The sequence below is a fragment of the Artemia franciscana genome, chromosome 2 (assembly GCF_032884065.1).
Source record: "Artemia franciscana chromosome 2, ASM3288406v1, whole genome shotgun sequence".
Classification (NCBI taxonomy): Eukaryota; Metazoa; Arthropoda; class Branchiopoda; order Anostraca; family Artemiidae; genus Artemia; species Artemia franciscana.
In genome coordinates, this window is record NC_088864.1 from 43,661,737 (window position 1) to 43,733,825 (window position 72,089).

Consider the following 72,089-nt stretch of genomic DNA (forward strand, 5'->3'; position numbering starts at 1 on the left):
GCTTCAGTCTTCTTCCCCCATCGGCTACAATACTACAGCTTAAAGTTAATCTGTATTTTCCGATATACGTGCTTTTTGCATTTATTTAGTTACTAAATAAAAAAAAGTGCTACCTTATTTCTGCTGTTTCGAAGGTTTTGGCCCTCCCGAAAAAAATTCCTGCGTACGTGCCTGGCACTTGGTATTTACATAATAGCGATCGCAAATTCTGTTGGTTTGTCGGTACCGGTTTTGCTAGTTTAGGCACTTCCAGATAAGCTAGGACGATGAAATTTGGCAGGATTATCAGGGACCAGACCAGATTAAATTAGAAATAGTCGCGTCCCCGATTTGACCATTTGAGCTTAGAGTGGAGGGATTGGAATAAAACTTGGTTGGAAAAATAAGCACAAGTCCTAGATACGTGATTGACATAATCGGAACAGATCTGCTCTTTTAGGGGGAGTTGGGGGGTTAATTTTGAAAAATTAAAAAAATGAGGTATTTTTAACTTACGAAGGAGTGATCGGATCTTAATGAAATTTCATATTTGGAAGGACCTCGTAACTCATATCTCTTACTTTAAATCCCGACCGGATCCAATGTCGTTTGGGGAGTTGGGAGGGGGGCAGGAAATCTTGTAAAAGGCTTAGAGTGGAGAAATCAGAATGAAACTTGGTGGAAAGAATAAGCAGAAGTCCAAGATTCGTGATAACCAGACCAGATCCGCTCTTTTTGGAGGAGTTGGGGGGGGGGTTATTTTGTAAAATTAAAAAAATTAGGTATTTGTAAATTACGAACAGGTGATCAGATCTTAATGAAATTTGATATTCAGAAGAATAAGGTGCTTCAGAGCTCAAATCTTAAATCCGGACCAGATCCGATGACACTGGGACAGTTGGAAGGGGAAACCGGATGAGAGGGCAGCTCCCTTCCAATATGGTGAATAATTTCTTTTGTTTTAATGTATAAAAATAATCAGTAGTTATAATAATTACAGATGGCAGACTAAATGATCAAAATGAACAACACAGAATGTCAAACCAAATAATTTTATTTGGAATGAAGGTCACTACACCTGATTATTTTATTTTTTGATTGATTATTTTTGTGATAACGTTATGCCTTCAATTAGTTCTAGGGGTGGTTTTAATGTATTTTGCGTAAATATTCAAGGTCTGAAAGATAAGTGGGAAGCACTTCTGTCTTTCCTGTGTGCTAATGAATATTGCCCATTTGATGTAATAAAAATAACTGAAACATGGCTTTCAAAAAGGGATGATCTAGCAGTATATGACCTATCTGGCTACACTGCTATTCCTATCCCAAGAATACTAACAAAATATTTAGGGGGAATTCCATTGTTTATTAAATCTATGTATAAGTTTGTCAGAATGCCTCACCTTGAAGATCTTCGTTCATCAGTATCTAATAGTAGAATGGTTTGCTCTTTGATTGTTGATATAGAAAACCCAATGATAAAGTGTGAGACACTATGTTTATTTTATAAGCCCCCTCCTTTCTCTACAAACCTCTCTTTCTCTCTCTCTCTCTCTCTCTCTCTCTCTCTATCTCTTTCTCTCTCTCAATCATGAGCCTAATTGCTAGGTGGGCTGGTGGAACTCCTTCAAAAAAATGTGATCAATTAGCTACAGTTATGGCATTTATGCTCCAATGAAATATTTGTAAAAAGGACTATTTTATTCTCATATGTATCCATAAGAAGTGCGTAATGGATCTTTGTTTTTTTAGTGTACACAGATGTGCCTATTTTTTTCCTTTACCATGAAAACTGTAAATGTATAAACATCAACTACAACTAACAACTCACCGCAACACCAAGCTGCCTGAGACCAACAGAGCTCCGCACGCTCCTCCTCCATCCCAATCTATTCAAAGCTTCCCTCTTGACATCCTCCTAAGATGTTCCCATTTCTTTTAAATGTTTCTTTATGACATCCTTCCGCCCTAACCGCAGACGACCTGCTTTCTATTTAGCTCTAAACAGTTTGCGGAGAAGGAGAATCTTTTGCAATCTGTCATCCTTCATCTGCAGAACATGCCCTAGCCACCTCAATCTTTCTCTCATTATAGCCCTAGAAAGTGGGATGAACCACACTTTTCGTACAGCCTACTGTTTCAAATACGGTCAGTTAGCCTGTAGCCAGAGCAATCCGTAGGCAATTTCTCTAGAAAACATTTAACAAATATTCATCCACTTTTCGGACCACCCATGCTTCAGAGCCATATTTGACCTCTGTCATCACTGTAGCTTCCAATACTCTAATCTTGATTTGCAGACTTATAGCAATTATAAACATTCCCTCCCCAAATTTCCCTCGCACTTAGATTTTGATAAATACCTTATTTGAATTACTTTATTGAAAATGACTAATTTTCTCCCCCCCATGGATTTTTAGAATACCTTTTTCCGCCTTCTAAATGTTTGTGAAATGACGCTGCTGATTTCCCAACCAAACTTGCAACATCCTGCCCATGACATTAAATGTAAACGTTTCATTTTTCAAGGGTTTCGTAGCTAATGTTGTCGACTGTGCCCTCTCCTATATTCTAATAAAAATAAAATTATAAAATGATTCTAACCAAAGATTAAAAAAGATTATTTATTTGAAATTTTGCGCTCCTAAAATTTCTTCACCCCAGATAAGTGTCCCCTCTGTCTAAAATTTAAGTGAGATCAAGCCTTGGCCACCATTCAAAGTGGAATTATTATAGATAGAGTGGTATGTTCTGATTTGCTGTGTGAAAGGAACAATGTCCAGACATTAAACTATTTCTGTTTTTCACTCTATGTATTAATAAGAAATAATTTATTTGTGAAAGTAATAATAGTTTTAGTTAACAGAAGTTTAGCTCACAGAAATGACAACGTATAAGTAACTTTTTTAGAGGTTCTATTAATCTTGGTTGAATACTCTTGCGTTTACTCTTGGGAATACCCTTGTTCAGTATTAAAAGTATGATACTGAGGCTCACCAAATCCACCGTAGCGTAGGTAAACCCTAACTTCAATCTTGGGGCAACAGGTAGATTTACAAAAGAAAGCTACACTACTGCAAGACACAATCAACGCTAAAATACCCAGGCCCATAAGGAGTGTGTTGATTGCTATATCTGCACTCTCTCCTCAAAAATTATAGAGGAAATCGTAAGTATAAATTAGGTTAGACAATTTATAGTTGCAATTGCAACAAGATACTCCACAATAGTCAAAGTATTCCATACTAGTTACTATTCCATCACATAATTGCAAGGGATTATCTGAAAGGACATACTCTCTCTCTTCGCCGAGGTAATTTTTTAATCCGATTGCTCCAAAAACAATTGGCCCGAACGTAGCCATTCCTGTAATTTTTGCTGAACATAGGTGAGTATCAAATAAGGAGTGATAAGCCCTTTTGGAAGCTGCCACTGCAACGGTTCCTGTTCTAATACTTGGTATTCCAGCCTAAATACCAGAACTTATGTATTTAATGTTGAAGCTACAAATGCTACGAATCCAATTATCAAACAGTTCGTGGTAACGAACTGTAGTAAGGAGCGATCCGATTCAATAGTAACCAAAACTCTAAAAAATTGAATTTTGATATCAATAGCTACATCAAAAGAATCGCATTTTAATGCTGATTTTAAATATATAAGTTTCATCAAGTTTAGTCTTACCCATCAAAAGTTACGAGCCTGGGAAAATTTGCCTTATTTAGGAAAATAGGGGGAAACACCCCCTAAAAGTCGTAGGATCTTAACGAAAATGACACCATCAGATTCAGCGTATCAGAGAACCCTACTGTAGAAGTTTCAAGCTCCTATCTACAAAAATGTGGAATTTTGCATTTTTTGCCAGAAGACAAATCACGGGTGCGTGTTTATTTGTTTGTTTTTTTTTTTTGTTTTTTTTTTTCCCCAGGGGTCATCGTATCGACCAAGTGGTCCTAGAATGTCGCAAGAGGGCTCATTCTAACGGAAATGAAAAGTTCTAGTGCCCTTTTTAAGTGACCAAAAAAATTGGAGGGCATCTAGGCCCCCTCCCACGCTCATTTTTTTCCCAAAGTCAACAGATCAAAATTTTGAGATAGCCATTTTGTTCAGCATAGTCGAAAATCATAACAACTATGTATTTGGGGGTGACTTACTCCCCCACAGTTCCTGGGGGAGGGGCTGCAAGTTACAAACTTCAACCAGTTTTTACATATAATAATGGTTATTGGGAAGTGTATAGACGTTTTCAGGGGGATTTTTTTGGTTTTGGGGGTAGGGTTGAGGGAGGGGGCTATGTGGGAGGATCTTTCCTTGGAGAAATATGCCATGGGGGAAAAAATTCAATGAAAAGGGCGCAGGACGAATCTGGTCACGTTAGAAAAAACGTCAAATTCAGAGCTTAATATACAATGCTGGGTGTTCGGAGCCTCTCTATTATGGAGTATAATTTGAAAATAACACAACTATACGAGCGATAAAACATATATACCACAACCATAACTCAACTAACGAAAGAACTGCTAAGAGATAACACAACTATAAAGTGAAAACAGGTGAAAACTAACGGGAAAATAAACGAACTAAGAGGTGGAAGGGGCCCAGAGAAAAAATATAATCATTTTTCAATTTTGAGCCTAACTTCCGCAAAGGAGTAATAATGTCAGAAGCCCCGAAATACCGAATTATTTTCTTTTCAAACAGTTCGTGGTAAAGAACTGTAGTAAGGGGCGACCCGGCTCAATAGTTAACGGAACTCTAAAAAACGGAATTTTGATGCTAAAAGATACATCATATGAATCGAATTTTCACGCTGATTCTAAATATATAAGTTCCAATTAATTTAGTCTTTGTCATCAAAAGTTACGAGCCTGAGAAAATTTGCCCTATTTTGGAAAAAAGGGGGAAACATCCCCTAAAAGTCATAGAATCTTAACGAAAATCACACTATCGCATTCGGCATATCAGAGAACTCTATAGCAAAAATTTCAAGCTCCTATCTAAAAAAATGTGGAATTTCATATTTTTAGCCAGAAGACAAATCACGGGTGCGTGTTTATTTGTTTGTTTGTTGTTGTTTTTTTCTTTTCCCCAGGGGTCATCGTATCGACAAGGTGGTCTTAGAGTGTCGCAAGAGGGCTCATTCTTACGGAAATGAAAAGTTCTAGTGCCCTTTTCAGTGATAAAAAAATTGGAGGGCAAATAGGCCCCCTCCCACGCTAATTTTTTTCCAAAAGTCAACAGATTAAAATTTTAAGATAGCCATTTTGTTCCGCATAGTCGAAAACCATAATAGTTATGTCTTTGGGAATGACTTACTCCCCCACAATTCCTGGGGGAGGGGCTGCAAGTTACAAACTTTGACCAGTGTTTACATATAGTAATGGTTATTGGGAAGTGTACAGACGTTTTAGCCAAAAAAAATTAATATACTAATTTCATTTCAATAATTTATGTGCGGAGAGCCAAAATCAAACATGCATTAATTCAAAAACGTTCAGAAATTAAATAAAAAAAACTAGTTTTTTGTACTGAAAGTAAGGAGCGACATTAAAACTTAAAACGAACAGAAATTACTCCGTATATGAAATGGGTTGTCCCCTCCGAAGTCCCACGCTCTTTACGCTAAAGTTTGACTCTTTGCCACAATTCTACTTTTTAAAACAATTAAAAACTTTAGCGTAAAGAGCGTGGGACTTCGGAGGGGACAACCCATTTCATATACGGAGTAATTTCTGTTCGTTTTAAGTTTTAATGTCGCTCCTTACTTTCAGTACAAAAAACTAGTTTTTTTTTATTTAATTTACCTAAAAGAAACAGATTTTGAGCAGTGAAGCTAAGAGCCAGTTAGCACAGGGAGTCTATAAGTCACTATTCCGAAGCGGCGTACCTTGAATAGTTTTACTTCATTTTCTAATACTGGTACCAAAACATAAAGTTAAAATTGGTGTACTCACTTGTTGACTGCCCTTCAGAAGCTTCTGTTCACAGAAATACAGTGGGAGGGGCAAATATTTATTTGTCAAAATCTAAGGGGGGTCTTTTTTGTTGTTTTTGATTTCGTCCAATGAAAACGCCAAAAATGTATTTTCAATGAAAATACGTAAAAAATGCCATTTAAAAATGTAGGAGGGGTGTAATTGCTTTCCTTGCAGTTGACATAGTGGCATTTGACACGAGCATAGTTACTTTTGAGAATTTTGATAGGCAGGATATGTACAGAAGTGCTGTTCGAATGTGAAATAGAGAATTCGCTCTTCCCTTCTTCGCGTTAATGGGGTTTTATTTTCTCGTTTATAAAGAAATTATAACCAGTATTCGACTAGATTTATCCTTGTTATCCTAGACATTGTATCTTTTGATGAATTATTTATTTAACCATTGTGACTCATTCCTAACTGGCACAATAAATAGCCTCAGCAAGCATGACCAACAAGCGACAAAAGCCTCTTAATAACTCGTTTAAGAGAAAGTATGATATCCCCTGTTTGGATTTAGACGCAATGACAGGTATGTCCTATCAATCTTCTTTTACTTTTTCTGTTTTTGCTATGTGCTTTACTTTGTTTTAGTGCTAGTTCTATCTTTGACGAATGTTCCGTAAAAAAAATGTATTTAGTCAATTTGGGGTGATTTTTGACAAAATGACTAGTTTTCTTTCATGTTATAGATCGTTGTATTTTTTCCATTTTTTCCTCGTTTTAAAGATATATTTTTGTTGCTGATATCCAATAACGGTCAGCCTAAATTATAGTTGTACCATTTATCTAACTATAAGAAAAAAAAATCTTAACCTCTACCTTATGCACGGGTACTCATTTTCATTTTATTTCTTCTAAGAGTTAAGAGCCTTTTTTGTTTTGTTCTTTTTTTACCACAGGAAGATGGACTTGAAAAGAAATTAAAGAATTGTTTCTTTAACTATATGTAAGCGATTGAGTTTAAATTATTTTCTTTCTTATTTATTTATTTTTTCCTAACGCTGTCGTTTGAAAAGTAATCTGGAAGATTTTTTACAAAACCATAACTAACCACCGGTGTCATGAAGCAGTAGTCTATTCTTAATACATCTCTAAAACTGTTTTATTTTTTCTGTCCAAGAAAAAGTCAGTTACAGTTACTTACAAAACTGTTAAACAACATTCTTTTTTTTAAAGCAGTAGGATTTGAAATCATTTGCTGCCATATGTCTTTTTAAGTGCTAATTTGTTTATATTTACATTAATTATGCTCATCTGTTGCTTCAAACATTAATTTTACAAATTTTCAAACACTAGCTAAATCACATTAGTTCTCAAAAAGGGGCCTTCGGATCGTTAAGATCCGAAATTTATGGGGGAGGGGGTCAAAACCTCCTTAAACTCACTCTGAGCGTTTTCCAAGACTTCCGGTTTCCAAGATTTCCGGTTTCCAAGATTTTTGTTCCCCCCCCCCCTTCCTCCAACCGCCTATGTCCCTAGATCCAATTCGAATTGAAAATGGAGCATCTGAGACATAAGGTCTTTCTATATATCAAGTTTTATTAAGATCCGACCACCCATTTGTGAGATAAAGATACCTCAATTATCACGTTTTCCAATATTTCAGGTTTACCCCTCCAACTGTCCAAGTGTCATCGGATCTGGTCCGGATTTAAGATTTCAGCTCTGAAGCACCTTATTCTTCTAAATATCAAATTTCATTAAGATCTGGTCACCTGTTCGTAATTTACAAATACCAAATTTTTTCTAATTTTACAAAATAACCCCCCGCCCCAACTCCTCCAAAGAGAAAGGATCTGGTCTGGTTATGTAAGTCACGAATCTTGGACTTGTGCTTATTCTTCCAACCAAGTTTCATTCTGATTTCTCCACTCTAAGCCTTTTACAAGATTTTCTGCCCCCTCCCAATTCCCCCAAACGACACTGGATCCGGTCGGGATTTAAAATAAGAGATATGAGTTACGAGGTCCTTCCAAATATGAAATTTCATTAAGATCCGATCACTCCTTCGTAAGTTAAAAATACCTCATTTTTTTTAATTTTTCAAAATTAACCCTCCCCCCAACTCCCCCTAAAAGAGCAGATCTGTTCCGGTTATGTCAATCACGTATCTAGGACTTGTGCTTATTTTTCCAACCAAGTTTTATTCCAATCCCTCCACTCTAAGCTCAAATGGTCAAATCGGGGACGCGACTATTTCTAATTTAATCTGGTCTGGTCCCTGATAATCCTGCCAAATTTCATCGTCCTAGCTTATCTGGAAGTGCCTAAACTAGCAAAACCGGTACCGACAAACCAACAGAATTTGCGATCGCTATTATGTAAATACCAAGTGCCAGGCACGTACGCAGGAATTTTTTTCGGGAGGGCCAAAACCTTCGAAACAGCAGAAATAAGGTAGCACTTTTTTTTATTTAGTAACTAAATAAATGCAAAAAGCACGTATATCGGAAAATACAGATTAACTTTAAGCTGTAGTATTGTAGCCGATGGGGGGAAGAAGACTGAAGCCTCAAAAGCACGTTGTAGACTCAGGTTCATAGCGATTTAAAACTAGTGATTAATCTTTTATATACCACTGAAAGGGAGATATTAGGGTTAACAGTGGAATATGGGTGCTGTGGGGGGTAATTCTTCTTTTGCGAAAACGTCGATTTTAATGAAAATGATAGTTTCTAAAATTGATCCATTAAAAGCTTTACTTTATCCTGAAAATGGAGGATAAACGCCCGAATATCAAGAATATTTCTATTTTGCTGTGGAAAGCTAACTCTCTTTACAAAAAAAAATAACAGTACAATCGCTAATTACTTCAAAGGGGGTAAAAATTTAGACAGAAAATGGGTTAATAATTGGGCAGTGATTTGACCGGATAATTGCATGCTGTAAAATCCCAAAAAAAGGCTTCACACATGTATCTAGATTCTTAATAAATGTCCTCATGTAGAATATAAGGGTGTAATATGGTACAATACCGATAAAAGAAAAAAACAGAAGTCAGATTCTGTAAAAAAATTTTTACAGCATGCAATTATCCGGTCAAGTCACTGCCCAATTATTAACCCATTTTCTGTCTAACTTTTTACCCTCTTTGAAGGAATTAGCGATTGTACTGTTATTTATTTATTTTTTTGTAAAGAGAGTTTGCTTTCCAAGGTAAAATAGAATTATCCTTGGTATTGGGGCGTTTATCCCCCCCCCCTTTCAGGTTAAAGTACAGCTTTTAATGGATCAATTTTGGAAACTATCTTTTTTCATTAAAATCGACGTTTTCGCAATAGAAGAACTACCCTCCACAGCACCCATATTGCACTGCTAACCCTAAAATTTCCCTTTCAGTGGGATATAATATATTAATCACTGGTTCTAAATCGCTATGAACATAACCTGAGCCTAAACATACTTTTGAGGCTTCAGTCCTCTTCCCCCCATCGGCTACAATACTACAGATTAAAGTTAATCTGTATTTTTCGATACACGTGCTTTTTGCATTTATTTAGATACTAAATAAAAAAAGTGCTACTTTATATCTGCTGTTTCGAAGGTTTTGCCCCCCCCCCCCGCCCCGAAAAAATTCCTGCGTACGTGTCTGTCTAGGCTAGAATGATGATAACAGCTTTCTTTGCTAAATTTAATTTTGTTTTTGCTGGGCTCTGGCTTAACAATGCAATTTTGCAGAAAATGGCCTCTATTCTTTGTTCGGTCTTTGAGTAACATCGCCGCTGCCGATATGTGGGTCAGCAGCATATGACATAGTAATTGGCTAATTATATCAGTCAAAGAACAGTCATAAATAGATAACAAATACAGCTCATAATTACAAAGAATATATAAACTGACTTTTGAGTATTAAGTAATACTACAGTTTTAGCAAAACTCCCGAAAATGGAAAGAAATATACCTGTCCGCAAATATAGGGGAATCAGCATTGTTCTTCTCATTGTTGGACTACTATTGTTAGTAACAGCTGTAAGTTTTTTTCTTCTTTTGTATGTTGATTTTAGTTCCCAAAAATAATATGAAGAAATTTATTTTGGGTAAGGCTATTTGAAATATTCGAACTTGGTTTATTCGAAATAAGCAAAAAGGGGGACACACCAATAATAGCTGAAAATCACAAACAACTTGTGATTTCAAAAAAGGGCAAGGTCCCAAAGCGTCTCTTTATTCGTAGTATAAAAATCCTTGTGAGCACTTTATGGTGCAATTTCACCACGTCCACAACGAGAACAGAGGGATGAATGTTCAAAATTCAGTCAAACTAAAACAAAATAAAAATAATGATCTGTGCAAAAGATGTGGGATATTATAAAAAACTTCGTACAAATATCAAATTTTTGAGGAGAATGGAAAGCAAGGCGTCCCTTGCGGGCATGACCGTGGATCGTCTACAGGTCAATTTTACAATGTACATAAGAGAAGCAGTAAAAAATGATCAGAATTAATCACCAACTTTTAGAAATCCTGTACACCAGGTGGCATATTCCAAGCATGGCGAACATAAGTCAATCGTTACAATGCTGTGCCTGTTGTGGTGGAATTGTGCCACGCGTGACAGATTTAAGTGGCAGACTTGGCACTCTAAGATGTACACCCGGTGATGGAAAGTGGGTGACCCCTCGGTATATGCATCATGAAAAACCAGTTCTCTATTTGTTTTTGTTTTGTTTTCTTTTTTTAACTCTTAGTTTTAGAGAATACCCATTCTAAATTGTGGCTGCATAAAGCCACACCATTTTTTTTTTTAGTTTGAAAGGCTAAGAACATTCAACTGCAATGTTTTTAAAAAAGAAAAATTCCAGTGCAATCTTTGCCTTTTTACTCAAACATATCAAAATTCATAGGAGTTACTATTCTTATATTTTTTTTATTCCTAGCTCATCAAACAACACAATAAACACACGAAGGCAGAGTAAAAAAGAGAAAAAGGAAAAAGGATATTCATAACTTTAATCGAAACAAAAATAAAACAGAAGATTATCGTGTCGAATCCCCCTCCCATGCCCCTTTTTCCCCAAAGTCGTTCCATCAAAATTTTGTGGTAGCCATTTTTTTTTTATCATAGTTGAACGACCTAATATCAATACCTTTGGGGATAACATGACCCCCCACCCCTTAGGAAAGGGCTATAAGTACACGGGCGTTTTCTACGGGAGGGGATGGATTTTCTCCTGGGACGGATTTTCCACGGGGAATTTTTTTTTTTGGGGGGGGGGGAGAAATATTGGAGGTGAGATTTCTAGGGGAAAATTTTAATCAAGAAGAATTTGCCAGAATTCCTATACAGAATTCCTTTTAATTTTCTGACTTACTCTTTGCCGACTCAATTTTATATGTGGAGATTTTTTCAAAAGACGGTATGCAAAAGTGCATTTTTTGGCCGGAATTGTTCACAAGAACATTTCTGGGAGAGAATTTGCAGCGAGGATGGAACTGTCCGGGGTTAATTTCCTGTTGGGGGGAGGGGGTTTTTCTTAAGGGAATTTTAGAGGGGGAATTTTCAATTGAGTGGGAGGTGGATTTCCTAAGACTACTTGAGAACTATCAAAACCTAATTTTTTAAAAACAAGTTTTTTTTTACTGAAAGTTAGAAGCAACAATAAAATATCACACGTAAAGAAATTATTCAGTATATGAGGGGTGCTACCCCTCCCCAGTACCCTATTATTTACGCTTAAGTGTCGGCTTTTTGTCCCAATTGATGAACAACGACTCCTGAAACACAAGGGTCGTTTAATTGGAATAAGAATGTTTTTAATGGTACTAAAAAAGTTTAGCGTGAAAAGAGGGATATTGAGGAAGGGGCAGCCCCCCTTTTATAGGGAATAATTTCTCTGCCCCACCTTGAAAAACAAGGAAAACTACTTTTTTGCATTGGTACCACTGATTCTTCTCCCGTTTTTCTGAGGGAAGTAAAGAGCGAAGTTGGTACCTAGAAGTATGACGTAGCATGATATCATGAAATATTTATTTGTCTGCAGGCTCCATAAGCTCTGGCGTCACTGCACTACAGACAGTAGCTGCTGTAGTGATGTAGTGCTCTGGCGTGCTGTAGTTTGCCCGACTGTCCCTCCAGGGACTGCTAATTCACTTAAAACCTCGTTTTGCCTACAATCATAGCTGCATGGTCTTTCACAATTATAGCATACCAGTCTTTTTCCATATTTCCGGATTCATTATTATAAAACGATGGATGTGAACAACTTAACACAGATTTTCATTTTGTATGTCATCCAAATGACGAGTACCTGGTAGGAGAAATCTTGTTCTGTAAAACTCTTAGCACTAAAACTAGAGCTCTGTTCAACAGGGCTCACCATGATTAAATGCAACTGCTTGAATAAAAGCCATTATTTTGCTCTATTGAACGCTGTTTAAACATTAAAAATGAATCTCTTGAATAGAAAAACAAAAAGGTCTTGCAACCCAATAGAAACTTTGAAACCACCGAAGAATATTGTCAGCTCATAATAATATTAATAGACAAATCTGTCTCTAAAAGGCCTAATGGCAACCCATTCAACTGCTTTTAAAATAATAATTGCAATTGACTGCAGTAATTGACATTTTGGAACATCATCTATATTGCAATTCTTTATTAAACTATAAAAATTAATTGCAATTCACACTATTGAACGTTTGATGAACGTCTCAGCTATTTTTTGGATGTGCAACATAATGAGACGAGGCCTGGCTAATTTTACTTTGCAGGCGGATTTCATGCTGCCCAATGAATAAAAAAACGTCTTCTAGAGGGCTAATATGTAGTTCGTTTCCGTTTTGGATCAGAATTTTAAATTTTATTGTTAATACCAGCAAAATTACGTCCAAAAATGTAATTTTCTTGTTTGTATGCTAAATATACAAATTTTTTTGATGTTTTATTCCCTGGTAATTTGCTACAGGGGTAATTTCCTTTAAATAGCTCTTAAATAGAGTGTTCGTTTTTCCCTTTTAAGGGACGCTTCAGGCAGTGTTGCTTTCAATCATACATACAAGCCAGAATCCATTTTGCAGTGTCACTTATTGTTTTTGATTGACAAAATTTACTGATGGCTGTCAGACCTTGGTTTAAGTTGGCAAAGTCTGTCACTACATGCTCGGAAAAATAATTCACACATTTTACAGATTTTTTTGGTACTTTTCTAAAATATAAACCACACTCGAGAACGCTTATTGCGAATACTCGGTTTTTCAGGCTGTCTATACCAGACAATTACATTCGGCTCATTGACAAACCACATTATAGCATTTTTTAAATCAAATATTTAGTTGGTATTTTGGTTAGGCCAGGGTAAGCTATTTCAGGTTACGCGCTCTGGGGGGCCATCTTCCATAGCTCTTTGTGGTAATTTTCATTGTGCGATATGAACTGGAGACATGTCATGAGTGAATTTTCTGACAGACTCCAGAAACACTTGGTTGTCATTCTGCTTTTCAGTTTTTTGTGAATTTAGAGTCCTTAAATCCCGTCTGTGCGAATTGCATTATAGTATTACCCATATAATCTTTGTGCAGTAAAGGTAAAATATAGATCTAACTTTCTGAAAAATTTCCCTTCTGAATTGTTTGTGACGGGAGGAGTCTTATCAAGCTGGAACACTGTTTTTTGACTGCTTGCTATGTTATGCAAAGAAGGTTAATGATTTTTTGTCTCTCCTGTTTATATTTGAGGTGGCTTCGATACTAAGAATATTGGTACCAGTCTCATACTTCGAAAGCAAGTTCCCAAATTTTTTGAATAATTATTCCCGAGTAGTATATAAATATTTGCTGCTATGACTAAAACTAACAATTACAGCAGCAATAGCCGTTGTCAGTGCAGCATTGATGGAAATTTTCTTCATTGCCACTGCTCCTTGAAAAAAACCTAGAGGCATACTTGGGACTTTTAAGTCATCGCTATTGCTCTGTGAGTTTATCACCAGGGTGTAACTTTTCGTATTCTTTGATTTCCCCTTCTTTCCCAAAGAGTTTATTGGGTGCTAACGTGATTTAAGTTTTTTCCTTCTTAGTTGTTTCCCTGATGTTCAAACACTAAGGAAAATTTTGTATTTAACAAGTTAATAATTAACATCTCAATAATTTTAATAATTCTTAACTAAACTCCGTTGTTTTGGATCAGTATCATTTTCTTTTCATTGATAGTACTGTTACTACTACTACTACTACTACTAACAACTCATCGCTGCACCAAACCGTCTTAGACCTACACAGCTACGCATACTCCTCTTCCATCCCAATCTATTCAAAGCCTCCCTCTTTACACCCTCCCAGGAAGTTCCCATTTTCTTTAAACGTTTCTTTATGACATCCTCCCACCCCAGCACCTGCCTTCCGTTTAGCCGTATACGATTGGCCAAAAAAGAAAATCTTCGGCAATCTGTCATCCATCATCCACAGAACGTGCCCTAGCCATCTCATCTTTTCTTTCATTCTAGCCCAAGAAAGTGGGATTGAACCATACTTTTCGTACAACCTTCTGTTTGAAATACGGTCAGTCAGCCGGGTGCCCAGAACAATCCGTAGGTAATTTCTCTAGAAAAGACTTAACTGCTTAATATTTCTTCATCCACTTTTCGGACCACCCATGCTTCAGAGCATGGTCATCACTGTTATCACAGTTCTAATCTTGGTTTGCAGACTTATCTTCATAATCTTCCAAACTTTTTTGAACTGTGAAAAACACCCTGAGCCTTGGCTATTCCACTTTTAATAACTTCACTGATCCCACCGTCTTTACTAATAATACTACCAAGGTAAGTGAAGCTACCCATCTGATAAGTCTTTTCCTTACCCAACATCATCTTTTCATTTTCACTTATTCCAAGCTTTAGTGACTTATTCTTCTTAACATTAATATTCAAACCTATTCTAGCACCTTGAACTCGCAAAGCCTCTAAAAGTTCATTCATTTTGTTCACGCTTTCTTCTAATATGCTTAAATCATCAGTATAACCTAAGCCCAGGATATTTGTCAGGTATACCATATAAGGATAAGACCTTTACTAAAGCTCTTATATCGACATAATTGAACGCTTGCTCATAATCTATGAAACTGAGGACCAAAGGTGTTTGACAACTAAGGCACTTCTCAATTATTAACCTAAGAGTGAAAATTTGGTCGACCCATCCTCTACTTTTTCTGAAAACCGCACTGTTCTTCTCTTAAAACTTTGTCTGCAGCATCTCTCAGTCTAAAAAGTATCATATTACTAAGTAATTTGCTACCTACAGAGACCAGTCTTAAGCCTTGATAATTACGACACTCAATCTTATCACCTTTCTTATATAGTGGTTTAATTAGGGTTTTCCTAAAATCGTTTGGTACTTCCCCTTTTTCAAAAGTTATATTCATAATCTTCAGTAGCTTATTTCTAGCTTCAGAAACACCACATATAAAAAACTTATTTACTACACTGTCAGCACCTGGAGCCTTATTATTTTTTAATCCTTTTAGTACTGTCGCTAATTCTTCCTCACAAAACAAATCTTCCTTTCACATCCAAGGTATCATAAACTTTTTCATTTTTTTCTATATCTTCTACTGCGACTGTATTTCGGTTTAGGACATTCTCAAAATGTACCGTCCATCTCTCTTTAAGTCTTTCCTTATCTCTAATTGTGGCCCCGTTCCTATCTTTAACTGGGATATGTCCGGATTGACTACCCCCTCTCAGTTTATTAACATGCCAGTACAATATTTTACTATTATGCCGTCTAGCTGAATCTTCGAAAGCCTCCGCAATTTTATTCATGGCCTCCACTTCACACCTCCTTAGTTCACATTTTAATCGATTTTTTAACCGATTTATGAGAAAACAAGTCCCTTGCGACTTGTAAGGCAAAAGAGGGGCGATCCTCGCAAGCCATGGATTACGAAGGAAAAAATAGACATGATAAACAATAGAAACTTGTTATATAAGCAATATCTTAATAGTCAGGATGACGCAGACTTTAGAGAATTTAAGGCAGGAAAGAAGGCAAGCAAAGAAGAAGTACTTTGAGGAGAGGTTTTCTGATAATAAGGGAGATACAAGGGCTACATGGCAAGTTATCAATGAGTTCGCGGGAAATTAGACAAATAGTTAGTTGTCTTGCATTGATATAAACGGAAGTTCTATGAGTGATAAAAATATAGTTTTGAATCATTTTGGGTTAGTTTTATTCTCAAATTGGATTGTCTGTTCAAGAAAGTGCAAGTTGTGACAGGAAAAATGTTTCTCAGTGAGGAATTCACGGACTCTTGTGGTGACAGTATTGAATTCCAGTTTGAAAAGTGTACAAATGATGAAGTGATTAAGATAGTGAAAAAAACATAAAATCGAATTCTGCTGGAGTAGATGGCGTGAATCTCAGAACTTTTAAAGCTATTATGACCTATATACTACCATGTATCCTACATATTACCAAGTACCAGGTCCGATGCTGGTAATTGGACCGATTTCGATGCTTCTTCTATTTCTAAATTTTGTAGAAAAAGTGATTCATCGTCGTCTATATGACTATCTCATGAAACATAGCCTACTCAGTGACACCCAAATTGGGTTTAGAAAGCGTCATTCAACTATTCATGCTGCCATTCATCTTGTTGATTTTATAAATATTTGTTTAGAAAAAGGTGAGATCCCCATAACAGTATTTTTTGATTTTAAGAAAGCATTTGACACAGTAGATTTTAAAATTTTATTGAAGAGATTAGAATGCTTGGGTATTAAAGGAGTATGTCTTAAGTGGTTTGAAATTTATTTAAGCGTGAGGTCTATTAAAGTGATGATTGATGATGGGTTTTCTTCCTCTTATGAAGTGTCAAGTGGTGTGCCACAGGGGTCGGTCCTTGGTCTGCTTCTTTATCTAGTTTATGTAGATAGCATGAGGTTTTATCTTCCAGATTGTTGCTTAACGTCATTTGCTGATGACACTGCAGTTACATTTTCTAGTCATTGTTTGGATAGCCTTGTTTTGAAAGTGGATGGTGTTTTGAGAAATTTCCATGTTTTCACTAGATTGAGTTAACGTTGCTAAGACTAATTTCATTTTATATTCTAGAGTAGGCAAGCCCAATGACATTAATGGTAGAAATCTGTTAGATAATAAGCATATAGTTCAGGTTATAGAAATCTGTTATTTAGTTTTTTTCACATTGATTGTAATCTTTCGTGGAAACGCCACAGTGATGTTGTTGTAACAAAGATTTCCCGTGGCCTTGGAGCAATTCAACGTTTTAAAAAAAATTACCTCCGAGAGTTTTATTGCTTTTATACCACGCTCTGATTCATCCATATATTTCGTATGACTACATGTTATGGACAAGCAATTTTTATGTGATGTAAACGTATTCAGATTCTTCAAAATAAAACGATGCGTCTTACTGGTGGATATATTGAAGGTGAACTCAGCACCATAACTGGCTTCAAAAAGTTGCAAGTAAGGAATGTAGGACAGCTACGGGAGTACCAAGTTGGAATCTTTACTTATCAATGTTGGAATAATGTAAGTCCCGAGGTTTTTCGTGATTACTTTAGTGAAAATAGATCTTTGCAAATTTATGAAACACTTCACGCTAGTAATTTTGTCGCCCCACCCAGAAATGGAACCGGGGCCGGCTTCCCTACTAGATTTTCAGGGCCTAATGTGTGGCATTCCGGCGGCTAAGCACCTGGGGCTATTTAAAAATAAATTGAAAGGGTATTTGCTAGGACAAGGTCCATAGTTCTTTTATTTATTTTTCTTTTTTACTCTATTATCTCTTTATTATTATGAGATTGGTTATTATTATTGATGAGTTGATGAGAGATTGGTTGTTATTAGTTAATATTTTTTGATTTTACATGTTTTTTGTTGTTGTTGTTTCGTTTGTATTGAATTATTAGTTAGGAAATTAGTTTTATTTACCCGCCCAGTCGCAATTGTTTTTTGTATCTTTATTTGGGCGGATACTTACGTATTAGTTAAATGTATTTGATTTATAAATAAAGTGAACTGAACTGAACTGAAAATGCTTTCTCTACTTTCTTTACATTTTTATTTTCATATGATCTATCACTCAGATAATTCTCGTACAAACCTTTTCTCCTCTCTATTAGACATATAGCTTTTTCGCTATTCCAACCATCTTCCACATTGTCAAATTTTAAAGTTCCAAGTTTAGGATTCAAGTGTTCCTGGAAAGATTTTTTCAAATTCTCATCCTGGGGTCTACCAACATCATAACTTCTCGGGAGGTAGTTACCCTTCCGGAATTTCAGCTTTAAATTAATCCTAGACACTACTAGATGGTGATCTTCACTTTTAACATCAATAACAGCACTTCTATATACCTAAGTATCTTGTACTGATCCGGCCAGTTTTCGATTTACTGTAACATAATCAATAACGTTTGCGTTCTTACCATTGTGTGAGTACCATGTCAACTTATGGGCCATTTTATGACCAAACACCGTATTGGTTATAACTAGATTATATGCGTACAAAATTGCAAAAGTCCGTAGCCATTACTGTTTTCTATTCATATACGAAATTTATCTAGGCTAGGATACCATCTACCCTAAGGATACCATCTACCCTACCCCTGAGATATGAGTATCTGAAACTCCTAATAAGTCCAGTTCAAATCGTCTGAATACGTCAGTCAAAATGTTGATACGATAGACATTTTTTAACGTTGTAACATTTCAAGTTCTAATTTTCATGTCTTAAATCATTGAAATTATTTTGGCCTCAGGAAAAGCAAAGATCCTGAATACCAGCGTAGGACGGGGATCAACATATCTTCTAAAGTCTACACCGAGGCGGTTAAGCCGGCTTAGAACCGGATAGAAAGAAGTCCCTGGGACCTCCAGTATGAACGGAGGCCTTGTGCAATCCCGGGCCCATCTTGGTCACAACATGGTTTTCAGCACTTGGCTATGCTCTTCTATCAACAAGAGAAGAAACTCTACGCAGACAGTCCCAAGCCTATTATCTCTGACTCATATTATATTTATGACTATAAATGTTATAAAACTACGGGAGGCAACCCTAGTAGATAAATTAGCTAGGACGAGGGTTATTCAGACCAAAAACTCCCGTCAAAACCAACCAAGCCCAGAAGAATTATCCATTAATCAGAATCCCATACGAATGCTGTGTCGCTTACTAGGCTATAATTTACTCGGGAGTGCCACTCCTCAAGCGGGAATACAGTTGAACGCATTGTCCTCAGTCTCGCAGGTACCCCAAAAGGGTCGAGGCAGCCCTTTCCAGAGGCTGTTGCCCATAGATCTGGATCTTACGCCCTTTAGCAGTTGTCCTCCTAAAGAGGATCCTCCCACGATGGTGTTCTGCGTCACCATGCAATTTAAGCCATTACTGGGAGAAGGTTTGTTACTTATGGGACGTTTGGACACGCCAGTGGACCCTGTTGAGTGTACATTTGAGGGGCCTTCTTCCTACTCCACCTGTATTTATGGCCCAGGGCGAGGGTGCCCCAGTTCCTATTATGGACCCTCAAGGACAAGTTCCCCCTTTGGTCCGTGCCTCCTATGAAGGTACCCTACATATCTGTAGGGCGTTCCCCTATCACCACCCGGGGACACACTGAGTGGCCTGGGGGAGACCTCTAAAGAGCAGTAGACTCATAAAGCTTTTTTTTCACCTAAATAAATAGCATGCTTATAAACAAACATGCTGGTGAAAGACAAGCTGGTGAAAAAGAGCGCAAGGGGAGATAAACGGAACTTTCTAGAACAAAAGGCAGCTATGGCAGAAGAAGCGGCCAAGCGCGGCGATTCCAGAGCCGTCTATAAAATCACCAATGAAATCATCGGGAAACGTCGCAACCTAAATGAACCAGTAAAAGACGGAAACGGGAAGACAGTCACAGCCCCCGATGAAATCTCTGAAGTTTGGGCCCAACACTTCGAGAAAGTTCTCAACCGACCTAGTCCTCCGAACACAGCAGATATCCCCACAACCCCTTTCCTGGAACTTCAAATCAATACGGAAGAACCGTCAACCGAAGAACTGGTACAAGCCGCTCGCAAACTGAAGAACGGCAGAGCACCAGGAAGCGACAGGATATCAGCAGAAATGATTAAAGCCTCTTTAGGCGCTTGCATAACTGTGTGGATCACATTCTTTGCATGTATATGGAAATCAGAGAAAGTCCCCGAAGAATGGAGAAAAAGCACACTCATCAAGCTTTTTAAGAAAGGAGATGCAGCAAAATGTGATAACTGGAGGGGCATCAGTCTCCTTTCTATCCCGGGGAAACTATTCTCACAGATAATCCTTCGTCGCATCCAGACAGCCTTAGATAAGCACTTGCGAGACGAGCAACATGGCTTCCGCCCATCCCGCTCCTGCTCTGACCTTATATATGTCCTACGCATGATGATCGAGGAATGCAATGAATGGAGGCAAAAGATGTACCTTGTCTTTGTGGATTTCGAACAAGCCTTCGATTCAATACACCGAGATTCGCTGTGGAATATCCTCCGATATTACGGCATTCCAGAAAAACTTGTATCCTTGATCATTGCCCTATATGAAAACACCGAGTGCTGCGTTCGGACCCACGAAGGAAATACAAGGTATTTCCATATCATGTCCGGTGTCAAACAGGGGTGTGTCCTCTCCCCCTTGCTTTTTGTCCTTGTAATCGATTATGTGCTCCGAGACTGCACGGGGTTTGGTATCCAAATCTGCGACAACAAACGACTAGCAGATCTTGATTTCGCCGACGACATCACCCTGATTGAAGCAAACAAGGAAAGGCTCCAGGATCTTCTCGAAGTAATCCGAGAGAAAGCGAGTCTTTTGGGACTAAAGATCAACTCGGACAAAACAAAAAGCATGGCAACGAGCGACTCACCACTGGGCTTAAAGTGTGGGGACAATACAGTAGAGCAGGTAGTGGATTTTAGATACCTTGGAAGTACAGTCGAACGAACTGGATCCAGCGAAAAGGAGGTGCAGTCTAGGATTAGACAAGCCAGTGTAGCTTTTAATCGACTAAAGCCAGTGTGGCGATCGAAAAAGTACTCCCTGAAACTGAAAATGAGGCTGTTCAACAGTAACGTCATCTCCGCCCTCCTTTATAGCTGTGAATGTTGGAAACTAAACCAACACCAAGAAAAGAGGATTCTTGCCTTCGAGAACAACTGTCTTCGCAGAATACTGAACATTAACTGGAGAGACCACATAACCAACCAGACTGTTCGGTCTATCTCGCGCCAGCCCCTGGTAACAGATGTCATACGCCAACGAAGATGGCGCTACCTGGGGCATGTTATCCGTATGGCGGGAGATAGACTCCCCAGAACTGTACTGGAGTGGCAACCAGAGGGAACCCGAAGAAGAGGGAAGCCGAAGAATACACTTCGTCGTACGTACCAGCGGGACTTCAAACACATCAATGCGATAGTCCAACCCCAGTGGGAAGACGTCTAGGCAGCAGCACATATGAGGGACGACTGGCGGCTCTTTTTGGATGCCCTGGGTGCCTCTGGCGGCAGAGGAGGAACTAAGGTCTAAGGTAAGGTAAACAAACATACTTAGAAGACCGTTTTCAGATTTCTTTTTTTTCAAGTACATGAAATAACAACCTTGTATGAAGCTCTCTCTTGCTGTGTCTGCCCTGGCCCAATCGACAAGATAGACACGAAGGCACTCAACTCGGTCCAGTTATCTTAAGGTTGACACACCGAGAATTGAATACTCGAATAATGGCCATGTTTACCGGTTTACTTCGTTTTGGGACAACCTTACCGGGGATATTTTTCTCAAGTTTCTCTAAGATTCAACAGGTAGTGACAGAGTCGTAATGGAACACGGTAATAGAATAGCGCATCAGATACTTAATAGTACCTGGAGCCATATATTTAGAAAAAAAATTCAAAAAAGACAACCCTTCCAAAGCTTAGAATTCTTCATGAACGGAGGACAATATACTTTACTATAGTACTAATAACAACTCCTTGAGGGAAGGGGGATTCGCGTTGGACAATTCTTTGGCCCATTTTGCAAATTCACACCAGAATCATTGAGCTCCGTGATCTTTGGTTGTCAAACAATCTTGAGAAAAGTAGCAGATTAAAATGTAATTAATCTGCAATTAATCTGCTTAAAATGTGAATATAAAATACATCTGAATCGGAACAACGAAGAGTTTTTGATCTCAAGTATCCCACTTAGTTCTGATTACATAAAATTGCTTGAAAAAAAACGCTGATGCCGGGTTTGAACCCAAGGCTGCCAAGTGAATGGCCAAAGCTTTCTAACCCCAGGTAAACAGGCACACCTTGCAATCTATTCATAGCTATGTTATAGTAGACCTCGCCCTTCCATACAAACAAAATAGCTTGAAATAAAAATTCAATACATGAGATATTTTATACGGCTCACTAAGACAGATTGCTATACAGAAGCATAGTAATTTTGTTGAGCTGCCATAGAGATAGTGAATTTTCAAATTCAAAAAGGTACAAGAAAGTCCCTTAATCCTGCACTGACTGTTATCGCGTAGAGGCTGTACTTTTATTCTCAACTAATGCGTAAAAGAAATGCTTACAAAAACCGCAAAGAGACATAATCTGATCATAATTAATGTGGCACCTAACCCTTTATCAGTACGAACAGGCACATTTCAAACAGTTTGTGGTGACCCGGCTATATTAGAGAAAATTTACTCTCTGAAAACTGACTCAATAGGTACTTATTCACTTGTTATTTTACTTTTATTAGAGATGACGGGACCAAAGATAACATTTAATTGCGTGTTTTCGCCTTTTTCAACGAATCTCAAGTTAAAATTTGGGGTTTCGAAGAATTTTTAATTTTTATTTTTGTATTTAAGTTTTAATGTCGCTCCTTACTTTCAGTTAAAAAACACTTGTTTTTTGTATTTAATCTAGCTATAGTTTGATTCTTTTTCAGTGATTTTTTCACGTTTGATCCCTAGGATTTTCGGTTCTGAGTTTTATCACAATCCATGCAAAAAAAAAGACTTATCTCTCTGAAAACTGCCTCAGTAGGTACTTATTCACTTGTTATTTTGCTTTTATTAGAGATGACGAGACCAGAGATAACATTTAATTGCGTGTTTTCCACCTTTTTCAACGAATCTCAAGTTAAGTTTGAAGTTTCGAAGAATTAAAAAAAAATTTAGCGATCCGGCTCAATAGTAACCAAAACTCTAAAAAAGCAGAATTTTGATACCAATAGCTACATCAAAAGAATCGAATTTTAATGCTGATTTTAAATATATAAGTTTTATCAAGTTTAGTGTTACTCATCAAAAGTTACGAGCCTAAGAAAATATGCCTTATTTTAGAAAATAGGGAAAAACACAACCTAAAAGTCATTGAACCTTAACGAAAATCACACCATCAGATTCAGCCTATCAGAGAACTCTTCTGCAGAAGTTTCAAGCACTTATTTACAAAAATGTGGAGTTTTGTATTTTTTTTTCAGAAGGCATATCACGGATGCGTGTTTATTTGTTTGCTTGTTTTTTTTGTTTTTTTTTTTTTCCCAGGGGTGATCGTATTGAACCAGTGGTCCTAGAATATTGCAAGAGGAATCATTCTAACAGAAATGAAAAGTTCTAGTGCCCTTTTTAAGTGACCCTAAAAACTGGAGGGCACCTAGGCCCCCTCCCACGCTAAGTATTTTCCCGAAGTCACTGGATCAAAATTCTGAGATTGCCATTTTATTCAGCATAGTCAAAAAACCTTATAACTATGTCTTTGGGGACGACGTACTCCCCCACAGTCCCCGTGGAAGGGTCTACAAGTTACAAACTTTGACCAGTGCTTACATATAGTAATGGTTATTGGGAAGCGTGCAGACGTTTTCAGGGGGATTTTTTGGCTGGGGGGAGGGGTAGAGAAGAGGTGGATATGTTGGGGGAGATTTCCATGGAGGGATTTGTCATGGGGGAAGAAAAGCTCCAGGAAGGGAGCGCAGGATTTTCTAGCATTATTATAAAAAAACAATGAAAAAACAAATGTGAAAAAGTTTTTTCTACTGAAAGTAAGGAGTAGCATTAAAACTTAAAACGAACCGAAATTATTACGCATATGAGGGGTTCACCTCCTCCTAATACCTCGCTCTTTACGCTAAAGTATTTTTAGTAATATCAACTATTTATTCTACGGCCTTTGTGATTCAGGGGTCATTCTTAAAGAATTGGGATAAAATTTAAGCTTTAGTGTAAAGAGCGAGTACTGACGAGGGGGAGAACCTCCTCATATACGTAATAAAAACATGCAAATACAGAAGTTCGTTATGTAAGCTAATTCGTTAGTTAAGTATACCTTTTACTAATAGAAATGTTTGTAAAAAATTAAAACTTCCAGTTGCCTTTTTAAGTTACCAAAAAATTGGAGGACAACTAGGCCTCCTCCCCTGCTTCTTTTTTCTACAAATAATTCGATCAAACCTATAAGAAAGCAATTTATCAAAAAAAAATATGCAAATTTCGTTTTAATTATTCATTTGCGGAGAGCCAAAATCAAAACATGCATTAAATCAAAAACGTTCAGAAATTAAATAAAAAAAAACCGTTTTTTTAACTGAAAGTAAGGAACGATAATAAAACTTAAAAACGAACAGAAATTACTTCGTATATGAAAGGGGCTGCTCCCTCCTTAACGCCCCACTCTTTACGCTAAAGTTTTTTACTGTTTTAAAAAGTAGAGTTGAGAGAAAGAGTCAAACTTTAGTGTAAAGAGCGGAGCGTTAAGGAGGGAGCAGCCCCTTTCATATATGAAGTAATTTCTGTTCGTTTTAAGTTTTAATGTCGCTCCTTACTTTCAGTTAAAAAAAAAACTTGTTTTTTGTATTTAATCTAACTATAATTTGATTCTTTTTCAGTCATTTTTTCACGTTTGATCTCTAAGATATTCGGTTCTGAGTCGTATCACAATCCATGCAAAAAAAAAGTCTTATCTCTCTGAAAACTGACTCAGTAGGTACTTATTCACTTGTTATTTTACTTTTATCAGGGATGACGGAACTAGAGATAACATTTAATTGCATGTTTTCCGCCCTTTTCAACGAATCTCAAGTTAAGTTTTTGGGTTTCGAAGAATTAAAAATTTTTTGGTGATTTCTTCAAAAAGCAAACTTTTTGTTTAGAATATGAGCATTAACCCTATACTATTAGAATACGTGTTGGGAAAAATCTAGAACGCTATTCAAGCGATCCCTCGGCTGTATCATTTATAAAAACTGGTGCATTAGAAATAATGCAACAAAATCATTAATTTTACATATTGTTGGAAAAATACAGTATTAGCCTCTTGGATATATTAACAGTGTAAATTGTCAATTTGTGTGAAAGGTTTTAAAGCAGTTGGTTTTGGCCGTCAGACATAAGACTACGTCACACTTTTCGGGCTCAAAGGTTGCATAACCAGATTTACACTCTTTACAACAACTCTGCTTCTCAGATTTCCTTGACCAGGTCCATTTCCTTGATCAACTCCATTGGCTAAGGAGGTACTGGTAGCCGAGTTCTGTTATGGTTACGAGATAGACTTGGACTCTCCTCTATATATGTTGAAAGTCTCCCGCATTTACTCTAGGGCATATCATGAGTAGATGCATACAGTCCCGTACGAACTTCAGACCAAAAAGCTCTCAAACCATTGGTTCATCTTTTCTTGAAGTCAACACTCTGACATCTGACCGGAAAAGCAGCCAGCTTTACATATGGCTGTATCAATGAGCCATTCGAAAGATTGTCATGTACCATTTCCCTAGCCGAAGTTGTTTCCGAGACATCTCTGCCACCATCTCTGCTGGTTCAATTCGTCCTATATGGTAGTTACATTCGTATACAATTGCTGGCCGTAGAACTTGAGCCCACGAATTGTTTTTGTCGTTCCAGCGTCTGCGAGTGTCATTTTGCATAATTTCCCCATATTTTGAGGCTAAACACACAGTATTAGTGTCAAGACATTTGACAATAAGAGTGTCGGAGTGAAAATCAGCTCTATAGTCCGTTGACCCCGTTTCCTGTTGTTTAACTCAGCCTCTGAGAGAAGAGGGCGAACCTTCAATTGTGCTTACTCAGCGTTCTAATAGATCAAAATCTTTTCAGTTTGAACCAACTCATCAGCCTCAGATTCTAAAAATAGCTATCAAAATAGATGTTGTAATACATTTGCTCGGGCTAACTTTCCTTGTTAAAGTTTGAAATTGTATACGAAACCTAGAAACCCACTCTTTTAAATACCTTCATTCCCCCCATTTAGTTGGTCTCTTTGAGAGATACTGCCGTTAAGTGCTCCTTCCCTTGAAAGGAATTATTTAACCATTTATCAAATGGTACTCTTCCGGAGATACTTTAATAAACATTGAATGGATAAGATCCAGAACTGGCGGGATTTTATACAGTTTATCAAGCCCTTACTCACCAGACTTTTTAGTTTTATTATTATCACTGAAATGAGGAAATCGTTTATTTTTGTCCAACCTCTGTCTTTTCATCCTGCCAAAATTTCAGGGCTACATTTTGCTGCTTCCAATTGCACACAATATTTAGGATTTTTTTTTTTTATCTCAGCCAAGAGCAGAAGGACTCCCACAAAAATCTTTAGCTCCTGAAGAGTGTGATGAATCATTCAATTTAATGCGCAAAAATATAGCTTTGTTCAACGGTAAGTTCAAGAAGCTGATTGTCAAAGAACTTTCAGAAATACTGCAGGGAAGTTTCTAAGCTACCTAGAACTAGGTGATGCACTTCTCTTTAAATGATTTTTCCCTTCTCTGTTGCAAATTTTTCTGCTATATTCTTTTACAACTTTGACTTTTTCTTGTTTTTTTTTTGTTTATAATTGCCAAAAGCTGCTCCTAATGGCTGTAACAGGGTCAATTGTCCAAAACATTGTCTGTAGCCTTTTTTCTAGCTTCCATACTATTCACCCCCAAAAGGAAGGGACCGTTGTTTGGTTTGGTTAATAAGTTAGCATGTTATTCACGTGATGATAAGACAATAAACCTTATTGATTATGTTACCGTAAATCGAAGAATGGTAGGATCAGTACAAAATATTAGGATCAATACAGATGCTGTTATTGATATTAAAAGTAAAGATAACCATCTAGTTGTATCTAGGGTTAATTTGAAGCTGAAACTTCGGAAGGGTAACTATCTCCGGGGAAGTTGTGACGTTAGTAGACTCCAGGATGAGAATTTGAGAGAAGTTTTCCTGGAACAGTTGAACACTAAACTGAAGAGTTTAAAATACGATAATGTAGGAGATGGATGGAATAATTTTAGGAAGATAATAATTTTGAAGTTGCTCATGGTGTCTTAGGGAAAAAAGTTAGGAACCTGGCTAAAAATATAAGTGAAAATTTTTTGTAGCACCATAAAACATAAATAACAGCTGAATGCAGAAAAGGGCACAAGGAATTGTCAATCTTTTCCTTTCAATTCCCATTTACAAGGTTAAACACTGCTTACTATTTTTCTTCTTTCAGAAATCGTTAAAAAAAAGTCTTACTTCATTCAGAAATCTTTTATGTATTGCAGCCTCTTTTTTTCTATCCAAAACCAATGTTAAAGGCTTAGATTTTCTTGTCATAGATGGCAAATTATCACAAAAGAGTGACGTATTCTTTTTTATGCTTCTATAGGGTTAAGACAAGAAATATTTTATTTAGGACAGAGCTATTGAGGGCAATTGCCCAAAAATAACTAGCCTTGCACATATACAATTATTTATTCAAAGAAAAGTCGAAAACCTTGGATTTGTTTTGGTAAAAAAAAACAAGAGCTCATACGGCACTTGTGACGCGGTCGACAGAGCCAAGAGCTCATATGGCATGAGCTCTAGCAAAATTCTAAGAATCAATAGACTGATTTAAAAGTAAAATCAGAGGCTTAATGTCGATCGGGATTTAAAATAAGAGCTCTGAGACACGAGGTCCTTCTAAATATCAAAATTCATTAAGATCCGATCACCCACTCGTATTTTAAAAATACCTCATTTTTTCTAAATTTTCTCCTCCCTTCAGCCCCCAAGATTGTCGAATTGGGTATAACGATTTTATCAAGTCAATTTGTGGAGGTCCCTGACACGCCTACCAATTTTCATCGTCCTAGTACAACCAGAAGCACCAAACTCACCAAAGCACTGGACCCCCCTAACTCCCTCAACGAGAGCGCATTCAGTCCGGTTACGTCAATCACGTATCTACGACATTTGTTTATTCTACCCACCAAGTTTCATCCCGATCTCTCCACTCCAAGGGTTTTCCAAGATTTCCAGTTTCCCCCTTCAACTCCCCCCAACGTCACCAGATCTGGTCGAGATTTAAAATAAGACCTCTGAGAGAGGATTTCCTTCTAAAAATCAAATTTAATTAAGATCCGGTCACCCATTCTTTAGTTAAAAATACCTCATTTTTTTAATTTTTCCGAATTAACCCCCCCCCCCCCTCCAACTCCCCAAAAGAGAGTGGATCCATTCTAATTATGTCAATCACATATCTAGAACTTGTACTTATTCTTTCCATCAAGTTTCATCCCGATCTCTCCACTCTGAGCGTTTTCCAAGATTTCCGGTTTCCAAGATTTCCGGTTTCCAAGATTTTTGTTTCCCCCCCCCCCTTCCTCCAACTGCCTATGTCCTTAGATCCAATTCGAATTGAAAATGGAGCATCTGAGACATAAGGTCTTTCTATATATCAAGTTTTATTAAGATCCGACCACCCATTTGTGAGATAAAGATACCTCAATTATCACGTTTTCCAATATTTCCGGTTTCCCCCTCCAACTGTCCCAGTGTCATCGGATCTGGTCGGGATCTAAGATATGAGCTCTGAAGCACCTTCTAAATATTCTTCTAAATATCAAATTTCATTAAGATCCGATCACCTGTTCGTAATTTACAAATACCTAATTTTTTCTAATTTTACAAAATAACCCCCCCCCAAAACTCCTCCAAAGAGAGCGGATCTGGTCTGGTTATGTAAGTCACGAATCTTGGACTTGTGCTTATTCTTCCCACCAAGTTTCATTCTGATTTCACCACTCTAAGCCTTTTACAAGATTTCCTGTCCCCCTCCCAACTCCCCCAAACGACACTGGATCCGGTCAGGATTTAAAACAAGAGATATGAGTTACGAGGTCCTTCCAAATATGAAATTTCATTAAGATCCGATCACTCCTTCGTAAGTTAAAAATACCTCATTTTTTTAATTTTTCAAAATTAACCCTCCCCCCAACTCCCCCTAAAAGAGCAGATCTGTTCCGGTTATGTCAATCACGTATCTAGGATTTGTGCTTATTTTTCCAACCACGTTTTATTCCAATCCCTCCACTCTAAGCTCAAATGGTCAAATCGGGGACGCGACTATTTCTAATTTAATCTGGTCTGGTCCCTGATAATCCTGCCAAATTTCATCGTCCTAGCTTATCTGGAAGTGCCTAAACTAGCAAAACCGGTACCGACAAACCAACAGAATTTGCGATCGCTATTATGTCACTTGGTAAATACCAAGTGCCAGGCACGTACGCAGGATTTTTTTTAGGGAGGGCCAAAACCTTCAAAACAGCAGAAATAAAGTAGCACTTTTTTTTATTTAGTAACTAAATAAATGCAAAAAGCACGTATATCGGAAAATACAGATTAACTTTAAGCTGTAGTATTGTAGCCGATGGGGGGAAGAAGACTGAAGCCTCAAAAGCACGTTTTAGACTCAGGTTCATAGCGATTTAAAACTAGTTATTAATCTTTTATATACCACTGATAGGGAGATATTAGGGTTAACAGTGGAATATGGGTGCTGTGGGGGGTAATTCTTCTATTGCGAAAACGTCGATTTTAATGAAAAATGATAGTTTCTAAAATTGATCCATTAAAAGCTTTACTTTATTCTGAAAAAGGAGGATAAACGCCCGAATATCAAGAATATTTCTATTTTGCTGTGGAAAGCTAACTCTCTTTACAAAAAAAAAATAACAGTACAATCGCTAATTACTTCAAAGGGGGTAAAAATTTAGACAGAAAATGGGTTAATAATTGGGCGGTGATTTGACCGGATAATTGCATGCTGTAAAATCCCAAAAAAAAGGCTTCACACATGTATCTAGATTCTTAGTAAATGTCCTACTTTTGCCAGAAATCCCAAGAAACCATGGGGAAATTAAACATTTCAAAAATTTTAGGGGGGCCGAAGGCCTCCCCTCCCCCCCTGCGTACATGCCAGCCAAGTGCCATAAAAGAAAAGAAACAGATGTTTCAATCTTCTCCATCTCATGTAGAATATAAGGGTGTAATATGGTACAATACCGATAAAAGAAAAAAAACAGAAGTCAGATTCTGTAAAAATTTCGCCGTCAGGCGGGATTATTAAGCCGGAATTGTCATATTAAGCCGGAATTGTCAATTTTCTTTATTTAAAAATCATATTCGAATTTTCAGAGTTTAGCCTACTTCTTTTTCTACTTTTGTATAATATACGCTCTGGCACGTACGCAGGGGGGGGGGGGTCTTCGCCCCCCCTGAAATTTTGTGAAATGTTTAATTTCCCCATGGTTTCTTGGGATTTCTGGCAAAAGTAGGACATTTATTAAGAATCTAGATGCATGTGTGAAGCCTTTTTTGGGGGTTTTACAGCATGCAATTATCCGGTCAAGTCACTGCCCAATTATTAACCCATTTTCTGTCTAACTTTTTACCCTCTTTGAAGGAATTAGCGATTGTACTGTTATTTATTTATTTTTTTTGTAAAGAGAGTTTGCTTTCCAAGGTAAAATAGAATTATCCTTGATATTGGGGCGTTTATTCCCCCCCACCCTTTCAGGATAAAGTACAGTTTTTAATGGATCTATTTTGGAAACTATCTTTTTTCATTAAAATCGACGTTTTCGCAATAGAAGAACTACCCTCCACAGCACCCATATTGCATTGCTAACCCTAAAATTTCCCTTTCAGTGGGATATAATATATTAATCACTGGTTCTAAATCGCTATGAACATAACCTGAGCCTGAACATACTTTTGAGGCTTCAGTCCTCTTCCCCCCATCGGCTACAATACTACAGATTAAAGTTAATCTGTATTTTCCGATAAACGTGCTTTTTGCATTTATTTAGTTACTAAATAAAAAAAAGTGCTACTTTATATCTGCTGTTTCGAAGGTTTTGGCCCCCCCCCGAAAAAATTCCTGCGTACGTGTCTGTCTAGGCTAGAATGATGATAACAGCTTTCTTTGCTAAATTTAATTTTTTTTTTGCTGGGCTCTGGCTTAACAATGCAATTTTGCAGAAAATGGCCTCTATTCTTTGTTCGGTCTTTGAGTAACATCGCCGCTGCCGATATGTGGGTCAGCAGTCACAAACCCCTCTTCACTAAAGATGATGGTAGCCTAACAGACGATTATTACTAACAAGTCCCCTACATGTCTTACCACTGGAACCAACTCGGTCTTATCATCAAACACACTGTAAACAAATAATAGGTACACCAAATAGCAAAATTTGCAAACCCCTCACTGCCGAAAATGATTATTAGCTAACAGCCGACCTTTCCTTGCAAGTCCCCTACATGTCTCACAATTGGTATCGGCTTATTTTTGGTTTCAGTGTGTACCCTACTACTGAAGTTGTCAACCCCTTGAAACTTTCATACTAGTATATTTCATGAAGGAATTTTTGTATCAAAAAATAGATGACATATACTTTGATCAGCTCATCAAGAGCTATCGATTGCCGTCAAAAAAAATTCTATCTGTCTTAGTTCAAAAGTTGATTTTTTTACCGTAGGCCAACTTTCTAAAGTCACTACTTAGAAAGGAGCAAAGGATAAGCTCCAATTTCCTTAGCAATGACAGAAGTTTTAAAGTTTAAGAGGTACATCTGATAACATTTCTCTACCTCAATCCCAAGTCCGAAAAAACAAATGATAAACCCAGCCAAAATCACGGCAGCACTTTCGGACCCGTGGGAAAATGCCGCTTTTTGCTTCTGTAAATTTTTCTATTTATCACTCAAAGAAGATATATTGGCTGTGGGGCCGGGTAACTGCTGCATATATTTAACACTTATAGATTTTAGTCCATCTTTAATTTGAAAGTGGTGCCTGCCTGCTAGAACGGAGCTTTCCACTAAAAAGCAGAGACATGGTTTGATGAAACGAAAGCTTGGCTGCACAACTTCAGATACTCCTCTCTGACATAGGCTACATAACTCCACTTCACTTCGCACACCATAGGCTCTGGCTCGTGGACAAGCAAAAACCATCCTTTCTGGCCCCAGGCAAGAGTTCTGCGGAGCTTTCCAAAATGCAATACCAGATTCATCAATCCAGCCTGAGGTCCACACTTTCCGTAAAAACCGCACAGGTTAGACTCTTACCAGTTTCCAGGAAAAAGCCGACATCGGCGGCATAGGAAAAAAAAAACCGGGACAAAACCAAAGTGTTGCTCTCGCAACAGAAAAAGGGTATTGATTTAGGAGTCAATAATAAGTGCGTAAAGTCACAGCAACGAATGAATCTATAACACTTTTTTGTAGTTTTAAACCAGCTCTGATGTCAGTAGCTTTTAGTATAAAATTAAAATTACCTTGAATTGTATACAAAAAAGACGCTTTAGTATTTTCGAATGAAGAACAAATAAAGCATAATATTAAATCTGGAAATCTGGCTATTATCTCAATACAACGGAGAATTTCAAGCTATGATACAAATTCTAAAGCTAGTGTATAGTCCTAATACTATCAAGATGGCTTTACCTCGAACTTGTCTACTAAATAATCATGAAATGTTCATAAAATGCTTTATTTCTATAGAGTAAAAGTGTCCTTAAATGGTTTACTTTTACTGTGCCTAAACTCCTAGAATATTTTGTATTTTCAGTAAAGCCCCAGTTTTCTAAAATCTTACAAACATAGGGAAATGTCATCAGTTGGTTTATTTCTACTGCTTTTATTGATGTATATTAGATAGACCATGAATTGATAATTTTCTTCATTTTAAGTTCCAGCATCGCTCTTTACTTCCCTCAGAAAAACATTTATTGATAAGAGCTTGCTACAGTATTAAGTTCTTAATTTCTTAATAAAGCCAGAAAGATTTATATATTGCTTTTTAGTTGACCAGAGTTAACATTCTTCAATAGTAAAACATAAAAGGCGAGAAATGAATCGCAATAGGGCTTTCTCAATAAAACAAGTCTTAAGAGGTGGGTAACACGGACCGAAACTGTTTTTACTTTAATGTAACGAAATAAGTTTTGAGAATTTTTTTTCCTGGGTCGGCTACTTTATACTTGCGGATTAAAGCTCAGTTTTGGGTCCATTGGAATAAGTGAAGTAAATGTCCTCATCACTGGAATCTCCGTTCAAATAGGCGAGGGGTTAGACTTGGCGACCCCTTTGACTCATGTGCTGTTCAATTTCCTAAAGTTCTCACTTACATTTATACAGATTTATTGAGCAGAAATGTAGTGACAGTTCCTTATTCCAGCGCTAGGAGGAAGCAAGCAACATACTTTACTTTTGTAATCTACACTCTTTTTTGACTTTTCTTGTTTTGTTTTCTCGTCTTTTCCTCTTTTGGAACTTTTCCCCTTTAATTTACTCTCCCGATTTACTCTCAAAAGGGATAATTGGCATGCTATTCAGCATCAAAAGGAAGGGGCTGTTGTTTAGTGTAGATGTTAATACAGACCCATGGTCATCAAAAATTCCTCCAAAGCTGAAAAGTCTGGATCTTCAATTCTGTCTCCAGTACCACAGGATGAATCAGACAACGTCTCTTTTGGAATTTCTAAAATATACTTGGTGGCTTCAGCTGCATAAATTTTTTATTTTCCATTCTCTTTCGTAGTCTCTCATTTGACTGTGCAATCTAAAAAGGAGAAATAGTTTTCATTCCATGTTTCATATTCTCTCCTCCCTCTCTCTCTCTTTCTCTCTATCTGTCAACCAGTTTCCCTCTTTCTTTCTATCCAGCTCTTCCTTTCTATTTCACCTAGCTCTTTGATGCACTTTCACCTTACAAAAAGGAGAAAAACAACGACTCAATTGTTCATTTTATAATGTTTCATGTTTTTACTATATTCTATTTTTTGCCACACGATCGTCTACTGTTATATTTTACAATAAGCATAAATGCATTATATTTTACCTCTGAAATTTAGCGATTTTTTGTTTTTTCAGAACAATAAAACACAAGCATCAAATAAATGTAAAAAACATACCTATATGTTCCTTTTAATTCCCATTTACAAGGTTACACAATAGCTTACCATTTTGCTTCTTTTCGTATACCTTCAGTTCAATAACAAACTGATTAGGCAAGTGCCTCATATCGGGCTTTCAGACAAGATTAATGTGCTGACTGCCTGTCCAAAACCGACTTTAAAAGTTTATATTCTTTAGTCATGGATGGCGATCTGCCCCTGAAAAGTGACATGATCTTTTTTAAGCCTGTATAGGATAAGACAAGAAACATTTTATTTGATACAGTAATGAGGGTGTAAAGAGGGTGTAATATTTAAATAGGGAAATATCACCAGTTGATTTATTTGAACTTCTTTTATTGATATTTGTTAGATAAGCTTTGAAGTAATTTTTTTGTTCGTTTTAAGTTTCAATTTCGCTTTTTACCTCCCTCAAAAAAACTTTTAACTTGACTTGTTCTTTTAACTTGAATAGAATCATCGCTGCCGATTTTTTGTCAGCAATGTATGACATACTTTTCGGCAAACCTTATCATGGTTGCAGCAGTAGCTACAACCTAGTAAAGAGCGAACCGCAGCCCATTGTAAGCGAAAGTTGAAAAACACATTTTTTAAAAACAAGTGAAAACGAATTCCCATCTCACACTGAATCAAGAATGGTAACTATTATTTTGGTTAATCTTAAAAGTGAAAGTCTACAGCGAAAAACGATTTATGGTGATCATGAAAAAGAGCCTGAAACCCCTTGAAAATAGCAGCCGATGGAAATAAAAAGCGCACCATTGTGATGAGTATGGTCGGAAACCTTAAGTAGGACAATTACAGCGCTTGACCTAGAACACAAAAAAAAAATACTTTTTTTGCATGGGTAGCTCTGATGGGTCTCCTTTTATTTTCTTTTTTTCACCAGGGCTAGCGAATGACCAGAACATCATAGAGAGATGTTTAATAGTTCATTTGAACGGAAATTAAATTTTCTAGTCCTTTTTTAAGTGACTGACAAGATTGGAAGGCAGCTAGACCCCCCTGAAGGCCCCCTCCTGCCAAAGTCGTCCTATAAAAACTTTGAGACAGCCATTTTGTTTAACATAGTTCAAAGGTCCAATAAATATGGTTCTGATTATGATATGACCCTCTATTGTCCCTGGAAAAGGGCTAGACGTGATATCGTATGTATTTATATTGCAGTATCGGTATCGGGCATATTCGTATCACATATATCTTATCGGGCGTATCGGTATCGGTATCTTGTGTTTTTTTTTTTCAGTCATTTTTTAGACTCATTTTTAATGCATGTCTCGGGCAGGAAATCTATTTCAATATTAAAACAAAAAATTAAAGATTTATATCATGTTTTTTAGTAAAAAAAAAATTATTTTATAAAACCATTTATCCTACCTACACAAGAAATTATCTTTTTTTTGGAAATTTCGATTCATCTAAAAGTAATGAGTGGCTTTTCTATTTAGGGACAGGTCAAATAGCTCCCTAAGCCTAAAGGTGCATTTACGTTGAATTAGCAAAATTTGCCACAAAAATGTCTGGACATGCAAAGCTGTCTGCTTAGTTAACCTTTTGTGCCGAAGCTACTCACCTGGAACTACTTTCTTAATTACTTCTAAATTTAACCTTTAAAAATAAAGGAAATATATTTCAATATTAAAACAAAGAATTAAAGATCTACATCTTGTTTAAAAAAAAACTCACGGTTGCAGCAGCAGCTGCAACCTAATAAAGAGCGAGCCACAGCCAATAGTAACCAAAAGCTGAAAAATGTGCTGCTAAGAAACTGCCTATTGAAAAGAAATTGCCGTCTGACACTGAATAAGGAATGTTAACTGTTGTTTTGGTTAATCTTAAAAGTAAAAGTTTATTGCGAAAAGAAATTTATGATGATTTTGAAAAAGAGCCTGAAACACCTTGAAAATGGCGTCAGATCGAAATAAAAGTATACCAAAATGGGTCGAAAATCTTTAGTAGGACAATTGTATTCCTCCACCTTGAACACCAACGAAAATCACTTTTTGCATGGGTAGCACTGATGTGTCTTATATTTTTCTTCTTCTTTTCATCAGGGCTAGCGAATGACCAGAACATCATAGAGAGAAGTTTAATGGCCTATTTGAACGGAAATTAAATTTGCTAGTGCCTTTTTTAGGTGACCGAAAAGATTGGAGGGTAACTAACATCCCTCCCTAAGGGCCCTCTCCCCCACAGTTATCCAATCAACATTTTTAGATAGCCATTTGGTTCAAAATAGTTCAAAGGTGCACGCTCTATGCTTTAGGTGATTAAATGATACTCCATAGTCCCTGAGGTAAGGATTGTACGCTGTATTTGTATCGCGCATATCGCCATCACGCGTATCGGTATGGGCATATTGTTATTGCTGGTATCTTAGACAGATTTGTAATAGCTCATATAAAAGATATTGCTCATATCTATGTCCTTTCTGTAAATTCCATCATCATCAAGTTCCCCATGGCACTAGAAACGGCACTTTTGCTGCCATGTCTGAAATGAAAAAGCTGGGGCTAGTGACCTACCAGAACGTTCTCAAATCAAGTGAAAATGACAGAGAAAACTGAAAAACGAGCCATGTAGTTACAAACAAGGTGAAGATATGCTAAAGAAAATCGACCCGTTTCAGTGGATGCTTGAATTACACAAGCTTATCTTAATTTTGACAACATTTTTGGAGAAAATACATTTCAGGAGGGGGGGGGGGCTAAACTGGGGTCTGGAGAAAAACTGAGGTCTGGGAAAAGCAGTTTCCCCCTCTGTTCCATAGAAAATTACACCCTCGGCCCCAACCCCTTGCCAATTAGCGGTTGGAGAAGTGCAGGCATGCGGTTCTGGAACTACTCAAAGTTGTATATTAAAAGAAGGATTACTTCTTATTAAACTTACTTTTTCACGTTATTTACTTGACGATTTCAGTGTAATATTTTCTCCTTATGTAATTTGACATAAAAAAACGAGTTTTTATAACTGAAAGTAAGGAGCGACATTAAAACTTAAAACGAACAGAAATTACTCCGTGTATGAAATGGGTTGTCCCCTCCGCAATCCCTCGCTCTTTACGCTAATGCTTTTGATTATTTTAAAAAGCAGAATTGTGGCAAAGAGTCAAACGTTCGTTACCACGAACTGTTTGATTGTGCATCCAAAGAGGAGGAAAGAAAAACGGTTCTGTAGGAGAATATAGGTATTTCTTCCCAAAATTTTTGAAATGAAAACAAACTTAGTTTAATAAACCATTTATCGTACCTAGACAATAAAATATCTTTTTTTGAAATTTCGATTCATTTCTAAGTAACGATTGGTTTTTATGGCACTTGGTATTTGCCGGTTAATTTGGAAAAAATAGAAAAAATGACGTATTTTTGAATTACGAACGGGTGATCGGATCTTAATGAAATTTGATGTTTAGAAGGACATCGTGTCTCAGAGATAGTATTTTAAATCTCGACCAGATCAGATGACGTTGGGGGGAGTTGGAGTTGAAAGGGAGTAGGAATCCTTACATACAGGCCCAGAATCGAGGTAACTGATATTCCGTTTGGCTTATTGGGTTTCTTTTTTAACCACTTCTCGTTACAAAACCCAGTGCTTTTACAATTAGTCCTCCATGGGAGGAGCTAAATTTGTGTCTGAATGCGATTCTAGGATTCACTACATTCTATTTGGTAACAGTAGGCCTACAGCTCATTTTCTCTTCTAAACTAAACACTACAATAGCAATGTTCTGGATTAAATGCTACAGTAACAATACTATTACTTAATTTCGTCAAGTAAACTTTATGTAATATGTTTTTCAGGGTCAATTCCAGTTTGACTGATTTTCAGCCTCCCTCCTCTCCTCTTCTAACTTGGTACAACCCTTGGCTATATTCATGAATTTTTGTTATTATAGTCCTTTCATTTGTTACTGTGAACTGAAATATGCATCGTAGCTGGGTTGAAAGAATAATGTTGCTCCAGTTTTAACGAGATTTTAAATTCCTTCTCAGTTTTACATCATGGTAAACCCCCTATCAAAGGGAGCAGCTAAGGGAGGGCGAACAGGGAGACTCCCCTCCCAAAAGCTCCCAAGATACTGGGACTGCATACCGATGCCTTGGAGCTTTGGGCCTTTGGTGTCTCAATTTAGTTTGTGTGTCTGTATTTGTCGGCACACTAGACGATTTTGTCGACACATTCTTTATGCCCCCCCCTCCTCCAAATTTAAAGTTCTAGCTTCGTTCTAGCCATACCTTCTGTATACTATCTGTGGCAGCTTTTGATAACTGTAAAACATTTATAAACGATAATTTTACTCCTATAAACTCATATAAATAATTTTGACATTTTGATGAGAAAATTAAATCAAACAGTTCGTGGTAACGAACTGTAGTAAGGAGCGACCCGGCTCAATAGTAAACGAAACTCTAAAAAACGGAATTTTGATGCTAAAAGATACATCAAAAGAATCGAATTTTTATGCTGATTCTAAATATATAAGTTTCATCAAATTTAATCTTTGTCATCAAAAGTTACGAGCCTGAGAAAATTTGCCTTATTTTGGAAAATAGGGGGAAACACCCCGTAAAAGTCAAAGAATCTTAACGAAAATCACACCATCGCATTCAGCGTATCAAGAACCCTATAGCAAAAATTTCAAGCTCCTATCTACAAAAATGTGGAATTTCGTATTTTTTGCCAGAAGACAGATCACGGGTGCGTGTTTATTTGTTTTTGTTTTTTTTTTTTTTTCCCAGGGGTCATCGTATCGACCAAGTGGTCGTATAATCTCGCAAGAGGGCTCATTCTAACGGAAATGAAAAGTTCTAGTGCCCTTTTTAAGTGGCCAAAAAAATTGGAGGGCACCTAGGCCCCCTCCCACGCTCATGTTTTTCCCAAGGTCAACAGATCTAAATTTTGAGATAACCATTTTGTTCCGCATAGTCGAAAACCATATTGACTATGTCTTTGGAATGATTCACTCCCCCACAGTCCCTGGGGGAGGGGCTGCAAGTTACAAACTTTGTCCAGTGTTTACATACAGTAATGGTTATTGGGAAGTGTACAGACGTTTTCAGGGAGATTTTTTTGGTTTGGGGTGGGGTTGAGGGGAGGGGGCTATGTGGGAGGATCTTTTCTTGGAGGAATATGTCATGGGGGAAGAGAAATTCAATGAAAAGGGCGCGGGATTCTCTAGCATTACTATAAAAAAAACAATGAAAAAATAAACACGAAAAAGTTTTTCAACTGAAAGTAAGGAGTAGCATTAAAACTTAAAACGAACAGAGATTATTACGAATATGAGGGGTTCTAAAAATACTTTAGCATAAAGAGCGAGGTATTTAGGAGGAGATAAATACCTTGCTCTTTATGCTAAAGTATTTTTAGTAATTTCAACTATTTATTCCACGGCCTTTCTGATTCAGGGGTCATTCTTAAGGAATTGGGACAAAACTTAAGATTTAGTGTAAAAGGCGAGGTATTAACGAGGGGACAAACCCCCTCATATACATAATAAAAAATATAAGAGTATAAAAGTTTGTTACGTAAGTTAATTCTTAAGTTACGTATATTTTTTACTAATAAAAACGTTCGTTAAAAATTAAAAGTTCTAGTTGCCCTTTTAAGTAACCGAAAGATTGGGGGGCAACTAGGCCTCCTTCCCCACCCCTTATTTCTCAAAATCGTCTGATCAAAACTAAGAGAAAGCCGTTTAGCCAAAAAAAAAATTCATATGCAAATTTCACTTTAATAATTAATGTGCGGAGAGACAAAATCAAAAATGCATTAATTCAAAAACGTTCAGAAATTAAATAAAAAAAACTAGTTTTTTAAACTGAAAGTAAGGAGCGATATTAAAACTTAAAACGAACAGAAATTACTCCGTATATGATACGGGTTGTCCCCTCCGCAATCCCTTGGTCTTTACGCTAAAGTTTGATTCTTTGCCACAATTCTACTTTTTAAAATAATTAAAAACTTTAGCGTAAAGAGCGAGGGATTGCGGAGGGGACAACCCATTTCATATTCGGAGTAATTTCTGTTCGTTTTAAGTTTTAATGTCGCTCCTTACTTTCAGTTTAAAAAACTAGTTTTTTTTATTAAATTACAGGTATAGCTTGAATAGGTGTCGGTATCTCACAGAAGGTTAGGGAGATCAGCCGTGGCTTGGGTACAAATTAATTATGAATTCGTTTTACTAATATTTAGCAAATACTACCCGTGACGCATATAAAACTACACAATTTGGCTTCATTTTTGAAATATATTACATTTTCTCTTTCATATTGTATTTAGGATGAAAGTAGGGATATATATTCAAACCCAATCATACTCAATCCCTGACACTCTCTGTGAAGTATGTAGATTAGGTTCTTGATAACTATAAAAATATGTGTCGAAAGAACTGGGCCTTTCTTTCAAATTAAAACAAAATTCTTTTACAGCCATTAGATTGGATGCTCAGTACATGCAAATTTGGAATATCATTCATCAGCTCTGGCATACCGTCTGGCTTAGCTTGTATAATCACAGGAAGTATTGGTGTTGCTGCTGCTAAAAACCCCTCACATTGTTTATTTTCGACTCATCTGGCGTTCGCTATAATATCAATCATATTTTCTCTTGTCCCTATCACATGGGGAACAACGGGGGTATATTTACATAGTAGCAATATGACAAAATATATTTTATCTGAAGACCCTTTACAGATATGCGAAGGAAATACTACCACAACCGATTTTGACAGCAGTTTTATATACTATAGTAGCTGTAATTCTGGTTGCTGTTTCTGTGATGTTAACTATAACTATACTGAGTTATACGCATTTTACGAAGTTATTTTTAGATACGATTTCACTGGTGAAATTGCAGGAAATTGCATCAATTCAGTCATTTTGGGGCTAGGTTTAGTGTCACTAGTTTTTTCAACAATAAGTGCAGCCCTATTCTGCCAAGCTACAACCTGTTGCCCAAAGAGGGCCAAACGTGTTGATGTATCAGAGGGCTAATATATCGCTATCCAGCTGATTTCATGAGAAGTAATATGTTGTTGTGTGATTTTAACATTACAGTCAGTTTTACCCATTGTTACCAGCGGTGTAGATAAGGAATCTTTCTGGAGGATTTAGCCCCTTCCTTGTCCCCGATTGTAAAGGAAATCATAAGATTATAAGAACGTGCATTGATAAAAACGTATATAAGAACGTACGATTTGATATATTTTGGACATGAGAAATATTTTAGATAGCGGGCCCTCTCCTCCAGATACTTACTTCGCTGGACTCCTTGCTACCCCTCCCCCTTTCAAACAATATATTGCCGGTGAACAGTTGACATTTCGTTTCGATATTTTAAAGAAGTCATTAGCGAAAGAAGAAAAGTTCTATAAGACTGTAGACATATAATCCAGATATGAGATTCTCTTGGCTGAACACTTTCAGTTCAATGATAATATTGGAATTATGATACCAATCATAGCACTTCCTGGATAGCCATATTTTGTTTTAAAGTTCACTACATAGAAACGGCTTGAAGTATTTTTCGCAAATGTCGCAGATACAAGGTTTCCGGTGTTTATTGGCAGATTTTGTGGCCATATATTGGAGCAACTTTATCAATTACCTTATAGATTTTTATACTATTAATTACGTTATAAATTCGTCCAAGTGTATCATCTGCTAGTTTTTTATAAACGAATATCTAGATTTATTTTTTTTTTCTGTGAAATTAACTTGTTTTTGGTAGATGCGAAATGAATTAAGTCTAATTTTATATTTTAGAGTAATTTAACTTGATTGACTCTTAACTTCTGTACGGTTACAATGATATTTTCTAAAATGTGAATGGATATAAAAAATTCAAAAAAAAAAAAATTACATAGGCCAATTGTTTTCAAAATAAGTTTCTTAAGTCTGATCATCTAATTTCACACTTAAATATAATCCACCTCCTGTTAGTTGGTATTTTTAAGTAAAACCAGCAAAGTTTCTTTTCTTTTTTAATTTTCTTGGTTTTTGTTTTATGGATCTGATCAATTTGGCTTCTGAGGGATTTATCTATGTCTGGATATGCTGAGCTGCTTAGTTAACCTTTTGTGCCGAAGCTACTCGCCTTGTGCACCTTTTTTAACTGCTACTAAGTTTAATTTTCAAAAACGAAGGAAATCTAATTCAATATCAAAACAAAGAATTAAAGATCTATATCTAATTTTTTTAATGTTCGTAATTGCAGCGGTAGCTGCAACCTAGTAAAGAGCGAATTACAGCCCATAGTAACCAAAAGTTGAAAAAAGCGTTGTTAAAAAAAGTACCTAGTGAAAAGAAATTGCCGTCTGACACTGAGTCAGGAAAACTACTGTTAATCTTACTGTTAATCTTAAAAATAAAAGTTTATTGTGAAAAGAAATTTGGTGATTTCGAGAAAGAGCCTGAAATCCCTTGAAAATGACGTCAGAATCAAATAAAAGTACACCATTGCAATCTGAATTGTCGAAAATCTGCAGTAGGACAATTATAGTCCTCCACACTGAACACGAAGAAAAATCCCTTTTTTTGCATGAATAGCACATTTGTGTCTCCTTTTTTCTTTTCTTTTTCACCAGGGCTAGCGAATGACCAGAATATCATAGAAAGAAGTTTAATGACTCATTTGAACGGAAATTAAATTTGCTAGTGCCTTTGTTAAGTGACCGAAAATATTGGAGGGCAAATAGCCCCCCCCCCCACTCCCTAAAGGTTCCCTCCCCCAAAGTTATCGAATCAAAATTTTTAGATAGCCATTTTGTTCAAAATCAAACACTTCGTGGTAACGAACTGTATGTATGGAAGCGACCCGGCTCAATAGTAAACGAAACTCTAAAAAACGGAATTTTGATGCTAAGAGATACATCAAAAGAATCGGATTTTCATGCTGATTTTAAATATATAAGTTTCATCAAATTTAGTCTTTGTTTTCAAAAGTTAAGGGCCTGAGAAAATTTGCCTTATTTTGGAAAATTGGGGGAAACACTCCCTAAAAGTCATAGAATCTTAACGAAAATCACACCATTGCATTCAGCGTATCAGAGAATCTCATGGCAAAAATTTCAAGCTCCTATCTACAAAAATGTGGAATTTCATATTTTTTGCCATAAGACAGATCACGGATGCGTCTTTATTTGTTTTTTTTTTTGTTTTTTTTTCTTTCCCCAGGGGTCATCGTATCCACCAAGTGGTCCTAGAATGTCGCAAGAGGGCTCATTCTAATGGAAATGAAAAGTTCTAGTGCCCTTTTTAAGTGACCAAAAAAATTGGAGGGCAGCTAGGCCCCCTCCCACGCTCATTATTCCCAAAGTCAACAGATCAAAATTTTGAGTTTGCCATTTTGTTCCGCGTAGTCGAAAACCATAATAACTATGTCTTTGGGGATCACTTACTCCTCCAGAGTCCCTGTGGGAGGGGCTGCAAGTTACAAACTTTGACCAGTGTTTACATACAGTAATGGTTATTGGGAAGTGTACAGACGTTTTCAGGGGGATTTTTTTCGTTTGGGGGTGGGGTTGTGGGGATTGGGCTATGTGGGAGGATCTTTCCTTGGAGGAATATGTCATGGGGGAAGAGAAATTCAATGAAAAGGGTGCAGGATTTTCTAGCATTACTATAAAAAAAAACAATGAAAAAATAAACATGAAAAAGTTTTTTCAATTGGAAGTAAGGAGTAGCATTAAAACTTAAAACGAACAGAGATTATTACGCATATGAGGGGTTCTAAAAATACTTTAGCATAAAGAGCGAGGTATTTAGGAGGAGATAAATACTTCGCTCTTTATGCTAAAGTATTTTTAGTAATTTCAACTATTTATTCTACGGCCTTTCTGATTCAGGGGTCATTCTTAAAGAATTGGGACAAAAATTAAGATTTATTGTAAAGAGCGAGGTATTAACGAGGGGACAAACCCCCTCATATACATAATAAATATGTAAGAATATAAAAGTTTGTAACGTAAGTTAATACTTAAGTTACGTATATTTTTTACTAATAATAAACGTTCCTTAAAAATTAAAAGCTCTAGTTGCCTTTTTAAGTAACCGAAAAATCGGAGGGCAGCTAGGCCTCCTTCCTCACCCCTTATTTCTCAAAATCGTCTGATCAAAACTAAGAGAAAGCCATAGCCAAAAAAAGAATTAATATGCAAATTTTATTTTAATAATTTATGTGCGGAGAGACAAAATCAAACATGCATTAATTCAAAAACGTTCAGAAATTAAATAAAAAAAAACTAGTTTTTTTAACTGAAAGTAAGGAGCGACATTAAAACTTAAAACGAACAGAAATTACTCCGTATATGAAATGGGTTATCCCCTCCGCAATCCCTCGCTCTTTACGCTAAAGTTTGACTCTTTGCCACAATTCTACTTTTTAAAACAATTAAAAACTTTAGCGTAAAGAGCGAGGGATTGCGGGAGGGATAACCCATTTCATATACGGAGTAATTTCTGTTCGTTTTAAGTTCTAATGTCGCTCCTTACTTTCAGTTAAAAAAACTAGTTTTTTTAACTTTTTAAGTTTTTTTTTAACCCTGTTCCAGCCTATTAGAGCAGCTGGTACCAATTATAAACTGAAAAACAAAGAAAAAATTGAAAGTTGAAAACGAGCATAGCTGAAGAAAGGTTACAATCGAGAAAGAAAATATCATTTGCAAAGAAATGCATCACCTAGTTCCAGGTAGCTTAGAAACGTCCCTGTAGTATTTCTGAATGTTCTTTGACGATCAGCTTTTTGCACTCACCGTTGGACAAGGTAATATTCTTACAATTGAAACCGAATGATCTAATCTCCGTCTTGATCTTGAGGAACTAAGGGTTTTTGTGAGGTTCCTTCTGCTCTTGGCTATAACAAAAAATCACTGCTGTCGTGTTCAATAGGAATCAACTACAAGTTACCCTCAGATCTTTGACCAGATGGACAGACAGAAGTTAGACGAAATTAAACGATTTCCACATTTCAGTGACAAAAAAGAAATTTTAGGGATACAACATTTCAAATAAACATTCTAACGGTTATAATAATTCTGCAATTTTATTTTTATTAAAATAAAGTAGAGGGCGTAGCTGGCTCCATTAGCAACGAAACCCTTGAAAAACAAGCCGTTTCACTTATTGTTATAGGCATAGGGATGTCGCGGCGAGTTTGATTAGGAAATCAGCAGCGGAAATCGGGTTGCTCAGAAAACCAGTCAGGTTTCAATAAAGTACTCAAAATAAGGTATTTTTGAAACCTAAGGGGGATGGGAATTTGGTGGGGGCATATATTTGCTATTACATACTACTTAGCGATACCAAAGAGAACGGGAAACAGATCAGACAGGAAACTCAACTTTGCCTCTGATAAAAAAAGGGAAACAACACCAAAGACAGCTAATAGTACCCAGGAATACATTTCATTACCAATTACCATGAATCACCAATTACCATGAATACATTTCATGTTAAAAAAAAAGTTTAAAACTAGTTTTTCCAGTTTAAAACTAGTGCCTACTCTATTACCCCTCATAATTATTGATGAGATATACGATATGTCTTATGCACCGCGTGTGTTATGTGTCTTAGCTAGCGTTTATAATACATTTATTGTGCCACATTTGCTCGCCCTTGTACCATTTTGGTCTCTTCTTACTGCTTCGGATATAAGGATATACAGGAGTGATTTTATAAGTATAGAAATTATTTCCCATGGCTACCACTCTAGACTAACAACAACTTCCTACCCCCCCCCCGGGTAAGAAGTTGCTAGTCCATTGCCCGCAGTGCAGGAAAGGAATGAGAGATATCGAAAGCAGATAATTAGCAGAAGTATCATTGAAATTTTCCTTCGATGTTTATCAAACAGTTCGTGGTAACAAACTGTAGTAAGGAGCGACCCGGCTCAATAGTAACCAAAACTTTAAAAATGGAATTTTGATACCAATAGTTACATCAAAAGAATTGCATATTAATGGTGATTTTAAATATATATAAGTTTCATCAAGTTTAGTCTTACCCATCTAAAGTTACGAGCCTGAGAAAATTTGCTTTATTTTAGAAAATAGGGGGAAACACCCCCTAAAAGTCACAGAATATTGACGAAAATCAAACCATCAGATTCAGCAGATCAGAAAATTCTATTGTAGAAGTTTCAAGCTTTCCTATCTACAAAAGTGTGGAAAAGACAGATCACGGATGCGTGTTTATTTTATTTTATTTATTTTCCCAGGGATGACCGTATCGACTCAGTGGTCCTAGATTGTAGCAAGAGGGCTCATCATAATGGAAATTAAAAGTTCTAGTGCCCTTTTTAAGTGACCAAAAAATGGAGGGCACCTAGGCCCCCTCCCACGCACATTTTCCCCCAAAGTCACCGAATCAAAATTCTGAGATTGCCATTTTATTCACTATAATCAAAAAACCTTATACTATGTCTTTGGGGACGACTTACTCCCCCACAGTCCCGGTGGGAGGGGCTGCAAGTTACAAACTTTGACCAGTGTTTACATATAGTAATAGTTATTGGGAAATGTACAGACGTTTTCAGGGGAATTTTTTCGGTTTGGGGGAGGAATTAAGGAGGGGGGTGGGTTACGTGGGAGGATCTTTCTGTGGAGGAATTTGCCATGGGGGAATAAAATTTCAATGAAGGGGGCGCAGGATTTTCAAGCATTATTAAAAAAGAAAAAGAAAAAATAAATATGGAAAGTTTTTTCAACTGAAAGTAAGGAGCAGCATTAAAACTTAAAACGAACAGATATTATTACGCATATAAGAGGTTCACCTCCTCGTAATACCTTGCTCTTTACGCTAAAGTATTTTTAGTAGTTTCAACTATTTATTCTACGGCCATTGTGATTCAGGGGTCATTCTTGAGGAATTGGGACAAAATTTAAGCTTTAGTGTAAATAGCGAGGTATTGACGAGGGGATGAACCCCCTCATATACGTAATAAAAACATACGAATATAGAAGTTCGTTATGTAAGTTAATTCGTAAGTTACGTATATTTTTTACTAATGAAAAAGTTCGTAAGAAAATGAAAGTTCTAGTTGCCTTTTTAAGTATCCAAACAACTGGAGGACTAGGCCTCCTCTCCCGCTCCTTTTTTTAATGTTCCGATTAAAACTATGAGAAAGCCATTTAGCAAAAAAAAAATGAATGTGTAAATTTGGTTTTAATTATTTATGTGCGGAGAGCCAAAATCAAAACATGCATTAATTCAAAAACATTCATAAATGAAATTAAAAAAAAGTTTTTTCAACTGAAAGTAAGGAGCGACATTAAAACTTAAACGAACAAAAATTACTCCGTATATGAAAGGAACTTTTCCTCTTCAACACCCCGCTCTTTACGCTAAAGTATTTTACTGTTTTAAAAAGAGGAGTTAAGAGAAAGAGCCAAACTGTACCGTAAAGAGCGGGGCGTTGAGGAGGAAAATCCCCTCAAGGATCAAGAATCAAGAATCAAGAATGGTAACTATTGTTTTGGTTAATCTTAAAAGTGATTAAAAAAAAACAAGTTTTTTTTAAATGAAAGTAAGGAGCGAGATTAAAACTTAAAACGAACAGAAATTACTCCGTATATGAAAGGAGCTTTTCCTCTTCAACGCCCCGCTCTTTACGCTAAAGTCTTTGTTAACTCTTTCTCTTAACTCTACATTTTAAAACAGTAAAAAACTTTAGCGTAAAGAGCGGGGCGTTGAGGAGGAAAAGCTCCTTTCATATACGGAGTAATTTCTGTTCGTTTTAAGTTTTAATGTCGCTCCTTACTTTCAGTTAAAAAAAACTTGTTTTCTTTTATTTAATCTTAGTGCAAGATTGTCCTTATCTGTATTGTTTCTTGTCAGTTCTTCTTCGTTTTGTTTGTATTTGTTAAAAGTTATTCGTTTCTTTTTCCGTTTATTTCTATATTGCTCCATCAGTGTTATATTTTTACATTTATTATGGGCAAAAAATATTTACATGCATACACACACTGTTGGCCCTTGCTCAAGGACAAATTATTGACATCGAATGTGATCTGAGATAAAAATTATCTCAGATCAAAATCGTTTTCAAAATATAATGTCATAAATTATGTCAATAATGTAATCTAAATATAATGTGAATAAACTTTTCCAAATATAATGCCATGGTCATCAATCTGGCCTGAAATTCACCCGTTCCATAAAAACTACAGTGGCTAGACTCTTACCATTTCAAACAGTTCGTGGTAACGAACTGTAGTAAGGAGCGATCCGGCTCAATAGTAACCAAAACTCTAAAAAATTGAACTTTGATATCAATAGCTACATCAAAAGAATCGCATTTTAATGCTGATTTTAAATATATAAGTTTCATCAAGTTTAGTCTTAGCCATCAAAAGTTACGAGCCTGAGAAAATTTGCCTTATTTAGGAAAATAGGGGGAAACACCCCCTAAAAGTCGTAGGATCTTAACGAAAATTACACCATCAGATTCAGCGTATCAGAGAACCCTACTGTAGAAGTTTCAAGCTCCTATCTACAAAAATGTGGAATTTTGCATTTTTTGCCAGAAGACAAATCACGGGTGCGTGTTTATTTGTTTGTTTGTTTTTTGTTTTTTTTTTTTTCCCAGGGGTCATCGTATCGACCAAGTGGTCCTAGAATGTCGCAAGAGGGCTCATTCTAACGGAAATGAAAAGTTCTAGTGCCCTTTTTAAGTGACCAAAAAAATTGGAGGGCATCTAGGCCCCCTCCCACGCTCATTTTTTTCCTAAAGTCAACGGATCAAAATTTTGAGATAGCCATTTTGTTTAGCATAGTCGAAAATCATAATAACTATGTTTTTGGGGATGACTTACTCCCCCACAGTCCCTGGGGGAGGGGTTGCAAGTTACAAACTTCAACCAGTGTTTACATATAATAATGGTTATTGGGAAGTGTACAGACGTTTTCAGGGGGATTTTTTTGGTTTTGGGGGTAGGGTTGAGGGAAGGGGCTATGTGGGAGGATTTTTCCTTGGAGAAATATGCCATGGGGGAAAAAAATTCAATGAAAAGGGCGCAGGACGAATCTGGTCACGTTAGAAAAAAACGTCAAATTAAGAGCTTAATATACAATGCTGGGTGTTCGGAGCCTCTCTATTATGGAGTATAATTTGAAAATAACACAACTATACGAGCGATAAAACATATATACCACAACCATAACTCAACTAACGAAAGAACTGCCAAGAGATAACACAACTATAAAGCGAAAAGAGGTTAAAACTAACGGGAAAATAAACAAACTAAGAGGTGGAAGGGGCCCAGAGAAAAAATATAATCCTTTTTCAATTTTGAGCCTAACTTCCGCAAAGGAGTAATAATGTCAGAAGCCCCGAAATACCGAATTATTTTCTTTTCAAACAGTTCGTGGTAAGGAACTGTAGTAAGGGGCGACCCGGCTCAATAGTAAACGAAACTCTAAAAAACGGAATTTTGATGCTAAAAGATTCCTCAAAAGAATCGAATTTTTACGCTGATTCTAAATATATAAGTTTCAATTAATTTAGTCTTTGTCATCAAAATTTACGAGCCTGAGAAAATTTGCCCTATTTTGGAAAAAAGGGGGAAACATCCCCTAAAAGTCAGAATCTTAACGAAAATCACACTATCTCATTCGGTATATCAGAGAACTCTATAGCAAAAATTTCAAGCTCCTATCTAAAAAATGTGAAATTTTGTATTTTTTGCCAGAAGACAAATCACGGGTGCGTGTTTATTTGTTTGTTTGTTTTTTTTTCCCAGGGGTCATCTTATCGACTAAGTGGTCCTAGAATGTCGCGAGAGGGCTCATTCTAACGGAATTGAAAAGTTCTAGTGCCCTTTTTAAGTGACCAAAAAAATTGGAGGGCAAATAGGCCCCCTCCCATGCTCATTTTTTTCCAAAAGTCAACAGATTAAAATTTTAAGATAGCCATTTTGTTCAGCATAGTCGAAAACCATAATAACTATGTCTCTGGGAATGACTTACTCCCCCACAATCCCTGAGGGAGGGGCTGCAAGTTACAAACTTTGACCAGTGTTTACATATAGTAATGGTTATTGGGAAGTGTACAGACGTTTTCATGGGGATTTTTTGGTTTGGAGGGTGGGGTTGATGGGAGAGGGCTTTGTGGGAGGATCTTTCCTTTGAGGAATATGTCATGGAGGAAGAAAAATTCAATGAAAAGGGCGCAGGATTTTCTAGCATTACTATAAAAAAAAAACAATGAAAAAATAAACATGAAAACTTTTTTCAAATGAAAGTAAGGAATAGCATTGAAATTTAAAACGAACAGAGATTATTACGCATATGAAGGGTTCTAAAAATACTTTAGCATAAAGAGCGAGGTATTTAGGAGGAGATAAATACCTCGCTCTTTATGCTAAAATATTTTTAGTGATTTCAACTATTTATTCTACGGCCTTTTTGATTCATGGGTCATTCTTAAAGAATTGGGACAAAACTTACGATTTAGTGTAAAGAGTGAGGTATTAACGAGGGTACAAACCCCCTCGTACACATAATAAAAATAGAATATAAAATAAAAATATAAGAATATAAAAGTTTGTTACGTAAGTTAATTCTTAAGTTACGTATATTTTTTACTAATAAAAACGTTCGTTGAATATTAAAAGTTCTAGTAGCCTTTTTACTAAAGTTTTTAATTGTTTTAAAAAGTAGAATTGTGGCAAAGAGTCAAACTTTAGCGTAAAGAGCGTGGGACTGCGGAGGGGACAACCCATTACATATACGGAGTAATTTCTGTTCGTTTTAAGTTTTAATGTCGCTCCTTACTTTCAGCTAAAAAAACTAGTTTTTTTTTTTATTTAATTCTCTCAAGAAACCAAGATCGATGGTATAAAAATAAACAAAAACAAAAGAAAATTTAGCTGAAGGAAAAAACACTTGACCTTTGATTTTATAACTCTTGAGCAAAAGTCACGTTGGAATAACCCCCAATCCTTCGCTTTCCAAAGCAACATTTCTTTTAAGATGAAACATTTTCTTATTTTCTTAATATCTAGTAAAGTACATTAGTAAAATATTTAATTAATATTTAGTACATTAATTTTTATTTAATCCCAATATTTGATATCCAACTTTAGAATTAGTAAGTATTATTGATACATATTTCTTGTTACGATCAATATTTTAATATTGATAAATATTAAAAACACCAGAACAATTAATCTAGTAGCAAAGTTCGAGAATTATTGATATGTGTTTTTTATGTTAATCAATATTTTATATATTGATTTTAACCATGTAAATGGTTAAAATGCATCTAATATCCTTAGTATTATTAGATAATTTTGAGGAACCTAGCTTTTAGTTTTGAGAAACAAGAATGTATCAGAGGTCAAAATGCCTCTGATATCCTTAGCAACGTGTTCCTTATCCTTAGCTCTGATATTCCTTATCTCTGATATCCTTAGCAATGATATCTTAGCACAAAGGAACCAGGCAATGTTTTATTTGTTTATTAAAAACTAATGATGCTCATCAACAAACTGCCACTCGAATGTCGAAGTCTTCAGGTCTTACGAAAAGAAGCTGTTTCTTCCGAGCTTCCAGACTTCATCAAACAGTTCGTGGTAACGAACTGTAGTAAGGAGCGACCCGGCTCAATAGTAAACGAAACTCTAAAAAACGGAATTTTAAAAGATACATCAGAAGAATCAGATTTTTATGCTGATTTTAAAGATATAAGTTTCATCAAGATTAGTCTTACCCATCAAAAGTTACGAGCATGAGAAGATTTGCCTTGTTTTAGAAAATAGGAGCAAACAACCCACCTTAACGAAAATCACACCATCAGATTTAGAGTATCAAAAAACCATACAGTAGAAGTTTCAAGCTCCTATCTAGAAAAATGTGGAATTTTGTATTTTTTGCGACAAGACAGATCACGGATGCGTGTTTATTTGTTTTTTTTCCCAGAGGTGATCGTATCGACCCAATGGTCCTAAAATGTCGCGGGAGGGCTTGTTCTAACAGAAATTGAAAGTTCTAGTGCCCTTTTTAAGTGACCAAAAAATTGGAGGGCACCTAGGCCTCCTCCCACACTCATTTTTTCCAAAGTCACCAGATCAAAATTATGAGATAGCCATTTTATTCAGCAGAGTCGAAAAACCTAATAATTATGTCTTTGTGGACGACTTACTCCCCAGAGCCCCCGTGGGAGGGTCTGGAAGTTACAAACTTTGACCACGTTTACATATTGTAATGGTTATTGGGAAGTGCACAGACGCTTTCTAGTTTTTTTTTTGGTTTGGGGGGGGAGGTTGAGGGGAGGGGTTTATGCGGGGAGAACTCTCCATGGAGGAATTTGTCATGGAAGAAATATTCCACGAATTTTTAGCATTTTTTTTAAAAACAATGAAAAAATAAATATGAAAAGTTTTTTCTACTGAAAGTAAGGAGCAGCATTAAAACTTAAAACGAACAGAAATTATTACGCATATGAGGGATTCATCTCCTCCTAATACCTTGCTCTTTACGCTAAAGTAATTTTATTAATTTCAACTATTTATTCTACGGCCTTTGTGATTCAGGGATAATTCTTAAGAAGTTGGGACAAAATTTAAGCTTTAGTGTAAAGAGCGTGGTATAGATGAGGGGTTGAACCCCTTCAAATACGTATAAAAACATACGTATATAGAAGTTCGTTACGTAAGTTAATTCATAAGTTACGTATACTTTTACTAATAAAAAAGTTCGTAGAAAATCAAAAGTTCTAGTTGCCTTTTTAAATAACCAAAAAATTGGAGGGTAACTAGGCCTACTCCTCCACTCTTTTTTTCTCAGAATCGTCTGATAAAAAACTATGAGAAAGCAATTTAGCCAAAAAAGTAAATTAATGTCCAAATTTCGTTTTAATTATTTATGTGCGGAGAGCCAAAATCAAAACATGCATGAATTCAAAAACGTTCAGAAATTATATAATAACAAGGGCTAAGAGCTCATATGGCACTTGTGACGAGGTCGGAAAAGCCAAGAGCCAAGAGCTCATATGGTATGAGCTCTAGTAAAATTCTAAGAATCAATAGATTGCTTTAAAACGAAAATCAGAGGCTTAATGCCGGTCGGGATTTAAAATAAGAGCTCTGGGTCACGAGGTCCTTCTAAATATCCCGTATCTAGGACTTGTGATTATTTTTCCCACCAAGTTTCATTCCGATCCCTCCGCTCTAAGCGTTTTCCAAGATTTTAGCCCCCCCCCCGAACTCCCTCCAATGTCACCAGATCCGGTCGGGATTTAAAATGAGAGCTCTGAGATATGATATCCTTCCAAACATCAAATTTCGTTAAGATCCGATCACCCTTTCGTAAGTTAAAAATAACTCATTTTTTCTAATTTTTCCGATTTAACCGTCCCCCTCTCCCCCCAGATGGTCAAACCGGGAAAAAGACAATTTCTAATTTAATCTGGTCTGATTCCTGATACACCTGCCAAATGTCATCGTCCTAGCTTACCTGGAAGTGCCTAAACTAGCAAAACCGGGCCAGACAGACAGACAGACCGACCGACAGAATTTGTGATTGCTATGTCACTTGGTAGATACCAAGTGCCATAAAAACAAGTTTTTCTTAATTGAAAGTAAGGAGCGAAATTAAAACTTAAAACGAGCAGAAATTACTCCGTATATGAAAGGGGCTGTTCCCTCCTCAACGCCCTGCTCTATACACTAAAGTTTTTTACTGTTTTAAAAAGTAGAATTGAGAGAAAGAGTCAAACTTTAGCGTAAAGAGTGAGGCGTTGAGGAGGGAACAGCCCCTTTCATAAATGGAGTAATTTCTGCTCGTTTCAAGTTTTAATTTCACTCCTTACTTTCAATTAAAAAAACTTGTTTTTTTTTTATTTAATCATATTAAGGAGCTTAGCTTTTAGCTTTGACAAGCAAGGATGTATATGATCAAAATACATCTGATATCCTTAGCAATGTTGGATAATTTTGAAGAGCTAAGTTTTTAGTTTTGAGAAACAAGAATGTATATGGTCAAAATGTATCTGATATCCTTATCAATGTTAGATCATTTTGAGGAACTTAGGTTTTAGTTTTAAAAAAAAGGATGCATATGGTCAAAATGCATCTGACATTCTTAGCAATGTTTGATCATTTTGAGGAACTTAGCTTTTAAGTTTTAAGAAACAAATATTTCTGCAAATTTCTATCATAAGTATTAAAATGATTTAAGAAGCCCTGAAGTTCAATTTCCTCATAATTCCAAAGTGAAATTACGTCATTCATGTAGCGACCCCAATAGAGGTGTTTAAAAAAATAAGAACTCAATGCCCAATTTTCAAGATTCTCGACATAAATACTTTCCAGTAGCCTGGATAAAGGTGCTTCCATGGGTAACCCATTTATTTGCTGTTAAAAGGAATCACGGGACTGAAAACACAAATAAAACTTATTACAAATTTAAACTAGATCTACGTTGCGTGGGCAACGTAAGGTGTTGGGGCAACCTTTTTTCGGATTCTCTGAGTAAAATTTTGTGAGAGCAACACTTTGGTTTTGTTTCCTCGCTTCGATTAAACGTTGAAGTTGTCAATCTGTAAGGATCTTAAAATAAATACTAGGTACACCAACTCGCAAAACTTGCAAACCCCTCATTGCAACTAGCAAAAGTTGCAAACCCCTCATCGCTAAAGATGATTGTAGCCTAACAGCCGATTATTACTTACAAGTCCCCTACATGTCTTACCACTGGAACCAAATTGGTCTTACCATCAAATACACCGGAAACAAATAATAGGTACACCAACTAGCAAAAGTTGCGAACCCCTCATTGCCGAAGATGATTATGAGCTAACAGCCGACTGTTGCTTAAAACTCCCCTATATGTCTCACAATTGGTATCGGCCTATTTTTGGTTTCAGTGTGTACCTTACTACTGAAGTTGTCAACCCTTTAAACTTTCAAACTGGTATATCTCACGAAGGAATTTTTCTATCAAAAAATAGATGACATATACTTTGATCAGCTCATCAAGAGCTATCGACTGCCGTTGAATAAAAAAAAAAATCTATCTGTCTTAGTTCAAAAGTGGACTTTTTTGCCGTAGGTCTCGTTTCTAACGTCATCACTTAGAAAGGAGCAAAGGATAAACTCTAATATCTTTAGCAATGAGATAACTTTTAAAGTTTAAGAGGCACATCTGATAATATTTCTCTACCGCAATCCCAAGTGCAAAAAAACGAATGATAAACTCAGCTGAAATCACGAACAGAAATGGATATAAACAATAATTTTTTTTGCCCCAGGCAAGAGTTCTACAAAGCTTTCCAAAATGCAAAGTCATATTCATCAATCCAGCCTAAGGTCCACACTTTCCATAGAAACTGCAGAGGTTAGACCCTTACCACTTTCTAGGAATAAGCTGAAATAGGGGTGCTAGAAAAAACAGAAAGAAAAAAAAGCACAACAAAACCAAAGTGTTGCTTTTGCAACACAACTAGAGTCACTGAAACTTCACATTCAATTCCTGTTACTGAAACCTCGATTAAGTGATATATTTCTTCTTCTTTTTAATAATTGCTCGGAAATATCCACATCTATATTCGTATACATAGAAACAATGTCAATACTACTAACTATTGTGTTTTTTGAAATACTTGTGTTGCTAAGTTTTTTTTAACTAAATCTATCAAATTCCTAATATAGAAATTTTGGGAACGCAGTAAATGTTTGAAAGCCGTGCAGAGCCATTTTCTAGTATTGGAAGCGGGGGGTTTAGTACCTGCTACAATAGGTCTTAAGGGAATACCTTGTTTATGTATTTTTGATAAACTGTAAAATTTTGGACAGAAAATATCACGAGGGAAAAATTTATTGTATAATTGTTGGGTGATTTTACCATTCTGTATTAGCTGCTTTAATTCATTTTTAATGCTATTAGCAAACTGAGCAGTAGGATCATGAGTTATTGTTTAATATGTAGTTGTGTCATTTAAATGTGAAAGGATTTTGTTGTCACAGTCTGTCGTATCCAACACAAAAAGAGAATTGCTTTTGTCTACTTTGCTTACTATAATAGACGGGTCTTTGCGAAGATTAGATAATATTTTTATGCCTTGCAAATTTTTCGGTGTGAAGGTGGTAGGAAACTTTTTCAGCTGTTATAAAGGATATTTATGAGACAAGACCTGACTTCATCAGGGTTAAAAACAGATGGGTAGTGTTTATGCAAAGCGGACTTTAAAGAGGAAACTATATCTGCCACAGGAACTTGTTTCAGTAGAAAAGATAATTTTGGACCTTTTTCCAGTGTTTCGCTTTCCTGCGGTTCCAATGTCCTAGAAAAGAGGTTAACAATAGCGGATCTAGGAGTGAATCTTGGAGAATAAATATGGTTTCTCATCGAAGATTAATTTCTCGAGCTTTTGATTTTTTTTTTATAAAGTCGTATCATAGCTAAACAAATTTCTTTCTAATCCAACAACTTGAGAAAAATCAACAGTGGACAGATTTTCCAACAAAAATTTTTCCAAAGATTTTCTTTCTGAAGAAATAATATGTCCTAATAATATGGACTAAGGTTTTTAATTGGTGCTTGAGCGAATTGCGCATCTTTCCAGGGATTTAAATGTAATTTATATTTTAAGAACTTGGGAATAAGATTTTCATTTCTGCAGGATTCTTTAAAAATTTTTTTGATTGAATATATTAGCATGTTTTTCTTTACCTAAACTAATAAAATAAAAGATATCATAGGTCAACTGCTCCCCATACGCTAGACGTAAATAGCTACGAAGACCACACTGCCTTTCCATATCAAACCAACATAACTTAGGGAAATTTTTCAAAGAAAGTGGAATTCAATTCAGTGGATATTTCGGCCTATGTCTGGTGTTGTGTCTTCAGCACAACACCAGAAAAAAATTAAAATTATATTAAATGTGAAAATTAATATTAAAAATGTGTTTAAGGCCTTTTTGTAACTGGTTCAATACTATTATAAATTGGTTTAATAAAATATTTTGTTCGATCATTTTTAATTAAATTTGAGTATGAAGAATTTAGTGAATACTCCCCCAAATCGCTATTTAAAGAAATATTATTATTTAGTTTGAGACTAATTTCAATTGATTCCCGAATCACCTGTTTTATCCCCAAATCATTTCTAATGAGAGAAGATTTTTCAAAAAGTGTTGCGTGGGAGGGATTATTCAATATATGGCGAGCTAAAGCAGAATTAAAGGAGTTATTAGAACTGTTAGAAATTAATACTTTGTCTACTTCTTCTTTATGCTGGGGTGGCAGTTTTTCTTGATTTTGATGGGTTCTACAAGCACAGATCTGAGGGGTTGATAAACCCCTCTTTGGCGAGTAACTGGGATTTTATCTTTACCGGAGTTTAAGAAATTTGTGATTTTGAATAATTAGTGAAAACTACCTAGAGATTATTTTTTGTGCAAAGATTTTCTAATTTTGTTGTGATTCTTGGGGTTTACGGAAGATAGATAATATTTGGGGGCTTATCAAGAGCCTCACATTTTAACATATCTTCGATTTTTACAGGAATGTCTTTTTAGTCTACGGTTAATTATATTATTGACAAAAGGAATGGGGTATCAATTACCAAAAAGAATATCGCTGATAAATTTTATCTCTACAGCAGTGAGTGCTGGAAGTTGAATCAGCAACAAGAAAGACGAATCCTAGCCTTCGAAAACAACCGCCTTCGGAGGATCCTGAACATCGACTGGAGGGATCACGTCACAAACCAGATAGTCCGCTCTATCTCAGGCCAGCCCAGGGTCACAGACGTCATCTGGCAACGTAGATGGCGTTACCTTGGGCACGTGATCCGTATGAAGGAAGACAGGATCCCTAGGCTGATCCTAGAGTGGCAACTGGCAACCCCAGGGAACTCGCAGGAGAGGTAGACCCAAGAACACGCTGCGTCGCACCTACCAACAGGATTTGTCGAACATCCACACGACGATCCAGCCTCAATGGGAAGATGTTTGGGCAGCGGCGCACATGCGGGACGACTGGCGGCTCTTCGTGGATGCCCTGAGTGCCTCTGGCGGCACAGGAGGATCTAAGGTCTAAGGTAAGGTTATATACCAATCGGAGCAAATGTTCAGGGCACGATCAATGAGAGAAGTTACAACTGCTCTTTTAACTTGTAAGGGGTGATTTGAATTAAAATGAAGATATCTATGGTTTTGCGTTGGTTTTCTATAGATAGTAAAATCCAATTCATCAGTATTACGAAGAATATTACGAAACAAATAAAAAAAAGGTAGTTTATTTTCAATTTAAATTTCCAGGGTCAACTGCAAATTTCTATCATAAGTATTAAAATGATCTAAGAAACCCCGAAGTTCAATTTCCCCTTAATTTCAAAGTGAAAGTACGTCATCCATGTATAGACGTGCTTTAAAAAATAAGTATCCAATGCCCAATTTTCAAGGTTCTCGACATAAATATTTGCCAGTAGCCTGGATAAAGGTGCACCCATGGCTAACCTATTTATTTGCTGATAAAAGGAATCTCGAAACAGAAAATAAAATAGAAAACTAATTACAAATTTTAACTTGCCATTAAAATTTCACAATCAATTCCTGTCGCTGAAACCTCGATTAAGTGATAATTTTCTTCTATTTTGTTTTTAATAATTGCTCAGAAAAACTTATTCCTAGATGTATTATCTACTATGGGTTTACTCCCCGTAGTAGCACAATATTTGTAGACATGAATATATAATGAGTCGGAGGTAATAAGCTTGAGACTGTCTGTGCTGGATTTTGACTCTTGCTGATAGACAAGCATCGGCAAGTACTGAAAACCATGTTGTGACCAAAATAGGCCCAGAATTGCACAAAACCTTTATTCATACTGGAGTTCCCAGGGACTTCTTGCTGTCTGGTTCTAAGTCAACTTTAGCACTTCGGTATAGACTTGGAAAATGTGTTGGTCCCTGCCCGGCACTGGTATCCAGGACTACTGCTTTTCCTGAGGCCAAACTAATTTCAATGATTAAAAAATTTGAAAATTGGAATGTTACAACGATAAAAAATGACTATAGTATCGACATTTTGACTGACAAATTCAGACGATTCGAACTGGACTTATCAGGAGTTTCAGAAACTCATGCATGAAATTAGGTGATATAGGATTTGTTTACTCAGGCAGAAAGGATGGGGTACATAGACAGGGAGTAGGGCTCATGACTGATAAGGAAGCTGCCAAGTCTTCTTTAGGCTAGGAGGGCATTATTAATAGAATAATAATGGCTAATTTTATGACAAAAAGTTTAGGGTATCAGTTATTGTAGTTTATGCCCCTTTAGAACCGACTGATGGAGATACTAGCGACTCAGATGAATTTTACTAACAGTTACAGGAGCAAATATACAGGGTCCCGAGTAGAAATATGGTGTTTATAGTAGAAGATAATAGCCCCCAGGTCGGTAGAAATAGGGATAGGTGGTATCCTAACCGAAGTAAATTTGGTGTAGGAAAAGAAAAGAGCAATGGCTAAAGATTGTTGCAATTTCGTAAGTACAAGAATCTAGTTATTATCAATACGGTGTTTGGTCATAAAATGGCCCATAAGTTAACATGGTATTTACGTGATGGTACGACAGTAAACCTTATTGATTATGTTATTATAAACCGAAGACTGGCAGGATCAATACAAGATACTAGGGCATATAAGAGTGCTGTTATTGATGTTAAAAGTAAAGAACACCATCTGGTAGTGTCTAGGGTAAATTTGAGAGCAACTTTGCAGGAACAGTTTAATATTAACCTGGAGAGTCTTAAATTTTATAATGTGGAAGATGAATGGAATAACTTTGGAAAAACTTTTTTGAAGTTGCTGATGGTATCTTACGGAAGAAAGTTAGGACTGCAGCTAGGAATATTAGTGGAAAAGCTATATTTTAATTGAGAGGAGAAGGTACTTGTACAACAATTATCTGAGTGATAGATCATATGGATATAAAAGGTATGTAAAGAAAGTAGAAAAATCTTTAAAATATGAATTACGGAGATGTGATGTAGAGGCCATTGATAAATTGTCGAGGATCTGGAGGATGCAGCTAGACGGCATAATAGTAAAATATTGTACTGGCATGTTGATAAATTGAGAGGGAGTAGTCAATCTGGACTTGTCCTAGTTAAAGATAGGAATGGGGCCACAATTAGTTATAAGGAAAGGGTGAAAGTCAGATGGAAAGAACATTTGGAGAGATAGAATTGCTAAATTGGTTGCTAAACCGAGATAGATTTGTAGGAAAAGATATAGACGAAAATGGAAAAGTTTATGATACCTTGGATGTGAAGGAAGATTTTTTTTTTGTGAGGAATTAGCGAGAGTACTAAAAGGATTAAAAAATAGTAAGGCTCCAGGTGCTGATAGAGTGGTAAATGAATTTCTTAAATATGGCGGTTCTGAAGTTAGAAATAAGTTACTGAAAATTATGAATATGATTTTTGAAAAAGGAGAAGTACCTAGCAATTTTAGAAAAACCTTAATCAAACCACTGTATAAGGAAGGTGATAAGAGTGAGTTCAGTAGTTATCCAGGGATTAGTCTGTTCTCTGTGGGCAGCAACTTACTTAGTAATACGATACTTTTTAGAGTGAGAGATGCTGTAGACAAAGTTTTAAGAGAAGAACAGTGCGGTTTTAGAAAAGGTAAAGGATGTGTAAACCAAATTTTAACTCTTAGGTTAATAATTGGGAAGTGCCTGAGCCATCAAACATCTTTGGTCCTAAGTTTTATAGATTATGAGCATTCTTTCAATTCTATTGATAGAAGAGCTTTAGTAACGGTTTTATCCTTCTATGGTATACCGTAGTTGGTTTCGTATTAAATCAGGAGTTAAGCAGGGTTCTGTTTTCTCGCTCTTTATATGAATGATTTTGATGGATTTTGTCTTAAGAAGCACAGAAAAGGCAATGGGAGACCACGGACTCTAAAAGGGAGAAAAAACTCTGCTGGACTTGAATTATGCTGATGATTTAAGCATCATAGATGAAAGTGTGAGCAAATTGAATGAACTTTTAGAGGTTTCGCGAGTTCAGGGTGCAAGAATAGGTTTGAAAATAAATGTTAAGAAGACTAAGTCACTAAGGCTAGGAATAAGTGAAGATGAAAAGGTGATGTTGGGCAACGAAATGATTGGTCAGGTGGACGGCTTACCTTGGTAATGTTATTAGTAAAGAAGGTGGGAGCAGTAGAGATGTTAAAAATAGAATAGCCAAGGCCCAAGGTGTTTTTTCACAGTTAAAAAAGTTTGGACGAATAGGGAGATAAGCGTGCGAACCAAAATTATAAAATTGGAAACTACAGTGATGACAGTTGTCAAATATGGCTCTGAAGCATGGGCGTTTCAAAAATCAGATGAAGATTTGCTAGATTTTTGCCAGATAAATTGCCAACAGATTGTTCAGGGTACCAGGCTGACTGACCGTATTTCAAACAGTAGGCTGTAGGAAAAGTGCGGTTCAATCCCGCTTTCTCAGGCTATAATGAGAGAAAGGTTGAGATGGCTAGGTCATGTTCCGCGGATGAAGGGTGATAGATTGCCAAATATTGTCTTTTCGGCGAACCGTCTAGGGCTAAACAGAAAACAGGTCGTCCACGGTTGGAGTGGGAGGATGTCATAAAGGATTTCAAAAAGAAGGGAACTTCCTGGGAGGGTGTACAGAGGGAGGCTTTGACTAAATTGGGATGGAGGAGGAGGGTGCGTAGCTGTGTTGGCCTCAGGCGGCTTGGTGCTGTGTTGGGTTGTTAGTAGTATGGCGAAGGAAAAAAATAGGCACATCTGCGAACACTAAAAAAGAGATCCATTACGCACTTCTTATGGATGCATATGAGAACAATATAGTTCTCTTTACATATATCCCATAGAGCATAAACGACCAAGTCCATAACTGTGGCTATTGATCACATTTTGTTGAAGGAATTCCACCAGCCAACCTAGCAATAAGGCTCATGAAAAAGTATTTTGAAGAGGACAGAGAGGAAGAGAGAAAGAAAGAGAGAGAGAGAGAGAGAGAGAGAGAGAGAGAGAGAGAGAGAGAGAGAGAAACCTATTCGAGTTAAGACTACGACAAGCAACAGAACGTTGACTATGAAAAGAAAAACATTTTTATACCGTAAGACAAAAGTGCCCCACACCATAAAAAATAAAACAAACAAAAGGCTTAATGGTAAAAATTGTATATTGGAAAAATACAAAAAATGAAGAGTTAATTCTGCTTACTGGCAGCTAAAGCTTTCCGGATCTCTTGTCCAATAGCAACTGCAAGTGGGGGTGGAACAGCATTGCCAACCTAAAATAATAAATGCCGAAATAAGTAATTAAAATCCTTCATCTCAGAACTGTACAAGTTTACAAAAATAAAATATTAAAAACTTAAATATAAGTTTACAAAAATTATTACGATTCAACTAATTAACTTTTCTTTAATACCAATTTCTACATTACAAAGCAAAGGGTCAGGGGGCTTTTAAGTCTTAATATTTCGAGTAAGCGTCACGTGTTATGTCATTCATTATATATAAAAAAAAAATTCCCCGCCAGAATTTTGTTTTATTTCTTGTAACATGAATGTGACACACAAAACATCCATATTCCTAAGACTTTATTTCATGATACAGCAAAAAGGAAAAAAAAATACAAATCTATTTCTAAAAACAATAGCTTTAAAAAATGCTATGCCTGCCATTCGCACTTTACAAGGTTCCAGTTAAAAAAACAAGTGTACACTTTTTTCTTGCATTTTTAAATAATGAAATTAAAGATAAACGAACAACAACTATTCAATAGATAAGGGAAGTCACTACCAGCCCTTAATACTTTATGCTAAAGTTTAGGTGATGCTTTATTAAGGGCAAGGCACATTTGAATCTTTTTGAAAGGGGAGGCAAATTTTACCAGCCATTCCAGGAACAAATCGACCGAATCTTAGGTCGGGCTTTAATAGTCAGTTGGTAGAAATACGGATAGACGGTATCCTAGCCTAAATACATTTAGTGTAGGGGAGGAACATTGCAAGTCTTATAGACTGATATAATTTTATAGATACTATAATCCAGTAATAACCAATAGGGTGTTTGGTCATAAAATTTCACACAAACTCGAGACAGGCGATGGGGTGGTGGTGTTGGTTTAATAATAATAAAAAAAAAACATACCTTGGTCAGTAGCAACACTTTGCAGGTCCTTAATAATACAGAATGTATTGTACACAGTGCTTCCACTTTTCGTTCTGAAAATCAGTAACGACTCCGACTTTTTTAAGTCGGGGAAAAATCAGGAGGTTTTAAACAGCTGTTTTGTCTCACATACCAGTTGTATTGGTGGTAAAAATGTCAGTAATAGAGAGACAGAACAAAGTTGAATCGAAAATATGTTTTAGAGTCTTAAGTCCGATCTTCACCTCCCGGAACTTCCGGAATCTGGGCTTCCAGATTATTCTTTGACGCCTTCTTCTTCTTGCATCTGGAATATGAACCGGTCCGAAAGTATATCAAAATAATCCGGAAAAAAGGGCTTTTGAACTTCCAGATTTCTGGAATTTTTAGGTATCGCAGAAGAAATAAAAAAAAAAAATCCCGGAAAATCTTGGAACCCAGATTCCGGAAGGTGAAGACTAAATATTAATCCAAAATCAGCTATCGATATATTATGACGAGACGAAGCAAAAGTCGACGAAAAAGCGCAAGATTATTAAGGTTTAATGTATCCTAAAACACATTTCCGACCAGACTTCTTCACAAAACTGTTTGTAATCAATCAACAAAAAAGGATCTGGGAAATCGTTTTAAGAGAGTTTTTTTTTGCCTTTGTATTTTCGTCGTGGGCTGTCTTGTCTTCTGATGTACTGTAAATTTTTTTTTTACAGGAACAAGGAACAATGTTTCTTTCGTTCAAAACTTATGTAAACTACATGGTTTTATTGAAAGTCATCTAAAACTAGTTGTTCACATAATTTGAACTAGAATTATGAATACGAATCACAGTCAGAATTTTCACTAGATCACACTGTAGCTAATCCCAATCATCAACGATATTGTTTGCTCTTTCTGGGGCCAGACGAGCTCGCGCTAAAGAAGCATATTGCGGAGGCAACTACGCCTTTCAGTAACTGCCTCATGCTCCCATCTACGACCAGAGACTGAGGTGTTACCTTAAGCCTACTCATGCCAAGTTTAGTCTGAAGCGTCGGACTAATCGCAACTATCGACAGGCAGTTACGTTTGTCTGTTTTGACGTCCTTGAAAGTACTAAACAGTCTCTCCGCTATTACATTCAAAAACGGTAGAGCGTACAAGTACTCAACGACAAGCCTCAGGTTACCAAACTTTTGGTTTGCCGTTAGAGTTCCGTTCTGAGCAAATATAAGCTTCCAGTAGTCAGTTACGGAGAGTGAACTAGCATCTTCGCCATTTGGCTGCCTTACAGAGCTCTGCTCTCTCCCCTGTCTGTGCTTATAGCTTACCCTCCTGGTCTTTTGGACCAGGAGGGTAAGCTTTATTTCGCTAAAAATGGTGCCAGGCTAGGAAGATTCAGATCCTGAGCCTGAACAGAGTCAAGTAGTTCGGAGAAGGCGAAAATGTCCGAGTCTAAAGAGAAGCGATTTTTAATCTGGATCAATTTTCATGATGTCGGTACAGCTCCTTACTGCGCGAGCATTCATACAGTTTTTCAGCAGATTTTCCACCAATTGAAAGACTTCGATTTTCAGTCGACAGAAAATAGGCACCTGGGACTGAAAAAGGGTATTGAAGTCGTTCAAAAGTCCCAGCGCGTAGTCAAAGAACATCATGACGATCCTCATAAATGGATTTTTCAGGGCACTCAGAACTAACTCACTGCCATGAGTCGGATTTTCAATATGGGCACTGGTAAAATACAGGGTTAGGGCATTGGACTGCTCTAGAATTCGATGCACACAGTTCTGTAGCGAAAGCCACCTTGTTTGACCTGTTGCCAATATCTTGTGGACCGCAATCTTTGGAAACGATTGAAATTCTTTCAGGACAGATGTACGCTTGGCACTCATATTGAAATGATTATACACATGACGACATAGCTCTTCAAGAGTCTTCGTCAGTTCCTTGCAGGCGTATGAGGCGCACAGATGAATGGAATGACAACTGCACTTCACTATTAATACCCAAGAGTAGCTTCTTTGAATCAGAGTCGCCACTGAGTTGTTACAACCCATCGTGGTATCACTACAGAACCCGACCCAATTCCGCAAAGGCGCTTCACTTACTCTTAAAAACTCCAAAGTTTCCTCCAATTTGGTGGAAATGGAAACTGCTGATCCGTTTGAGCGCTCTACAAAATCAATGACATCGATATCCGTTTCCATTTTGTTGTTACAAAAGGAAACACATACAGCGAGCTGTTTAACGGTTCCCACATCCGTCGTTTCGTCGATGACCAAAGAAAAAGATCTCACCTTCATTTCTTCGACAACTTTTTGCTGGTAGTTAGGACCGAGTCCCTGACGAACAACATCCACAACTTTTTGTTTCCCGAGACGCACTTTATCAAGGACCGATTTTCATGGCATCACTTTCAGCAGGGAATCAACTGGTCCGAAAGGGAAAATGGCAGGTTGTTGCTGACCAGGAATGAAGCAATTTTAGCTTCAGTCTCAAAGTCATCACGAACCATGTACACTGAAATAGCAGGAGGCACAGCTTTTGGGGTCACTGTGTTTTTAACATGCACAGAAGTACGGGCATGGGCAGTGAGATCTGTTTTACCCTTTTTGTAGGAAAGCTCAGCGTTGCACCACAAACACATAGCAACTTCGGATCCTTGCTTCTTCAAAAGCCAGCCTTTAAATGTATCTTCCATCTTCCAGGATTTCAAATACTTTTGCTCGTAACGTTTTCCACTGTTCTTTTTCTTTCGGGGCTTGGGACTTGGTTCCACAATCACCAATTCCTCATCTGAGCCACTACTGCTAGGAACAATTTCGATTTTCTTTTCAATTTTCCTTCTTTTAATATCCTAAGCTTCATTGGAGTCAGAATAATCTGCGTCCGACAGTTTTCATGAGCCTGGAAAGTGTTGTTTGTTACTGGACATACAATAGAATAGAGAATATAAATAGAGAATATTAATAAAATAGAGAATATTAATAAAATAGAGAATATTAAGAGATGCTTCGCAGGCAAAATTTTCGAAAAATTAATGATTAGATCTTCTTTTTGGGATCCAAAATAAAAGTAAGAACTATCGATGAAATCATAGATAAGTCCTTTTGTCTGCGACCAGTGCTTCATTTAACCTCTTCTGAGTTCCTAGCAATTATACCGAATAAATTTCCGACTTCCAGTTATTATACCGAATAATTTTAGATTAACAACATGTTCGGGATTACACCGAATTGTTTTGGTATCGAAAGACTACCGAACAATATTCGTATTCGGTATAATTTCGTCAAAACTAGAAGAAAAGGCGGGATTCGTGGTAACTACCGAATACTGAAATATATACCGAATAAATTACCGAAACTCAACCATGATACCGAATTATTTTGGACCGATAGCTTATTCGGGATTCTTTGTAACTACCAAATCTCCATAAATATACTGAAAAGTTCGCTAAATAATCAATAAATTCGCTAAATTCTCTCGCCGAATTCGTGGCATCTACCGAATACTGGCAATTACGCCGAATCGCGATAATTATACCGAATAGATTTGTACCGATAACCTATTTGGGATTTTGTATAACTACCGAACCCTCGTAAATATACCGAAAAGTTCTGCTATCGAAAAAATCCAGAACAATTTTAGTAAATTTTGGACCTCCGGCCCAAAATTTCACCAAATCTCAAAAAGGTGGGCCCCCCTTTCGACTCCCCAGTCCCTAGGAAGTGAACCCCTCTCTTCTGGTGGCTGCCATTGACTCGTCAAGGAGTCCCTTAGAAACAGCAAAATAGGGCAATAAGTTAGGGGACGACTTTTACGGATTGATTGCTTATAAACAAAACAATCATTCTCAATCTCGATTACTACCTGAAAGTACAGTTAAAACACATGATACCCCCCCCCCAATCGATAATAGGATCCTGGAATGAAAATATCAGTATTTTTCTCGGTCGTTTTTTCACATGCCAAGTATCGTTGACTAGCAACTAGCTGGAAGTGACCGAACTATCAAAAGTCGGACAGCGAGATAGACGTTGTGATGGCATGCTATGGTACTTGAGCAAACTAAGACCAGACAAGAGTAATTAACATATAAAAAATCATCATGGTCGGGACAGTGTGCGTGGACATGCTAAAAAGAAACTTCAACGGTATATGACGGTCTTTTTTTTATTACTTTTTGGCTGTCAAAGGACACAGTGGCAACAATGAAAAGTATTTCCACTGAGAAAAAAACGCCGGCAGCGCGCCGCCATTCAAACGGCGGCGGCTATGGCACACCAAATGAAAAAAGGCGGTAGCGCGCCGAAACTTTTTTAGCGGTTGTGCGCCAATAAACGGCGTGGCTTCGGGGTCTACCTCAAACTCCCCACACAGTGCCCAGAGCAGATTCGGTTCTGCAAATGATTTATCCAGAGTATCTGTTTTTTATCTCCACAAAGTTACATCCCGATCTCTCCAGTCTAACCCAGTCACGTATCCCCCCCCCAATAATTGCCGGATCCGCTTCAGACGTGAAAAAGATCACCAGGGACATGTCCTCTGTTCAATTATTAAACACTCGAATCCGATCACCCGTTCCAAAATTAGGTATGACTCAATATTCCGGATTCCCTTTTCCTCTACTACCCCCACGAATATCCGACTTAGTAAATTTGTATTTACAAGTCAATTTGATGGGGTCCCTGACGCGCCGATACCTCCATTCTAGCCGTTTTTCGAGATTTCCGGTCTCCCCAAAACAGAACAAAATAACACACTTTGAAGAGCAAAACAATACAATTTTAATACACCTTGAACAGAGTGAAATAAAATTTAGACATATCGGCACTTTGAAAACAGATTTGGTATGGCTGGTTTTGGCCTACACCTTAAAATCCATCCTCCTATATTGTGAAGCCGACTTCGCCGACACTCGAAATCGTTATTTTGATATAGGCTAGGCTATTAGTCTGGTGACCGCATATCTATAAGACCCGTAAGAATAGTGTTGTCGAATTTGTACTATAAGATCCTTGAACTGGCAACAGGTTAAGAATTTGTTTCAAGTTAAAACATGCTATTTTGGTAAAGAAACAGATCATAGAAGCAGAAAAGCCGCCTACCCCCTAGGACAGGTCAGTAGCCAACTTCTTGGGTTGCCCACGTGCAGGGATGTATAATTTTCCAGTTCCAGTAAACTTGGTACTTACCCTAAAAAAAATCCTGTGACGTAAGGTAAGCCACGTTCTTATTGTACACAAATTATCCAGTGGAAATGAACTATCTGAGCTGACTGATCATATGAGATGAAGTTATGACCTTAGACCTTCCTTAGATCCTCCTGTGCCGCCAGAGGCACCCAGGGCATCCACGAAGAGCCGCCAGTTATCCCGCATGTGCGCCGCTGCCCAAACATCTTCCCACTGGGGCTGGATCGTCGTGTGGATGTTCGACAAATCCCGTTGGTAGGTGCGACGCAGTGTGTTCTTGGGTCTACCTCTCCTGCGAGTTCCCTGGGGTTTCCACTCTAGGATCAGCCTAGGGATCCTGTCTTCCTTCATACGGATCACGTGCCCAAGGTAACACCATCTACGTTGCCGGATGACGTCTGTGACCCTGGGTTGGCCTGAGATAGAGCGGACTATCTGGTTTGTGACGTGATCCCTCCAGTCGATGTTCAGGATCCCCCGAAGGCAGTTGTTTTCGAAGGCTAGGATCCGTCCTTCTTGTTGCTGATTCAACTTCCAGCACTCACTGCTGTAGAGAAGTGCAGAAAGGACGTTGCTATTAAATAGTCTCAATTTCAGCTTCAGGGAATACTTTTTTGATCGCCATACTGGCTTTAGTCGGTTAAAAGCTCCACTGGCTTGCCCAATCCTCTGCTGCACTTCTCGCTCACTTGATCCTGAGTTCTCCACAGTATTGCCAAGGTACCTGAACTCCACGACCAGCTCGATGGTTGAATCTCCGCATTTCATGTCCAGAGGGGAATCGGTTGTTGCCATACTCTTTGTCTTCTCCGTGTTGATCTTGAGTCCAAGTCGGCTAGCATTTTCACGGATAGTATTAAGAAGATCCTGGAGTTTGGCCTTGTTCCTATCCATTAAGGCAATATCGTCAGCAAAATCCAGGTCGGCTAGCTTTTTGGCTTCTCCAATTTGGATGCCAAATCCTGTACAATCACGAAGTATGTAATCAATAACGAGGACAAAGAGTAACGGAGAAAGGACACAGCCCTGTTTTACGCCGGACTTGATACGGAAATGTCTGGTGTTCCCATCTTGGGTCCGAACACAGCATTCTGTGTTTTCATACAATGCAACAATTAGGGACACTATTTTTTCGGGGATTCCATAGTTTCGCAGGATTTTCCAAAGCGAGTCTCGGTCGATGGAGTCGAACGCTTTTTCGAAGTCCATGAAAATCAGGTACATTTTTTGTCTCCATTCATTGGACTCCTCGATCATCATTCGTAGCACATAGATGAGGTCAGTGCAGGAGCGGGACGGCCGGAAGCCATGCTGTTCGTCACGCAAGTGACTATCGAGGGCTGTCTGAATGCGCCAGAGAATAATCTGTGCGAAGAGTTTACCCGGAGTCAAAATGAGACTAATGCCCCTCCAGTTGTCACAATTTGTCGCGTCTCCTTTCTTAAAAAGTTTGATGAGCGTACTTTTTGTCCAATCATCAGGTACTTTCTCAGACTTCCAAATGCTAGCAAAGAGTGTCAGCCACAGAGTCATACAGACGTTAAGTGATGCTTTTATCATCTCAGCTGATATCCTGTCTGTACCTGCAGCTCTACCATTTTTCAGCTTGCAGGCCGCTTGACTGATTTCTACATCAGACGGTTCTTCGATGCCGATTTGGAGGTTCAAACAGGGGGTTACGGGGATGTCAGGCAGATCCAGAGGGCGGGGTCTGTTCAGAACCTTTTCGAAATGCAAGGCCCATACTTCGGCGATTTCCGATGGGTCTGTGACAGTTTTGCCACTCGCATCCTTGACTGGTCCGTTTACATTTCGGCTTTTCCCCACGATTTCGTTAGTAATCTTGTATACGGCTCTGGAGTCAACTCGTTTTGCCGCTTCCTCCGCCATGTCAGATTTTTCCTCCAGAAGGTTGCGCTTGTCCCCCCTTGCACTTCTTTTGACTAGTTTATCCAGATCACTGTACAGTTGGTTCTTTAGGACTGTGTCGCTGTATTTACCACCATTAAGAATCTGCTGTTTTAGGTTGTGTCAGTCACCAATCAGGTTCCATGTCCTCTCGGATAGCCATTGGTCTTTGGGCCTCTTGGCATACCCAACCGTAGCAGCAGCCGTTTGGCTGTAAACCTCCTTGATGGTGTTCCAGGTCGACTCCAGACTGGCGTCAGTGTCATCATCTAGGGCGAGGGCTTCGAACTTGTTAGAGAGTGTAAGGGCAAACACATTTCGTATTGCCGGAGTGGAAAGCTTTGTGGAGTCGAAGGCGGGGTTTGCCTTGGGACTGGTCTTCGGTGCAGCCTTTAGCTTCAATGATATCCTGGCTATCATTAGGGCGTGATCGGATGCCACGTCAGCTCCTCTGAAGGCTCTCACATCTTGTAGACTAGACTTCCATTTTCTATTTATCAGAAGGTGGTCGATTTGGTTGTGCGTTCTCCCGTCTGGGGAATTCCAGGAATATTTGTGTATTGTTTTGTGTGCAAACATAGTACCCCCAATTATTAGGTCATTTGTCAGTGCAAAGTCCACTAGCAGCGTTCCGTTCTCGTTTATTTCGCCGAGTCCTTCGCTTCCCAGGACCTCAGGGCAGTAAGACTTATCATTCCCCACTTTGGCGTTGAAGTCACCGGCGAAGCAGATTAAGTCATGACTGGGAATGTCTTTTGCCACAGCTTGAAGGGTGTTGTAAAAGCTGTCCTTCATCACGTCGTCTGCGTCGTCAGTTGGTGCATAGCACGCTACTAGGGTTAGTTTTGCATTGTTACCAGCGAATCGGGCTGTGATGATCCTTTCGCTAATGGGGGTCCATTTCGTCAGCGCTTTTGAGGCTGGTTTGGAGAGCATTATGGCTACACCCGCTTCTTTATTTTTCTCGAGGCCACTGTGCAGGATAGTATACCCCATATCCAGGTTCTGTCTTCCTGCTCCAGTCCAACGGACCTCAGAGAGGGCTAGAATATCCAATCCATAATTATCCATTTCTTTCAGAACCTGTTCAGTTTTTGATAATTGGGCCATGGTTCTTACATTCCAGAAACCGAGTTTAATAGGGCAATTGGGTTTCAAGAAGCGTGTCCGGAGGCGGTCCAAGGTCGTCGTCGTAGGGGTGTCCGGGGATGGTCCATGGTCAGTATCACGTTGGGCAATCATATCACACAAATTGGGAAAAAAACTTTGGCTCATTTTGGATGTTTCTATAGCATAACTTTTTTCTAGGGGCAGGCTGCTAGGCCACCGCCAAACCCTCCTCCTTTATCCAGGCTTGGGACTGGCTGTAATTTCTTACAGGCGGAGTAAGAAATTACATGAACCGAAAATCAAATCAAATCAACCCTTTTTCGAACACAACAATGGTCTCTCACGAGACAAGCTGCCGACTAGGTCATTAATTAGGGTCCACAGTTGATTTCTACGAATCAAACGCGGCCGGCGGCTTTTACGGGCAACAAAGACATATTTTGCATTTTGCCAGACAATCGCGAAAGATCAGAAACTTCAAGTTGGACAGAGCTCAATTCAACAGAAATCAGGAGATTATCGGGAGAAGATTTCAGTCGGGAGATTTTCCAAAAAGTCGGGAGATCCCCCGATAACCCGGGAGGAGTGGAAG

At 37.3% G+C, this 72,089-nt stretch overlaps 1 protein-coding gene and 1 long non-coding RNA gene across 2 annotated transcripts in view; one reads left to right on the forward strand and one right to left on the reverse strand.

The window, feature by feature from the left end:
• The first annotated feature begins 9,743 nt into the window (after positions 1-9,743).
• LOC136042280 (uncharacterized) lies at positions 9,744-41,816 on the forward strand. The gene is made up of 2 exons (XR_010621228.1): positions 9,744-9,926; positions 40,591-41,816. It is a non-coding gene; the product is annotated as an uncharacterized LOC136042280 (long non-coding RNA).
• A 20,495-nt stretch (positions 41,817-62,311) lies between these two features.
• LOC136042285 (DNA (cytosine-5)-methyltransferase PliMCI-like) overlaps positions 62,312-72,089 on the reverse strand; it is a 153,032-nt gene continuing 143,254 nt past the window's right edge. Inside the window, exon 28 of the mRNA XM_065727240.1 lies at positions 62,312-62,440. Coding sequence (XP_065583312.1) covers positions 62,357-62,440 — 84 coding nt within the window. The 3' untranslated portion in view covers positions 62,312-62,356. The remainder of the gene's footprint in view (positions 62,441-72,089) is intronic.